This window comes from Nicotiana sylvestris, chromosome 4 (genome assembly GCF_000393655.2).
Source record: "Nicotiana sylvestris chromosome 4, ASM39365v2, whole genome shotgun sequence".
Taxonomy (NCBI): domain Eukaryota; kingdom Viridiplantae; phylum Streptophyta; class Magnoliopsida; order Solanales; family Solanaceae; genus Nicotiana; species Nicotiana sylvestris.
Genome location: NC_091060.1, coordinates 116449637 through 116521725, shown reverse-complemented (window position 1 = coordinate 116521725; position 72089 = coordinate 116449637). Strand labels below are relative to the sequence as shown.

Below are 72089 nucleotides of genomic sequence, written 5' to 3'. Positions count from 1 at the left end.
TGAGATGAAATTTGGGAAGAAAATTGTAAAACCGTTCAAAAATGTAAAATGATGATTTGAAGGATCAAATGGTATCAGAATTGGATAATTTTGGTATGGTTAGACTCGTGAGGGTACGAGGATTCTGAAAATGTAAATTGTACCCGATTTCGAGACGTAAGCCCGGGGCTCGGGTTTTGCTAAATTCGAGATTTTGATATTTTTTCGAATGTTTTCGCTTGGGCTATGTCCCCTTAGCATATTGTGATCTATTCGTTCTGATTTTTGGATAGATTCGATGCGCGTGGAGGCCAATTTGAGAGGCAAGGGCATAGCGAGCTAGAGTTTTGGCCAGTTTGAGGTGAGTAATGATTTTAAATGATGTCCTGAGGGTTTGAAACCCGGATTTGCACAACGTAATGCTATACTAAGTTGAGATACACGCTGTGTGACGAGCGTGAGGTTCAATGCTATGGGGATTGGGACTTGGTCCATCCCGAATGATATTTTACTACATTTTTGATTGAGACATATACTTTATTGTTGTGGATTTGGCTTGTTGCCATGCTTGGGGCCTTGTGCCGACCTGTAGAACTCTTAGGGGATTTTTGACTGGTTTTCCTCACTTATTTTGTTAAAGAATTTATATCCTCAGTCACGTTTCCAATTGTTTAAGAATGATATGAACCAGATTTTTGAAATGTTAATCATAAATAGGAAGAGATATGAGGGCCGAGATCTCGACCGTACATTATGCCCGAGAGGCTGTAATTTTTAAATGACTGAGAGGGTTCGAGGACCCAATAGTGAAGGTATTTTATATGATATAGATCGGGCTACGCGCCGCAGTAGATATATATATTATATACATTATGGATCGGGCTGCACGCCGCAGCAACTACTTATATGGATCGGGCTGCACGCCGCAACAATTATATAGTGCTTGGGCTGAAGGAGCCCCTCCGGAGTCTGCACACCCCCAGTGAGCCCAGTCGACTATTATTATTATATATTGGGTTGTACGCCACATCGATATACGGATCGGACTGCACGCCGCAACGGTATATATATTATTGACTCGGTTATCGTGAGAAGTATATGAATTGAGAACTTAGGATAAGAACGAATAAATGAACTGAAATGCTTGAGGAGCTGATTTATACTGGTTATATTGGTTTTACCTGGTTTAAAGAATTTCACATGATTTCCTCATTCACTACTGCTTAAATGATTTTTACTGTTTTGATATAGAACTGCTTAGTGCCTTTACGCGATTTCATACTGTCAGCCATTATTTATTGTTATTACTCACTGAGTCGGAGTACTCACATTACTCCCTGCACCACGTGTGCAAGTACAAGTATTCTTGAGGCATAGAGCGAGCTTTCCTGCCGTTCTGTTTTCATCGGAGTTATCGAGGTAGTTGCATAGCGTTCGTAGACCCGATTTCTCCTTCTATCTCCACTTATTATTCCGCCTTTTAGACATATTTTAGTATTAGATTGTTGAAACCTTGTATTAGAGGCTCGGACTTGTGATACCGGATCAGTGAGCTGTTTTACAGAGATTTTTCGTGATTATGGTTTCCGCACATTTCATCTGTTAAATTCATACTTCTATTTATATTAAATTGGTATTAAATCCCGAAAATTGGTATTGAATTATAAAGAAAGAGGTTGTGAGATGTTAGTTGGTCGGGCTTGCCTAGCATTGTGTTGGGCGCCATCACGACCGGGGTTGGGGTCGTGACAAGTTGGTATCAGAGCTTAGGTTACTTAGGTCTCATAAGTCATGAGCAGGTTTAGTAGAGTCTCGCGGATCGGTACGGAGACGTCTGTATCTATCCTCGAGAGGCTGCAGAACCTTTAGGAAAACTTCATATCCTTGAAACTCTTGTCGTGCGAACTTGTTGATCCGAGTGCTAAACTTCCATTATTCTATTCTCTCGCAGATGGTGAGGACTCGCGCTACCGGACGAGGCGGACGACCACCAATGCCACCCACTGAGGTCACCAGAAGTCGTGGGCGCGGTCGTGGCCGTGGTAGAGGCAGAGTAGCGAGGGCAGCACCAATTGACCCACTAGCTGCCCCAACTCCAGATCGGGCTCCAGCAGCAGCACCGGTTCAGGAACCAGCAGTGCCCATCGTGATCCCGGGTCTACAGGAGGCCTTGGAACAGATCTTGATAGTTTGCACAGGCCTGGCTCAGGCAGTTTCAGCCACCACAGCAATAGCTACTTCACAGGTCGGGGGAGGCAATCAGACCCCCGCTACTCGCACACCTGAGCAGGTAGTGCAGGGACTACAGACACCGGGGGCACCTCCAGCTCAGCCGGTTGCACCAGCTCAGGAGTTGGTTGTGCCAGTCATGTTGGATGATGAGCAACGTCATCTTGAGAGGTTTAGTAGGCTCCAGCCTCCGTCATTCAGTGGTGGTGATGGAGAGGATGCCCAGGGTTTTCTTGATAAGTGTTAGCGGATGCTCCGTACAGCAGGGATTCTTGAGACTAGTGGTGTGGCATTTACCACCTTTCAGTTTACTAGGGATGCCTTCACTTGGTAGGAGGCGTATGAGAGGCGTAGGCCGGTTGGTGCAACGCCTATGACTTGGCAGGAGTTCTCCACTCTCTTCTTGGAGAAGTATGTACCGCAATCTCGCAGGGAGGAGTTGTGTAGGCAGTTTGAGTGGCTAAAGCAGGGAGATATGACTATGTCACAGTATGAGGCGAGGTATTCTAAGTTGGCTCGTCATGTCGTTTGGATGGTTCCAACCGATCGGGAGAGGATCAGGAGATTTGTGGATGACCTTAACTACCATCTCCGTATCTTGATGACTAGAGAGAGGGTATTGGGTGCTACATTCGATGAGGTGGTTGATATCGCTCGGGAGATTGAGATGGTTCGCCATCAGGATAGAGTGGCGTGGTGTGACTGATTATATCCCTAGTAGAGTGATCTCTTTCTTGAAGGCCCAGCGTATGGTTGGGAAGGGTTGCCTTTCATATCTAGCATTTGTGAGGGATGTTGGAGCTGAGACTCCTAGTATTGATTTTGTCCCAGTTGTGAGGGATTTTCCCGATGTTTTTCCTACAGACCTACCGGGCATGCCACCAGACAGGGATATTGATTTTGGTATTGACCTGGTGCCGGGCACTCAGCCCATTTCTATTCCGCCATATCGTATGGCACCAGCAGAGTTGAAAGAATTGAAAGAACAGCTTCAGGAACTCCTAGATAAGGGGTTCATTCGGCCTAGTGTGTCCCCTTGGGGTGCACCGGTTTTGTTTGTGAAGAAGAAGGATGGAACGATGAGAATGTGCATTGATTATAATTGAACAAAGTAACAATCAAGAACAAGTATCTTTTGCCTCGCATTGATGATTTATTTGATCAGCTTCAGGGAGCGAGGGTGTTCTCCAAGATTGATCTCCGTTCTGGCTATCACCAGTTGAAGATCAGGGATTCATATATTCTTAAGACTGCTTTCAGGACCAGATATGGTCATTATGAGTTTCTTGTTATGTCTTTCGGGCTAACCAATGCCCCAGCAGCATTCATGCATCTGATGAACAGTGTATTTCGGCCTTATCTGGATTCGTTCGTTATTGTATTCATTGATGATATTCTGGTGTACTCGCGTAGTCAGGAGGAGCATGCAGAGCATTTGAGAGTTGTGTTGCAGAGATTGAAGGAGGAGAAGCTTTATGCAAAATTCTCCAAGTGTGAGTTTTTGCTCAATTCAGTGGCTTTCTTGGGGCACGTGGTGTCCAGCGAGGGTATACAGGTTGATCCGAAGAAGATAGAGGCAGTTCAGAGTTGGCCCAGACCGTCCTCAGCCACAGAGATTCGTAGCTTTCTTGGGTTAACAGGCTATTATCGCCGGTTTGTTCAGGGATTTTCATCCATTGCATCGCCCTTGACCAAGTTGACTCAGAAGGGTGCTCAATTCGTATGGTCGGACGAGTGTGAGGAGAGCTTTCAGAAGCTCAAGACAGCCTTAACCATAGCTCCAGTGTTGGTTTTTCCATCAGCTTCAGGTTCATATACTATGTATTGTGATACTTCAAGAGTTGGGATTGGCTGTATGTTGATGCAGGAGGGTAGAGTTATTGCTTATGCTTCTCGGCAGTTGAAGCCCTATGAGAAGAACTACCCTGTTCATGATTTGGAGTTGGCTGCCATAGTTCACGCATCGAAGATTTGGAGGCATTACTTGTATGGCGTATCTTGTGAGGTGTTCACTGATCATCGCAATCTTCAGCATTTGTTCAAGCAAAAGGATCTTAATTTGAGGTAGCGGAGATGGTTGGAGTTGCTTAAGGATTATGATATCACTATATTGTACCATCCAGGAAAGGCCAATGTGGTGGCCGATGCTTTGAGCCGAAAGGCAGTGAGTATGGAGAGTTTGGCATATATTCCAGTTGGGGAGAGACCTCTTGCGATTGATGTTCAGGCCTTGTCCAATCGGTTCGTGAGGTTGGATATTTCGGAGCCCAGTCGGGTGTTGGCTTGTGTGGTTTCTCGATCTTCTTTATATGATCGCATCAGAGAGCGCCAGTATGATGATCCACATTTGCTTGTCCTTAGGGATAGAGTCCAGCATGATGATGCCAGAGATGTGACCGTCGGTGATGATGGTGTGTTGAGGATGCAGGGCTGGATTTGTGTGCCCAATGTGGATGGGCTTAGAGAGCTGATTCTGGAGGAGGCTCATAGTTTGCGGTATTCCATTCATCCGGGTGCCGCGAAGATGTATCAGGATTTGAGGCAGCACTATTGGTGGAGAAGAATGAAGAAAGATATTGTGGGATTTGTAGCTCGATGTCTCAACTGTCAGCAGGTGAAGTATGAGCATCAGAGACCGGGTGGCTTGTTTCAGCAGATGGTTATTCTTGAGGGGAAGTGGGAGAGAATCACTATGGACTTTGTGGTTGGACTTCCTCGGACTTTGAAGAAGTTCGATGCTATTTGGGTGATTGTGGATCAGCTGACCAAGTTTGCGTACTTCATTCATGTGTGTACTACCTATTCTTCAGAGCGATTGGCAGGGATTTATATTCGGGAGATTGTTCGGTTGCATGGTGTTCCTGTTTCCATCATCTCAGATAGAGGTACTCAGTTTACTTTGCAGTTTTGGAGAGCTGTGCAGAGAGAGTTGGGTACTCAGGTAGAGTTGAGCACAACGTGTCATCCTCAGACGGACGGACAGTCCGAGCATACTATTCAAATATTGGAGGACATGTTGCGTGCTTGTGTTATTGACTTTGGAGGTTCATGGGATAAGTTTCTACCACTTGCAGAGTTTGCTTACAACAACAGCTACCAGTCGAGTATTCAGATGGCTCCATATGAGGCTTTGTACGGGAGGCGGTGTAGATCTCCGGTTGGTTGGTTCGAGCCCGGCGAGGCTAGACTATTGGGGACAGATTTGGTTCAGGATGCCTTAGAGAAGGTGAAGGTGATTCAGGAGAGGCTTCGTACAACGTAGTCACGTCAGAAGAGTTATGCGGACCGGAAGGTTCGAGATGTGTCCTACATGGTCGGTGAGAAGGTCTTGCTGAAGGTTTCGCCCATGAAGGGTGTTATGAGATTTGGGAAGAAAGGCAAGTTGAGTCCTCAGTTCATTGGGCCTTTTGAGGTGCTTCGGAAGATTGGGGAGGTGGCTTATGAGCTTGCTTTTCCACCCAGCCTGTCGAGTGTGCATCCGGTATTTCATGTTTCTATGCTCCGGAAGTATAGTGGGAATCCGTCTCATATTTTGGACTACAGCACGGTTCGGTTGGATAATGATTTGACCTTTGATGTGGAGCCAGTAGCTATTTTGGGTCGCCAGGTTCGGAAGTTGAGGTCAAAGGATATAGCTTCAGTGAAGGTGCAGTGGAGAGGTCGGCCCGTGGAGGAGGCTACCTGGGAGACCGAGCGGGAGATACGGAGCAGATATCCTCATCTGTTTGAGGCTTCAGGTATGTTTCTTGACTCATTCGAGGACGAACGTTTGTTTAAGTCGGGAAGGATGTGACGACCCGGCCAGTTGTCTCATGAGTTACCGCTTCATTTCCCCCATTTCAGCTTCTTTATGCTTCGTTGTCCGTGTTTTATGTGATCGAGTTTATTAGTTCGAGTTCGGAGAGGATACGGTAAGAAATGAGACACTTAGTCTCTTTTAAGAAGGCTTAAGTTGGAAAAGTCAACCGGATGTCGACTTATGTGTTACAAGGCTCGGAAGTGAGTTCCGAGGGTTCGGTTAGCTTCGGGAGGTAACTTGTGACTTAGGAGCGCGATCGGAATGGGTTTTGGAGTTGTAGAGAAGATTTAGGCTTGAATTGGCGAAACTGATATTTTGGCAAATTCCGGTTGATAGGCGAGATTTTGATATAGGGGTCAGAATGGAATTCCGAGAGTTGCAGTAGCTTCATTGTGTCATTTGGGACGTGTGTGCAAAATTTCAGGCCATTCGGACGAGATTTGATAGACCTTTTGATCGAAAGCATAAATTAAGAGATCTTGAAGTTCTTAGGCCTGAATCCTATGTTAAATTGGTGATTTGATGTTGTTGTGAGCGTTCCAAAGTTTTGAGCAAGTTTGAACGATGTCATGAGATGTGTTGGTACATTTGGTTTGAAGTTCCAGGATTTCCGGGTAGGTTCCGGGATGTTTTAGTGCAAAAGTCATAGTTGTAGCAGGTCTACAGGGGTTGCAGGCCCCAGAACTCACCCATGCGGTCCGCACAAAAATAGGTGCGCCCGCGTTGAGTGCTGTGTGGACCGCACAAAGTGGTGTGCGGCCGCGATAGGTGTTATGCGGTGGGAATGATCCGCTGGTCCTACTTCGGAAGCTTATATCGTTTAATCTACAAGGAATTTTGAGGTGATTCAAAAACAAAAGTTGTAGCCATTTGTGTCTAGTTTTCACAAAGGTAAAGATATTGCAATTTGGACATCTGTAGCAAATGTTATAGCCAAAATACTAAAGCCTGTCACTGCAGAGGGAGGCCTGTGCGGCTGCACATTGCCTTTGCGCGGACAGCACTGGCTTGCGCGGACCGCGTGAGTTTTGGTGCGGCCCGCGGTAGCTGATACCTGAGGGGTACCTATAAATACGAGGTTTTGGGTTTTATTTAATATTTTGACCTAGAGAGCTCGGATTTTGGCGATTTTTCGAAGGTTTTTCAAGAAATTCATCGGGGTAAGTGATTTTAACTCAGATTTGGCTAGAATACATGAATCTATCACTGAATTCATCATTTAATTCGTGATTTGAGATGGAATTTGGGAAGAAAATTGTGAAAACCATTCAAAAATGTAAAATGATGATTTGAAGGACCAAATGGTATCAGAATTGGATAATTTGGTATGGTTAGACTCGTGAGGGTACGAGGATTCTGAAAATGTAAATTTTACCCGATTTCGAGACGTGGGCCCGAGGCTCGGGTTTTGCTAAATTCGAGATTTTGATATTTTTTCGAATGTTTTCGCTTGGGCTATGTCCCCTTAGCATATTGTGATCTATTCGTTCTGATTTTTGGATAGATTCGATGCGCGTGGAGGCCAATTTGAGAGGCAAGGGCATAGCGAGCTAGAGTTTTGGCCAGTTTGAGGTGAGTAATGATTTTAAATGATGTCCTGAGGGTTTGAAACCCCGGATTTGCACAACGTAATGCTATACTAAGTTGAGATACACGCTGTGTGACGAGCGTGAGGTTCAATGCTATGGGGATTGGGACTTGGTCCATCCCGAATGATATTTTACTACATTTTTGATTGAGACATATACTTTATTGTTGTGGATTTGGCTTGTTGCCATGCTTGGGGCCTTGTGCCGACCTGTAGAACTCTTAGGGGATTTTTGACTGGTTTTCCTCACTTATTTTGTTAAAGAATTTATATCCTCAGTCACGTTTCCAATTGTTTAAGAATGATATGAACCAAATTTTTGAAATGTTAATCATAAATAGGAAGAGATATGAGGGCCGAGATCTCGACCGTACATTATGCCCGAGAGGATGTAATTTTTAAATGACTGAGAGGGTTCGAGGACCCAATAGTGAAGATATTTTATATGATATGGATCGGGCTACGCGCCGCAGTAGATATATATATTATATACATTATGGATCGGGCTTCACGCCGCAGCAACTACTTATATGGATCGGGCTGCACGCCGCAGCAATTATATAGTGCTTGGGCTGAAGGAGCCTCTCCGGAGTCTGCACACCCCCAGTGAGCGCAGTCGACTATTATTATTATGGATCGGGCTGTACGCCACAGCGATATACAGATCGGGTTGCACGCCGCAGCGGTATATATATTATTGACTCGGTTATCGTGAGAAGTATATGAATTGAGAACTGAGGATAAGAACGAATAAATGAATTGAAATGCTTGAGGAGCTGATTTATACTGGTTATATCGGTTTTACCTGGTTTAAAGAATTTCACATGATTTCCTCATTCACTACTGCTTAAATGATTTTTACTGTTTTGATATAGAACTGCTTAGTGCCTTTACGTGATTTCATACTGTCAGCCATTATTTATTGTTATTACTCACTAAGTCGGAGTACTCACATTACTCTCTGCACCACGTGTGCAGGTACATGTATTCCTGAGGCATAGAGCGAGCTTTCCTGCTGTTCTGTTTTCATCGGAGTTATCGAGGTAGTTGCATAGCGTTCGTAGACCCGATTTCTCCTTCTATCTCCACTTATTATTCCGCATTTTAGACATATTTCTTTATTAGATTGTTGAAACCTTGTATTAGAGGCTCTGACTTGTGACACCGGATCAGTGGACTATTTTACAGAGATTTTTCGTGATTATGGTTTCCGCACATTTCATCTGTTAAATTCATACTTCTATTTATATTAAATTGGTATGAAATCCCGAAAATTGGTATTGAATTATAAAGAAAGAGGTTGTGAGATGTTAGTTGGTCGGGCTTGCCTAGCATTGTGTTGGGCGCCATCACGGCCAGGGTTGGGGTCGTGACAAAAATTCTTTTTATTTTCATTAGAAATTTAGGATATTGTACATAAAAAACATACTTTATCTTTTGTTTATCATTAGAATTTTTCCTTTAGGCAATCAAAATTGAAATCCAAAAACATTCTGTTTTGTATTTTTCATTGCTTGCTTCGAAATCTTGCATCAAGATATCAAATGAAGATTCAAAATATTTTCTATGGTTTATTCTTTAGATTTCTTTCATAAAAAAAAAGAGTCAAGAAAAAATATTTTTCTCTTTTAGGGTTTTTCCTTGATAATTTCTCATAGAGTATCTGTTTTAAAAAAAAAGAAAGAAAAAAAAGAAAAGAAAAGGAAAGGAAATGAAAATGTTAGTTTGTTTACTTTATTATAGGCAATGGTATTTTCTCTATTAATTATGATGATAATTTATACGTGAAGGGCTATCTCCAACATGATGTTTATGTCTTACCTAATGTGAATGCTAATTCGATTATGCATGTTTCAAGTCTTAAGAGGAAAAGAGATGATCTTGTAAATCATACATACCTTTGGCATTATAGGCTTGGTCATATTGGAGAGAAAAGAATTAACAAGTTGTACAAGGAAGGGTACCTTGACAAGTATGATTTTGAATCATATCCAACTTGTGAATCTTGTCTCAAAGGAAAAATGACCAAATCTCCATTTACTGGAAGTGGAGAAAGAGCTTCTAAATTATTGGGACTAATTCATATAGATGTTTGTGGGCCCATGAAAATTCAAGCTAGAGGTGGATATTCTTACTTCATCACCTTCACTGATGATATGTCAAGATATGGATTTGTGTATCTTATGAAACACAAGTCTGAATCTTTTGAAATGTTCAAAAGGTTCCGTAGTGAAGTTGAGAAGCAGACTGGTAAAAGTATCAAAGTACTAAGGTTTTATAGAGGTGGAGAATATCTTAGTGAAGATTTTACTAGGTATCTCAAAGAGAATGAGATTCTCTCACAGTGGACACCTCCAGGAACACCACAACACAATGGTGTGTCTGAAAGGAGAAATCGAATCTTATTAGATATGGTGAGAACTATGATGGGGTCCACTGATCTTTGAATAAATTTATGGGATATGCTTTGGAAGCAACAACATACTTACTTAATAAAGTTCTCACTAAGTCAGTCTCTACTACACCACATGAGATATGGAAAGGACGTAAGCCTAACCTTAAACACATTAAAGTTTGGGGTTGTCCACCTTATGGGAACATACTGCAGTCTGATAAACTTGACTCGAGATCTGATAGGTGTAGGTTCATTGGGTATCCCAAGGAAATAATGGGATATTATTTCTATCACCCTTCTGACTATAAAGTGTTTGTGGCTAGAGGAACAACCCTTTTAGAAAGGGAATTTCTTTTAGAAGGAAATTATAGTGAAGAAATAAAACTTGATTAAGTTCAAGAAACTAATGAATCAACACAAAATCAAGATCATAAGACACAAGTTGAAGAACCTTTATTGGATGTTTTGAAGTTGACAAGGAAGTTTCCATCTTCAACGGCTGAAGTTCAAGAACTAAACGTAGTTCAAGAACAGGTTAATGAACCAGTTCCAAACCAAATTGAACAACAACAAAATCCAGCACAAGTGAGCAAGTTGTACAAGAATCTCTTAGAAGGTCTACACGATAACGTCATGTACCAACTAGATCAAATCTAATGGTACAAGATGATGTATCAAATGAGGTTGATCATAATGATGATGACTCCAAGACCTATGAAGAGGCGACACAAGGTTCTGACAATGAAATATGGCAAATGGATATGAAAACAGTTTCCTTAATGGTGATCTAGAAGATGATGTGTACATGACAACCTGAAAGTTTCACATATCCGCATGATCATAATAAGATTTGCAAGCTACAAAGATCCATTTATGGACTAAAGCAAGCTTCTTGAAATTGGAATATTCGCTTTAACAAGACAATTGCAAAGTTCAATTTTGTTATATGTGGCGAAGAACCTTCTGTGTACAAAAAGGTTAGTGGGAGCACAATTATATTCTTATTGTTGTATGTTGATGATATAATGCTCATAGGGAATGACATACAGGCATTGCAAAGTACCAAGATTTGGCTATCTGAATAATTCTCCATGAAAGACTTGGGAGAAGCAGCTTATATATTAGGAATAAAGATCTATAGAGATAGATCTAGGAAGCTACTTGGACTTTCCCAGTATTTGTACATTGATACCATCTTAAAGAGGTATAACATGGATAATTCCAAAAGAGGCTATCTATCGATGGGCACTGGAATTACTCTCAGTAGGGAGGATTGTCCTAAAACACCTGAAGAGAGAGAAAGCATGAGTAGGATCCCATACGCTAGTGTAGTGGGAGCTATCATGTATACCATGACATGTACACGTCCTGATGTGGTTTATGCACTTGGAGTGACTAGCCGATATCATGCAAATCCTGGTGAGGAATATTGGAAGGTGGTGAAGACCATTCTTAAGTACTTAAGAAAGACTAAAGACCAATTCCTCATTTATGGGGATTCTGAGTTGAAACTTGAAGGTTAAACTGATGCAAGTTTCTCTTCAGATAGAGATGATAGAAAATCTATTTCTGGTTATGTATTCTCCTTAAATGGTGGTGCAGTGAGTTGAAAAAGTTCCAAACAAGCTACAGTAGCTGATTCAGTGACTGAAGCAGAATATATAACAGCTAGTGAAGTTGCTAAGGAAACTGTATGGATGGAAAAGTTCTTAACTGAATTTGGTGTGGTTACTTCAATAGAAGGTACCATTCCATTGTTGTGTGACAATGCTGGAGCCATTGCTCCAGCACAGAACCAAGATCACACCAAAAATCCAAACATATTCTGCTAAGGGATCATTTGATAATAGAAATCATTGGACATAGAGACGTCTAGATTCAAAAGGTTGATGGAAAAGGAAAATGCTCCATACACATTCACTAAAGCTCTTGGTGCAAAGGAGTTTGACAAGCACAAGTGAAAATTGGGAATGAAGTACACGAGCGATTGGCTCTAATGCAAGTGGGAGATTGTTAGGGATATAGCAGATATGCCCTTGATCCAATCTCATATTTGATGATTTGAACATATTTTTCTGAACATTATTTGATATAAAAATATATGACATTTGATATTCTTTTATAATAGTTATTATTAATTGTTTGATTAGTTTAATAAGGTCATTGATTAAATTTTGAGACTTGACATTGTGATGAAGATCATGATAATGAGAGTAAAGTTTCTTATATTTTAATCCAAATTTGTTCTTGATTGTAGGATTATTAATTTGGACATTAGTAATCCGGTTAGATCAATATTTATGTGATCGTCTTTATAGGATAAAGATTAGTTGATCTCATTAACTAAATCACATAGATAGATGATACATATAGAGATATGATCATTGAACCGACTCATTGGATAATTCCTAATGGTTAGAATTACCATATAAAGTGTCAATAGGATATTCTCTTGAAGAATGTGATGTAAAAGTTTCCTTTGACCTGAGATCGTCATAGTAATTGACAAGTTATTTATTGTGCTTTGATACCAGACACCTATGGCCCTAGGGCGATAGTTGAAAGGATATTGGGTATGATTAAATACTTGTAGAATTAGTGATTGATCAAGATGGAATCTGTCAACTCTTGGTAATAAGTTTAAGCTCCATGTTGTCATGAATTATAAACGACCAAACTAAGACCTTGGCCAGGGCAATTGAATGAAAGAAGAAATGAGTTTCTTAGGTTATTTAATGGTCGATTATATTTGACATGAACACATAGTTGGTCGCCTGTTAGGATTTGACAGTTGAACCATATCCTAGGGTGATCTAGAGCTATAAGGACAGAAGGAATTACTACATTATTCTTCTACTGGTTCTTGAGAGTAAATTGTATACTTCATGCTATCCGGTCATTAAGGAGTGTTGCTAGACGCCACCCTTGATTAGTATATTGATGTGATCAATTTTCTACCGGCTTAATATTGAACCTATGAGGCCGCACACTAACGAGTGTTCTGATCTTTGCTAAAGGATTAATTACTTTAGTATTTGATAATTAAATTAAAGAATTTAATTAGTCAAATAAATTTAGTTATTAGTCCAAATGAAATATTATTAAATTCTTTGCTAGCACAAAGAATATGATTAATATTGTGAACAAATTAAAGTTTTCTATTTGGAATAGATAATTATATCTCTTGGTTAAAATATATATTATTTTATATTAGATATGTTATATAAAATATTAATTAAGCAACAAGAGGTTGTTGGAAACTTATTAAGTAGAATTCAATTGTGGATTGGATAACTTTACGTGTAAAGTCCTAAAAAGGACGTTCGGCAAAGTCAAACCCATTTGAAATGGGATTAATATTTCCCTTATATATGAAAAATTCACAAATAAGAGAATCCAACTTTGAGTTGGATGATTCACGTGAAAGGCTCGGCAGTCACGTTTCATTGAGACGCGATTTTCTAATTTTCCATAAAAATTCCATGAAGTTTATTTTGGAATAAACGTTTACCCTAAGTAAATCATTACCTCAACCAAATAGGAAAAATGGTTTATATGTGATGCTATATAAAAGGTGATGGAGAAAATTTGCCGTAATTTTTCTAGAGAAGAAAAATACTTTGTGAAAGTGGGAGTGCAATACAAAGCCAAGAGAGGAAATACAATTACAAGAAAAGTGTTTCTTGTTCTTCTAATTTGAGTTGAGATTTTTGAGAAAAATTTCAGCACAAGTTTTTCGTTCAATTTGTTCGCGGGTTTCATTGATCAAAGAGTTGATAGTAAGGATCGGTCTCGGTGTGGATACGCATAGAGTCTTCGCACTATCGAAGAAATTTTGAAATGATACTCTCTTCACCAGGTACATCTCGGATCCGATATTTGACATGTAAATAAAATTTTAAATACAAAAAGATCTGCCTAGAATTGTTATTGTCTTCCGTTGCATGTTACGAACACCTATACGTAATCCTTCAGATATGTATTACCCTAAGAATCTAAAACATGAAAAATAAAATAGATTAGAGGAGCATACATTGAATGGAATTTAAAATAATAAAATTAGCCTTGATAAGGTAAAGATGAAACCACTACATTTGTGGAATACATGGAGCCTTTTGTATAAAATCATTGACTTCCAGCTTCCTTTAAATACTAAGATAATTTGTGGTAGAATCCCACAAGGAATCAAACGTTTGAATAAGAAAGGCTTCAATCCCATTGCGATGGTTACTTGGAAGAGACTTCAGTTGTAAGATCGACGTATGGTGTAATTTAAATCGGAAAAGAATTGTAACGTTAAATGATTTATAATTATATTCTTAAATTATATAAAATTTTAATGTTATAAAAGTCGATCAATGTTTAAGGGATATTTTAGTCGTTCAACATTTACCATAAATTATTCGTGCTTTTATAATAATATTGATTGATAGATAAATAAAGATATAAATAATATATCAATTTTGAAATCGAAGATGAGAGATTGTATTCACATGATCTTGTCCTAATTTTTACCATCCTTGAATCTAATACTTACCATCTTTGTCCTAAATTTATTTATCAATTCTAGATATAAATATATACATGGATAATAAATATTGTCCTATAGTTGCAAAGTGACTTTTTATTAGATCGCCACTTGGCTTAACATTTTTACCATCTTTGTCCTAATAATCACTATCTTTGCTCTTCCTATATTTTCTAGTTATTTCAATATGAAATTTTAATTAATTTTTCACCCCCATGTTTCTAGCTAATATAGAAGAAAATTTGGTAAGTGGATTCATATATAGATATAAATATTGATATAGATTAAAATTGTCTAAAATCTATTTATATTATGTCTTAAAAGTGTCAATTAACATTTTCTCAATATGCCACTTGACTTAATATTATGGTTCGCTATCGTTATTTTAATACAATATAGATATAGATATTTGGCTCAAACAAATTAAAAAGCTACGGAAAGAAATAGGTGCATATGCAGGTAACTTAGAGTCCACTTAAAATTGGATAAAAAGATGAGAAAGGCAGATGAAATGGGAGTGCAAAGATAAAAGAGGGAGCCTGCCATGTGGGACCTACTATTCCACTTGTCTAATAACTAAAGGTGTAGTTGAGTCTCACTTAAAATAAAATTTCTAGATGTGGATAGTGGGGTTAGTGGCGTTCATCAAAACCCGAAAAACCAAATAAAACCGAAAAAAATCAATAAAACTCCTCCGATACTTTATAAGTTTGGTTTGGTTTTAATAAAAAATAACCAAAAAAACCGAACAAAACCGACTATAAATAGCTATTTAATTGTATAATTACACTTATATATATATGTGTGTGTGTGTGTGTGTATTTTTGTATAAAGTTTTTAAAATTTTATGTTACATATTAGTCATTTGTATTTTTATAATCTAGTTCTTTGCTATTATAATAATCTAATTCTTTGCCTTTACATTCTAGTTTGATTGGTAGTTTTCTTTTACTAAGTATAAGAAATTATTTCATGTTAAAAATAATCGATTTTTAATTGAGTACTTAAATTATTCATCATTATTTGATTCAATTATCATCAATATATCTTGATAAATGATAGATTTCTCAAACAACAATTGATTGGATAGTGTTACGTTGAAAATGTAATCGCCAGAATATGCGTTTGATTATGTATGTCTCATATTTAAGAAAAACCCGATAAATAATCGAAAATACCAAAAAACCGATAAAAATTGAATTGATAAAAAACCGACTTAATTGGTTTGGTTTGGTTCCAATATCTGAGAAGGAGTTACTTGGTGTAGTTTCTTTTTAGGAAAAACCAAACATCAAACACCCTTAGTTGGGTGGAGGAAGTGGGGGGAGGGGGTGGGGGGCATGGAGCAACTGTTGGGCCTAGGCCCGTAAGAGTTTCGATCGAATTCTCTCTCTCAAAGGCTAGAGTTGGAATTGTTAAAAGGTGGGGAGCAGATTCGAGATTGTGATTATTGTTATACTTTCCCTCCCCAGCTCGTTGGTCTCAATCAACCTCATTTGAACAATCTCCTCGAGTTCCCACCTCTCCAGCATAATTTTAAGTCTGTAAAGGTACTGTTATTGAAGTGCGTAAACGTGACAGGTGAAGTTCTTCCTACGAAATTGTCCATATCTTGAAGAAATGGTGGTTTATGCAGCGGCAACGTTGGTAAATTTGGATGTTGTTGGTCCTTCCCTCAAGTTGAAACACATGGGGATATGGTCCTGCCCCGATTTAAAATCACTTAAAATCCGTGATACAAACCTTGTAACGCTTGGGACTACATCAGGGAATAGATTATTGCTTTCGAATGTTCCTATGCTGATTGAGGTAGACATTATTAGCTTCTCAAGTACTTTGGATAACGTATTGGTTTGGCTGGGGTTTCCTGTGTTTTCTCTCAGCTAGAGGTCCTCAAAATAACTGCTAATATGGGATTGGTCAGTAATCAAACTTTTGAAATGTACATCTACCTTTCCTTTGCTTGTGCTAATTGGTGTGTTTTTAATATCTCCCAGAAATATATGGGGCATTACAAGTTTCCTGAATGGACCATGCTCAAGAAATTTGTTGTATGTGTTCGTGCATGGGAAGGCATGAGTGTATTAGGTTGGGAACATGTGATAGAGGCTGCTCCATTGTTGGAGGAATTTGAGTTGAAGGTATGTGATAAGTCTAATTTGTTTATTTCGAGTTCTGGTTGGAGAAATTAGTGCTGCTTGTGCTTCATTACTTTAATTCAGTTACATCACAAATCAAGCTTGGTAAGAATAGGTTATGACAAGCCGGACATGAATGTGTGTTGCTTAACAGGCTGTTGTCTAATTTCTAACTATTTTTCTGTGCCATTCTAATAGTCCCCACCTTTATTTAGGTGTCCATTCTTCAATAGGTTGTGGATAGGCGAGCTGACTTAAGCTTCAACCTGCATTTATCACGTGAAACCAAATCTGATCTTTCATTACTCTTCCACTTAAATTCTCTTACTGAATTACTGCCTTAAAGCTCGTTCGGTATGGTGGAGTGACTCCAGAATTGAATTCTGATTCTGGCATTTCGTTGGTATTACTTATTCTGTCCGTGACTTGATAGTTGACCGATTTTTCTGTTATCCCAGATTTTCAATTCTTAATACTTTACTATATTAGGCATTTTGTTGTACAATGACTATTTTGCTCTCAAACTTTTCCTAAAACTGCTTAGACTGTGAACCCATTAGTCCTCATTTCATGAACCAAATTCAAAAGAGAACATGCCAGCAAGAGGGCCGAGAAGTAATTTGCCGTTGGTAGTAGATAGTTAGGCCTGTGAAGGATGAATAGACTAGAACAGAGGCTGTGGAGATGAGGACTTAAACGATGTTGTTGGAAATCAAGAGAAGCATTTGGTAGAGGAGATTTGAGAGTTGGTGTCCCAACCAAATGACTCCCAGGAATAGGGATTTGAATCGATTGTATTTTTGGCAATGGAGCCAGTGATGTAGAGGACAGTTGAGGTAGAGGTCTTATGTTAGGCCACAAGCTCTCTTTGGAGAGGAAAGTTAACTCTTTTTTAAAGATAGGGGAAAGAGTGGAGTAGCAGTTATTCGTTTCCCATGAAACTGATGCCTTCGGGCATCAAATGACATTTGAAAATTTATGAGACAAGCGCATTGGGCATGCACTTCTCAAACAGCACTCGTACAGTTGAATTAATTGTTGGTTTAATGTCTTCCTATATTCTTTTAAGCTTTACCTTATTGAAAAATGTCTTCCATTATTCTCTCAAAGACTTGTTTGACCTAACCCTTTTTCTTAGAATGTTAAGCTGAAATGTGATCATAGGCAGCAAAGTTGATTACTGTTAAGAACAAGAATCCTCCAAATACGCTTCTAAGTGATATCTGATTAAAGTTTACCTGCTTAAATTGTTGAATAAAATCATTTGGGATTGTAGAAGAGTTAGAGTAAAGTTGAATGCTCTGAGAGTCCATTGGTACTGTGAACCTCAAAAGTTTGAAGCGCTCAATCAAATAAGGGCAACCTATGAACAGCTGCAAAAGTTCTCTTATCTAAAAGTCTTTGTAGATTTTGCTGTTTGAACAAACTTGAAATGGAATAATAAATGTTAACAACAGCTTTCTTTGCCCTCCTTGATCAAATTAGCAGAAGATATATGATTAGATGTTTGGACGTTTATATTTTTATGTTATGAATGTCAATCATGAAATGTTTTAGAAAATCACTGGCTGTGAAGGTATACTTACCACCCATGACAACCTTTGGTAGTTATATGTTCCTTGATAAAAAAGAGGGATGTCGGGAGTTAAGGGGAGAGGAAGCCAGATCTTTAGAGCCATTCTGGGATCTGAATATGGTATGCAGATCTTACTAGTTAAGCTGTAACTTGAAAGTTCCATGGATTGCTTTTACCTTAGTGATTCTTCTCATTTCCAATATGACTACTATTTTGTCATTTTTTTAGCTTACTTATAAGTGTGGTGGTTCAATTTTCTTAGTGGCAGTTGAAGTGGGCGAAACCCACGAGGTCAAAAAGAGAGTGTAGGAAGGCTGCAAGATGTCCCCTCCATCACCTCAAAGTGCTCAGGCTGAGTGGATATTATGGGCGTACCAGTGAAGTTGAACTCGTTAGGTATTTCTTGGAAAATGCAATTGCGCTCCAGAAAATCATTGTTGATCCCCGACCTCAACATGTCTATTATGTCTCTTTTTCACTTGACAAAAGTGAGGAGGAGCAAATGGCAAGACAATTTGCTAAGCTCCAGCTTGAAGGTGAAGTGCCTTCGCATATTGAGTTGCTAGTATTGTGATACTAAGTTAATTACAGAAATGTTTATTTAAATTTATTTTGCTGGAGGAGAAATTATTATGATTGTATTTCTAAGAAAGCTCATATGTTTGATCTATTTTATATATTGAAATTTGCTTATTTTACCTAATTTTCTCGACGGGTCCTGTCCTATGCTGTTTCGTTGGTTGTGATTAGGGGTGACAAAATGGTTAAAAGAAAACATTTAACCATCCATATTATCCACTAAAAAATGGGTTGGATAATGAACTTTTTAAAAACGGGTCAAATATGGATAATCATATTTGAAAAGTTCATGGATAATATCCCGTTTAAATCTAATCATATGAGATTTATGCATAACTTTTACATTTAATATGGTTAGATGCAAGAATTCATGGATAATATGGTTACTCCGCTGGTTAACCAGTTTTTTATCCCTTTTAAATATGGATCGGGTCGAATAATTTATCCGTTTTTTCATTACCCGTTTTCGACCCGAATCATATCCGACCCAACCTGCCCGTTTCCCTCTCCTAGTTGTGATAGTTCTTTGTGTTGCTCTTTAGTGTTCTAATCCCCTTCAAGAAAAACATTGCGCTTTATATTCTTAAACATGCTATGAGATTTATGTGGTTATAAAAGTATTTTATTAAGTAGTAGTGGTATAATTGATTAAAAAAAATATTCATCCATAGTATTCACGAAAAAATGAGTTGGCCAATTAACTTTTTAAAATGGGTTAATATGGATAAGATCTAAGTTATCTATATCTATACTATATTAAAAGCACGAAGGCCCTTAGCGAAATGTCGTTCACCTTTTTTTACCCTTAAAAAATAGATTTCACAATGGACAAAATAGTAATTTAAGTTAGTTTCCTATATTTAGAATTTTATCATTAAATTTTGATTATTAAATCTTTGCTTATTCAATTAGGTCCTAATATTTAGGAGTTTGATTCAATTGAGATTTTACCTCAAATAAGGAAAGGATCCCCTTTATTTTAAAATAATACACCTTTGCAATAAAAATAGCTTTCTTTTTCTTTTAGGCATGCAGTAGTATAGCTGTAATTATGATTTATCATTAATGCAATATAACTAAATTATAATCGACACAGTACAAATACCTCTATATAATACAAATAAAACATATAAATATAATAGGGAAACGGTTTCGACTATATACACAAGAACATCATTTTTGTAGCTACCACCTATATATATATCGGGTAATAAAACATAAAAATAGTATAATTTATCATATTACGACACATGTCTTTATATTTAATATTATTATTGAATTATAGTTAATTAATATATATTCTCACTTGGATTAGTAGACTACGAAGCGGCAATTTTGATTTAGAAGATTGACAAATTTGATTTTGTTGCTTGCACGGTGGGAGCATTTTTTTGGTGTAGTTTTCTTTGCCTCTGTTGAGATAGGTCTTTTAATTGTGGTAAGTATGTCTCTCAGCAACACTTATAAATTTTATGAGGGAAAGCGGAAGTTCAATGATCTGATCTCATTGTGTTTATGATTAAATAGGCCTCCAATATCATATATGCTAAGATTCTCCCCCAAATCACAACGCCACAAACAGCTATTCTTGGAAGGATCCCCAGAACAAATGTATATAGGAACATTCATCAACAGAGGTTAGTGATCCTCCAGCTACGGAGTCATCTCTGATTCCTGGCATCATTAATGAACAAAGTCTGCTTTCCTAGTCAAAACTTGTTGGTTTTACTCTTAAATTAGCTTGCCTAAACATCATAGCTCTCTCATGATAGAAAGATCATGAATTGTGGTTATCAGTTGCTTTTGGAAATTGAGAAGAAAATGCAAAATTAATCAATTTCTCTGGCAGGAAAAAAAATGGAAAATCCTATTGACTCAAATATCGCTAGATATCCTAATTAAAATAGAAAAGCCTGAGCCTATCTGAGAACTGCTAATTCCACATTCTACTGATTGTTTTTTCTTCCATACATAAAACTTTCATACTTTCAATATTGAATCTACTGCAGCTGGTGTCTTTTGTGTGCATTTCTTTCTACATAAATTTGGACAAATTCATGTTCCTTCTGAAATTGATTAATTTTGCATTTGTGAATAGTTTTTGAAAGATACAGAATGAATTCTCAACTCTAAGTGCCTGATTTTTATGCTCATTTGCTAATATCAAGTGTCTGTTATTGTTAGTATACTGAGCTGAGGGTCTATCAGAAATAACCTCTCTACCTTCACAAGGTAGGGGTAAAGTCTGCGTACACACTATCCTCCCCAGACCCCACTTGTGGGGTTATACTGGGTTAGTTGTTGTTATGTTAGTATCTAACCAAAGTTAATTATCTATTTCACAGGGTCTTATACCTTCCATTTCATAACTTTCTTACAAGGAATTGGAATTGGTTCGCAAGGCTTTGAATGTAAGTATATTCCCATATAATCAACATAATTGATCTTCTCCTCGGCTTTGATTTCCTTTCTCATCACTTCTTTCTTTGCAAGATGAAACATCTGTTACAAATATTTGGCATGCCATAATCTCCCACTAAATCAGAGTAGCTGAAAAACCTGTCTGATCTACTGATTATTATTACAGCTTGCTTTTGAGGCGCATGATGGTCAAAAGCGTCGTAGTGGAGAGCCCTTTATTATTCACCCAGTTGCAGTTGCACAGATCCTTGGACAGCTTGTAAGTTGTGCGAACTATTGTACTTTCCTGGCTCAGAAGGCATAAACTGAGTTTGACTTTTTCCTTTTTCTTTTTGAGGAATTGGATTGGGAGTCAATTGCTGCTGGGTTATTACATGATACTGTGGAAGATACAAATGTAGTTACTTTTGAAAGAATAGAGAAGGAATTTGGTCCGACAGTTCGGCGTATTGTTGAAGGGGAGACTAAGGTAGTTTCTTCTTCTATCTATCTATCTATCTATCTATCTATCTATCTATCTATCTATCTATCTATCTATCTATCTATATATATATATATATATATATATATATAGTTTAAACAATTAAAAGAAATTTATTCCTTTTTGACGTAAATGGGATTGATGTGTTAGGTATCCAAGCTCGGAAAGATCAAGTGCAAGGATGAAAGCCATGTACAGGATGTCAAAGCTGATGACCTTAGACAGATGTTTCTTTCCATGACGGAGGAGGTAATGCCCCTGTTTACTTGTACGGATTTAGTTACTTTCTTAACAGTCCCTTATTTAAAATGCTTCTGTTTCAGGTCCGTGTTATAATTGTAAAATTGGCTGATAGGTTACATAATATGCGCACTCTTTCACATATGACTCCACACAAGCAGGTATATGTACATCTTAATTTTTTGTATCCGTCTCTGTCTAATCTCTAACAATCTTGTTACTCTCTTTCCTTTCCAGTCTGGCATTGCAACAGAGACGCTGCAGGTTTTTGCTCCTTTGGCAAAACTTCTTGGAATATACCAAATCAAGGTCTCTTTAGCTTCTTTAAAACTCTTAAATGCTTTGACATACCTAAGATATATTGTACCTAATTTAAATTTCCTTTTCTTCCTCCCTTCCATACAGTGGCTGGTTGTCACTTGTCTGGCCTTCAGAACTGTATAGTTAGCTGTTGATGTACATGAATGTCTCTCATTTTCTTAACCCTTTTCCTGGAATTGCTTAATGATAATAGTACTCGTACTCATTATCAGTGATATGTGATCATATTAATATTGTCATCTCGAGTTTGGAATCTCTTCTGCAAAGAGACCTATGATGCAGCTGATTAAGTGATTTTCGTTTTAGTCCTCTCTTGATCTATTTTGTCCTCTAGTAGCCTTCTTTATCCTAGATGGACCTGTCCTTTTCTTTTGTCTAGTGAGAGAATTGGGGCTGAGTGGGGCATTTTCTCTGGAAGCTACGTAAGAGGCTTTGAAGTGTTGTGGTTTACTGCCACTTGTTTCATTATGTACAGTTTCTTTTCTCTAAATTATGGTTTTATATCTGCTTAGTTTAATGAATATTTGACTTATCATCATGCAGTCAGAACTTGAAAACTTAGCATTTATGTATACAAATGCTCAAGACTATGCCAGGGTGCAGCGAAGAATTGCAGAACTTTATAAAGAACATGAAAAAGAACTCAAAGAGGTATCTATTCCTCACCCTTTTAAAACCTAATTACTTATAATGCTCAGAAGACCTCTGTCATCCAACCATCCATGCTGCGACATGCAACTGTTACTTATAAGCAGAGAACATTATCTGTTATCACTGTGGTGTTTATTGAAAGCCGTACATAGTTATCAGTTCACCTTTTTCTAAATGCGTCTTTTCTTCCCTTAGGCAAAAAGAATATTGATGAAGAAAATAGAGGAAGACCAATTCTTAGATCTCGTGACGGTGAAGACTGAAATTCATTCAATATGCAAGGAACCTTACAGGTGCACATATGCCAATTTCCTGGTCCTAAGTTCATATTTATTTTGTTGTTATTGCCTGTCCTGGCATTCATACAGTTTTTTTCCTTTCAAGATTCTCTTTCTTTGATAGTAATTTTTTAGTGGCGGGTTATCACAGCCTCAAAGGAAATACAAATTCTACTTTAGCTTGATGCCTACCTAATTAGTTGCTCTACCATCTGCCTAATCAAAAAAAGTTGCTCTACCATAGCCGATAAATTTCTGATTAATGACTCATAACCATTTTACCAGCACGTTGCTCTTCTGCCCCGAAGTGTGGAACCTCTTCTTATTGTCGTTCCGCCTATTGCTTGTACATTGTTTGGGATCTAGGGAATTTCTTTCCACACCTGGAGGGAAAAAGTATGTTAGTTTTCTGCTCTACTTTCAGGCCGTAGTGATCTTGTCTACTTTGTTGCATTGTTTTCGTGTTTGGAGTTTCTATCATACTCCCAAATGTCCCACATAGTATGAGAAGGTTGAATTGCTAGATCTATTCCTGCTTATTCCAAATAATATAGGCATGGGCTTTGAGTAATAGTGCATATTTTCCAAAAGCAAAGCTACAATGGAAGTTCTCGGTGCTTCTGATCTTTAACTTTTATTTTTTAATTCACACCTGAAATGTGCCCCTTTTGGTAACCTATACATACATATTTTATGGTTGCGATGGTGAATGTTTCCTCAGCCAGCTTTTGTGATTCTTATCTGCAGCATCTACAAAGCAGTGCTGAAATCTAAGAACTCGATAAACGAAGTGAACCAAATCGCGCAGGTCCTCTTTTGTTGTAAGCTTGATTGATTTGATAGAAGATGCTCTGTTTTGTGTAAGGTTGTATATTAACTTTATATTCTTGGATTGCCAGCTTCGAATTATTATAAAACCAAAACCTTGTGTTGGAGTTAGGCCCCTTTGCAGTGTACAGCAGGTAACATGTTATGAAGATGCAGATACCACTTCCTTTTGAAGTTGAATACTTTGTTGGGTTTTACCTCAATTTTAGTTGTTTATAACATATATTGTTCAAGCTCAAGGGGGTTATAATTTGGAAACCTTTGACCAGAACATCAGGAAGTGAACAAGTGGGCACACTACTTGTGTATTCCCAATGTTGTGATAAAAGTGGGTAATGGTGGTGTATTATTTTGTTACTGGAATACTACGCGTTCAGCAGATGTTTTGTGGTCATTAATTTTTGCTTTAAAATAAGACCAGTTAGTAATGTCTTATACATCATATAGATTGGTCATTAATGTCTTATACATCATATACTTTTTGGTCAGGCTCATTCGATGGTGACGTCAATGAGGAATGTTTAACCTACCTTATAAAAAAAAGATTGGTGCCTAAGTTTCTATATTACTTTGGACATTAAGCAGAAAGATTGCTGCACGATGCATCAAATTCATATTTGAATCAATACCTAAACTTGCACCTCTTTCTGTATAATTTATAGAGATGCCTCTAACATATTTTTCCTCTATAGATATGCTACCATGTGCTTGGACTTGTACATGGAATTTGGACACCTATCCCGCGGGCTGTAAGTATTGCATAATATATCTGCATCCCTTATTCTTGTGATATGCTAATGGACTTTGATCGCTCTATTTGTAACATTTTGCAACAGATGAAAGACTACGTCGCCACTCCAAAGCCTAATGGCTATCAAAGTCTTCATACAACAGTGATCCCATTTCTTTATGAGAGCATGTTTTGTTTGGAAGTTCAGGTACATTCATGGCACCTCCCAAAACTTATGAACAACAAAGATATCAGTTACTCCTTCTATACCAATATTTATGACACACTTTCATGTTGGAACATCCAAGAATTTTGACACCATTCTATTTCCACACAAATTTCAAGATTTCAAATACATTAAACTTTCCAAATCTTAAATTTTCTTTGATGTTTCCTGTATCAGAATAACTTTTTAGCCTATTACTTTAATATTTTGTCCAGCTATGAGTGGGATATATATATATATATATATCCTATTAGAAGTGTCTTTTTAAAAAAATAAAAAATAAATATAATCCTATTGAAATGTCTTTGACATTTTACTTTCTGATTTTTGGAATTTGTCTCATGGTCTATTGACAAGTTAGCATTTATTTGGTTCTGCTTATCTTCTAGAAGCTTGATTATACTTGCGTAATGTTTGGCAGATAAGAACTGAAGAGATGGACCTGATAGCTGAGAGAGGCATTGCTGCTCCTTACAGTGGGAAAGGTTTTGTAAATGGTTTAGTTGGGCATGTTATAATCAATGGTAGGAGTTCACGAGGGAAAATAGTCTGCCTTAACAATGCCAATATTGCTCTCAGGGTATAAATCCGTTGCTTTTGCTAAATTGTCTAGTGCCTTATTAGCTGTGTGGTCTTCATCTATAATTATTACTAGTTGGGAATAGGTTTTAGGCTTGGTAGGAAATTTCTATTATTATGTTACTACTACTACTACTATCATTTATATATATATATATCTTCTTTTTACTTGCACTTTTATTTTATTTTGGTAATGATGTTGATATGAGTTGAGCTAAATGAAAGAAATTAGGATTCATATCGCCGACCCCAACTTATTTGGGATTGAGGCGTAGTTCTTGTTGTTGTTGGTAAAGTCCTTTTCTGCTTTAGATTGGCTGGCTGAATGCAATTAGGGAGTGGCAAGAAGAGTTCGTCGGAAACATGAGTTCTAGGGAATTTGTGGACACTATTACCAGAGATCTGTTGGGTAGTCGTGTCTTTGTGTTTACACCCGGAGGAGTGGTAAAATCTGCGAGATATTCTACTCAATTTGTTGCCTTTTTGGGTCTTGTTACATTATCATTGTACCACTTTGCTCTTTGCAGATAAAACATCTCCCAAAGGGGGCTACCGTCATTGATTACGCGTATATGATACACACTGAAATTGGCAATAAAATGGTGGCCGCAAAGGTTTTATTCTTGTTACTATCTGTTTTTAATGCTTAATGAATCTGAATGTGATTGCAGCTTCTTCTGTTTGCAGGTGAATGGTAATCTTGTCTCTCCATTGCATGTACTTGCAAACGCAGAAGTCGTAGAGATTATCACCTACAATGTTAGTTGCTATGAATTCCATAACTTCTTCTGCTTATGTTCTCTTCTCTATATTTCTTCCTCCTCCTTTTGTGGGCAGCTCTATGCTTGCTACATTTTCATTGTTTTTGTCTTGCTGAGACATTTAATCATGTCTTATATGTCTTGTAATTCTGAACATTCTAAATATCAACTAAACCTTAGAGTTTAAGCAATATGGGTGGAAGAAATGCAATTTTTTGTCGATTTGGCTGAAGCTTACAGTCACAAGGTTAAGCAGATAAAGTTCAGCTGTTACTTATCAAAAAAAGAAGATAAAGTTCAATTGTTTCTAATATGTAAAGCATGTATCTTTTTGGTTTTCCATTTCCATTTAATTCTTCAGTTCTTGCACCTCCCTCTTGTGCTATTGACATTTAAACTTGTCATGCTTCAATATGTATTGTTGGCAAGGGAAGATAGTCTACTAGCAAGGCCGCCACCTCCAACCCTAAGGTTGGGAATTTGAGTCACCTATGGAGCAAAGCAGGAACCGGCCACGATGTTTATTGGGGGGTGGGGTGTTTGAGGTGTTCCAGGTGAATTTATCATGTAAAAAAGAAAAGATTTTCTTTATATATTATTGTGCTTCTGTCATTTAATTACGCACGTAACTGTACCAACTAATTTCTAACACAAGGATTAGCTATCTTTTTAGTCTGAAATTGGATTTATTGTAGCTAACTTTAAGTTGTTGGATTTTCGTGCCTTGGAGTACGGAGCAACCTATATGTGTAGTATCATCATTATTTTAATTTTTGTAAGCTTAGTAAATTGTTACTTGATGCAGCCAAGTTATTAGTTCATCATGCTGGTATTTACAAGCATCTTGCTGTTTATCTTTTCAGGGTCTCTCCAGCAAGTCTGCTTTTGAGAGACATAAAGAGTGGCTTCAACATGCAAAAACTCGTAGTGCCCGGCACAGGATTATGAAAGTAGGTGTTTTCTGCATAGCTAAGACGGAAATTTTGTAGGTAGTATAATCACTATTACATATTAACTAATGTGGTACTCATTTTATCCTCAGTTCTTGAGAGAGCAAGCTGCATTATCAGCAACTGAAATAACAGTGGATTCGGTAAAGGAATTTGCGGCTGAGTCTGAAGGTGACAGTGGATTGGAAGAATTAGCAGATTATTCTAAGGAAACCAAACATTCGTGGGAGAAAATCCTCAAGAATGTTATGGAGACATCATCTGCAAGTATGAGTACTGAAGATATTTTCCAACTCCGTAGTACTAGTATTCAGATTCCCAAGGTAAATGGGAAACATAACAAATGCATGCAGCATATGAGTTTGAAGGCCACAGGGGAGACATTGTCACAAGGAAATGGTGTTGGCAAAATGATACTTGCTAACATACCAAGGTACAGGGAAGTTCTGCCAGGATTGGACGGCTGGCTGGCTAGCAAAGTTGCAACTTGGCATAACCTGGAAGGGCACTCTGTCCAGTGGCTTTGTGTTGTCAGCATAGATCGAAAAGGTAATGATTGGGCTAAAGGCTAATTATTTTTATAGGGGCATCAAACTGGATAAGGCATCTCTGCTCATCTATTGTAGATGCATTTTTGAACTTTCCTATGGATTGGTGGTTCTATCTAAGTCATTGGAAAAATCATTACCACTAGCACCGCAAGTATTTTCTTCTTTTTTTCTTCCCCCACTCTTTGCTTCAAGCATCTGGTAGCTTAAACCTACCGGCCCAGCCAATCCAGACTCCCACTGGTATGCCACTAAGGGTAGGGGAGTGAAAAGCGCTCCAAATCAACAGTGTCTCCATTCCCAGGGCTCGAGATCGAATCTGAGACATCTGGTTAAGGATAGAGACCCTAACCATCATACCATACCCATTGCGAGAGATGTGTGAGAATGGTGTGATTAAAAGTTTGACTACCTCGAAGGAGCAAGTATTTTCAAGTTCTAAAGAATGACGTGTTTAAAAGTTTAGATCTAACATTTAGTTGTTAATTACAGCTTAACTACTGAATTTTTTTTGACCTTTTTGATGTAATTTTTATAGTAACAACTACCTGTATTCCAGTTTGTTAACCTCATATATTCATTTTTACATGAATATTGTCTATCACCATAACTGGAATTCCAGTTTTGCTTGATTAATAAGAATTTAATATCTGACCAAAAAGTTTCATGGTTTATAACTTTTAATGGCTGATATCTCAAACCATGATTTTAATTAGGCATGATGGCGAATGTTACTTCAGCATTGGCAGCCGTAGGCATCAGCATATGTTCTTGTTCGGTGAGTTGAATATTTATCACATTATTTTCCATTTACTTTATAAAAGAAATCACATTATCTTTCATCTAGGTTTCAAACTCCTGAGCTATGCATATTGATCATCGGAATTATAATAGGGTTTGGGTGGACAATGAAGCTGTTAGCAGTTGGTGTCTAAACTAAGCTTGCGTCTGCGAAAGTGTTCACCATTTGTTATATGCTTAATAGCTGAACCTGGAACTGCTCCATTGTAGTGGTTCAGTATGAATTAGACATCTTTATTAGCTATCTCAATTAGACAGTTCGTAATGAAGTAGGTGACACTGTTAGCTTAATGATCTTTCCTATGTCAGCAGGAGCTAACAATTGAACTCTGTTAAACGAGGACTTTGCAAGTTTAAGTTAGTTAATTAGATTCAACGCTTACATCTTGGTGCAGTAAGAGAGCATACATAGCTTTTCTCGGTATGCTGATGGCGAAGTAAGAAGACATGAATGTAACACCTGGAGTGATTGAAAACCTTTTGGGAGGGCATTTAGCATTTGAACAAGCTATGGCCTCATAAGTAGGAAACAGGCGGGATAGGATTTAGATTTACAGAGCATGTAAGGACAGTATCTGAACATTCATTGTGAAAGTGGTGGACTAAAGAGAAATTCGTGCTGAACTATTATGAGGGAGAGGACTAAAACAATTCTCAGCTACTTTTATGCTGAGCAACCTATATATTAATTTTCATTCTTTCCATTGCATTGTTCTATTAGGTTTGGGATATCACCTTTTGAATCTGCATTCTGAAAAATGTATGAAGCTCTCAGCAACTAAGTAGTCATATTCTCCTTCCGTTTCGATTATTTTAAACTTTTCAATCATGAGGTGACCGAATAGTTACTCTAAAAACTGCAGGTTGAGACGGATAGAGGGAAGGGAATGGCTGTCGAGCTATTTCATATTGAAGCGAGCCTCGAGAGTTTGGTATGCTTACTGAACATGCGTCGGTATAACAGCTTTCTCTTCATGTGCCATTTTATAAATTCTCAGCTCCTGCAGGTTGATGCATGTGCAAGGATCGATATGATCCTAGGTGTTTTAGGATGGTCCACGGGTTGCAGCTGGTCAGAGAACAAACAGTTTCTAGAATGCTAGTTTAATGGCTTGATGAAGAGTACTTGCCCAGCTGTTGAAAGCGTGAGAAAAAAGTTTTGTCCTCTAAAACCAGAATTCCCTTTTTCTCATTTCTGGGTGTTTTTCTCTTAGTTTTCTTTGAAAAGTATTTCCCTTCCACCCTCTTGACAAGTATAGAAGCAAACAATATTAGGCAATATGGTGTCAGGCGATTGTGTATATAAAGGAATAGTAGTGACGAGTTATACTTGTAAAGGCATTTTGAACTATACGAACTCCAACAAACTGATAGATATTCTATACAAAATGTATTCAGTATTCCCGATCTTATCCTTTTTTTGGGGATCTATTTCTTATATGTGATTATATGGGTTTGACGTTATCCCACTGACATTTTCTGGGCAGAGGCTGATCTAAGATTTACTTAACGGGTTCAGGCTGTTGTCACTAGAGCAACCGCTTCCTTAAAATTATAGGTTTAGAATGTAATATTCATTCTTCTTTTACAACTTGTTTGGATTGTTGTTACGTGTCGTTTCATAATGTATCGTATTGTATTGTATTATATTGTATTGTATTGTTTGATGAACACAACGTTTGGATGGATTGTATCATTTGACGTCGTTTCATGCACCAATAATATGAAGAATAAACTTGCAATATTACAATGAAAAAATCGGATACAGAGTAGAATTATTATATAAAAAAGTAAGATAAAGGATAAAATATGATTATTTAATAATAAGGAAGGGCAAGATGAGAGAAAAAAGCAAGGAAATGACGCTAACACGCTGAATTTGTTGTTCCATAAAGTACTTTTCGTCGTTATGTAACGATGAATTTAACGATACGATATAATAAAATTTAAATAACAATAAAAAATTATTGTATTTAGAGTAACAATACAATAAGTAAACGATGTTTTCCCATATAAGACTATGGGCCGAGGCCTAAAGAGTGGATAAAGTAGAACCAGGATCAACTATCACAAAACAGCAGTGCGATATAAATTCTGAATCTGGTTTTGCCAACAAATAAAAACTGAAGTAGATACTTAAAAGTAGCCTTCTCCAGCAAGGCTTTAAAGCTTATATTCCTTTGATGGGTATGTTAAGCATGAGGTTAAAACAAAGAACAAGTTCAAGGAACAAACGAGTCTCCCTAACGTGGACTTCCTAGGGTTCGGTATCGAAAAAATAAGTGCAGCGAAGTCTTGAGGCTTAAATTATTACCTGAAGCAACAAATGTGCTCTTCTTTGTAGCTCATGGTTGAAGATAGCAATAAACTATTTATACAACTATCAATAATAAGTTCTTTCTAGTGATTACAAAATCCATATATCATGATCCAGTCCGGATAGGCATACCAATGGGCAACTCTGATTTCTGTGCGAACCATAACTTGGAGAAATCTTGTACTTCACAGAGCCATACTTCATAACGTGCATCAGATAGGCGGACATGCACCATTCCTTTGGAGATCCAACTATATATATATATATATATATATATATATATATATATATATATATATATATTTATTTATTTATTTATTTATTTATTTATTTATTCAATTTTGGTCTGTCAGTAGTATATCGTGTTCCCTGATTTAAAATCTTGAATCAGCTAATGCTTTTAAGCACAAGTAAACAGATTAGCTCCTCCCAAAAGCACTCTCCTTCCCCTGGTGATTGCAGCTACATCATCCAGGTTCATGAGCTTCGTTCGGTACCTCTCAGTAACATTCACTGCAGAATCATCTTTGCCATCATTAGTCTGTTGGCAACTTTGTTAGACTCAAAAGATTTTAAACTCTTTTTAAGCAAATCAATCAAAGAAGATGAATAATATGAATTAGAAAACATAGCCGAATATAAATGTTGACGGCAATTACGGTCAGATTTAACAACATAAAGAAAGATGCATTAAGTAACAAAAATGTGAATAAAGGAAAAGATTAACCCGATCTTCAGTGAGACGAATTTTCTTTCATTTAAGAAAGATGAATGTTTGGGTAAGTGGGGCTTCCTTGTCGTGGGAAGGCATTGCTCTTGTTGCTGTGTCGAATGCCTTAAAAGAGGGATGAGGTTAACTCTATTGACCTCTTCTATCCGGTGGCAAGAATGAGGTCGTGGCCACCCTGGTCGAAGTGGTCAGATTTTGACCAATACAGTTAGTACCTCTGTTCGTCGGGGTCGTGCCTCGTCGGGCCCGACGGATAGAACACGCATACGACGTAGTCGAGAGGAATCTGACCCCTCATTCTGTTCCTTAGTCGCGCTCTGTATATTTTTGGTGGCGCGGGAAGCAGGCACCATGACTGAGGCAGTTTATGAGGAAGCGCGAACGAAAGCTCGTGAGGCTCGTACAAATTGTGGATACGACGCGGCGACATCCAAAGCTAATGAGGGTGCGGATGGTGATGATGACGAGCCTTATGGAGATGGTGATGACGACGGCGGCGATGACGACGCCGAGTGAAAAGATAGCTGTCTCTTTTGACTATTGATCCAAGCCGTATGTAATCCACAACTATTTGGACAGTGACTTTGTATAAAGAAGAATTTTTTGTTGTTATTCGCCTTGTACTTTTGTGTTTTTGCTTTTCGCGACTTTGGTGCAAGGTAGATTCCCACGTGGCGGGTCCCGGTCTTTCTTTCCCTTTATATTTTCTGACGGTACCTGGTCTTAGGAAAATTTCGAACTCTCTTTGGCGATGGCTCATAGCCCTGAGGGTGCGTTTTCGAACTTTTATTGAAATATCATCCCGTCGCTGTCCGATCGAGGTAGGACTCTTCTTTTTGGCGAAGGCCCATGGCCTTGGAGGGTATTATTTCGATCTTGTCGAAATATTGACCCGTCATCGTTCGATCGAGATCTTACCCTTCTTTTCAGCGAAGGCCTTTGGCCTTAAAGGGTGTTGTTTCGATCTTGTCGAAATGTTAACCCGTCGTGATTCGAACGAGATCGAAGATTGATTCGGACGAGGCCGAATGTTGGTTCGGACGAGGCCGAAAGTGGATTCGGACGAGAAACTCGGACGAGGCCAAATGTTATTTCGAACAAGGACGAATGTTGGTTCGGTCGAGGCCGAAAATTGATTCAGACGAGGCCGAATGTTATTTCAGACGAGCCCGAATGTTGTTTCGGACGAAGCCGAATGTTGTTTCGGATGAGGCTGAATGTTGATTCTGACGAGGCCGAATGTTGATTCGGACGAGGCCGAATGTTGGCTCAGACGAGGCCGAAAGTTGATTCTGACGAGGCCGAATGTTGATTCGGACGAGGCCGAATGTTGGTTCGGACGAGGCCGAAAATGGATTCGGACGAGGCCGAATGTCGTTTCGAATGAGGCCGAATGTAATTTCGGACGAGGCCGAAAATTGGTTTAGATGAGGCCGAAAGTTGATTAGGACGAGGCCGAAAGTTGATTCGGACGAGGCCGAATGTTGTTTCGGTCAAGGCCGAATTCTTTTTCTTTGGCGAAGACCCTTGGCCTTAAGGGCATTATTTCGAACGTATCGAAATGTTAACCCGTCGTCGTTCGATCGATGTCGAACTATTCTTTTTTGGCGAAGGCCCTTGACCTTAAGGGTGTTATTTCGAATGTATCGAAATGTTAACCCGTCGTCGTTCGATCGAGGTCGAACTCTTCTTCTTCGGCGAAGACCCTTGGCTTTAAGGGTGTTATTTTGAACATATCAAAATGTTAACCCGTCATCGTTCGATCGATGTCGAACTCTTCTTTGGCGACGACCCTTGGCCTTAAAGGGTGTTATTTCGAACGTATCAAAATGTTAACCCATTGTCGTTCGATCGAGGTCGGTCTCTTCTTCTTTGGCGAAGGCCCTTGGCCTTAAAGGGTGTTATTTCGAACATATCAAAATGTTAACCCGCCGTTGTTCGATCGAGGTCGATCTCTTCTTATTTGGCGAAGGCCCTTGGCTTTAAAGGGTGTTATTTCGAACGTATCGAAATGTTAACCCGTCGTTGTTCGATCGATGTCGATCTCTTCTTTTTTGGCGAAGGCCCTTGGCCTTAAAGGGTGTTATTTCGAACTTATCAAAATGTTAACCCGTCGTTGTTCGATCGAGGTCGAATTCTTCTTCTTTGGCGAAGGCCCTTGGACTTAAAGGGTGTTATTTCGAACGTATCGAAATGTTAACCCGTCGTTCGATCGATCGAGGATGAACTCTTCTTCTTTGGCGAAGGCCCTTGGCTTTAAAGGGCATTATTTCAAACGTATCGAAATGTTAACCCATCGCCATTCGATCGAGGCCGAACTCTTTTTCTTTGGCGAAGGCCCTTGTCCTTAAAAAGTGTTATTTCGAACGTATTGAAATATTAACCCGTCGTTGTTCGATCGATGTCGAACTCTTCTTTTTTGGCGAAGGCCCTTGGCCTTAAGGGTGTTATTTCGAACGTATCGAAATGTTAACCCGTCGTCGTTCGATCGATGTCGAACTATTCTTCTTTGGAGAAGGCTCTTGGCCTTAAAGGGTGTTATTACGAACGTATCGAAATGGTAACCCGTCATTGTTCGATTGATGTCGAACCCTTGTTCTTTGGCGAAGGCCCTTGGCCTTAAGGGTGTTATTTCAAACTTATCGAAATGTTAACCCATCGTTGTTCGATCGAGGCCGAACTCTTCTTCTTTGGTGAAGGCCCTTTGCCTTAAAGGGTGTTATTTCGAACGTATCGAAATGTTAACCCGTCGTCTTTCGATCGAGGTCAAACTCTTCTTCTTTGGCGAAGGCCCTTGGCCTTAAAGGGTGTTATTTCGAACGTATTGAAATGTTAACCCGTCATTGTTCGATCGAGGACGAACTCTTCTTCTTTGGCGAAGGCCTTTGGCCTTAAAAGGTGTTATTTCAAACGTATCGAAATGTTAACCTGTCGTCGTTCGATAAATGCCGAACTCTTTTTCTTTGGCGAAGGTTCTTGGCCTGAAAAGGTGTTATTTCGAACGTATCAAAATGTTAACCCGTTGTTGTTCGATCGATGTCGAACTCTTTTTCTTTGGCGAAGGCCTTGTCCTTAAGGGTGTTATTTCGAACGTATCGAAATGTTAACCCGTCATTGTTCGATCGATGTCGAACTCTTCTTCATTGGCGAAGGCTCTAGGCCTTAAAGGGTGTTATTTCGAACTTATCGAAATGTTAACCCATCGTTGTTCGATCGAGGTTGAACTCTTCTTCTTTGGCGAAGGCCCTTGGCCTTAAAGGGTGTTATTTCGAACGTATCGAAATGTTAACTCGTCGTTGTTCGATCGATGTCAAACTCTTCATTTTTGGCGAAAGCCCTTGGCCTTAAGTGCGTAATTTCGAATGTATCGAAATGTTAACCCATCGTTGTTCGATCGATATCGAACTCTTCTTTTTTGGCGAAGGCCCTTGCCCTTAAGGGTGTTATTTCGAACGTAACAAAATGTTAACATCTCGTCGTTCGATCGATGTCTAACTCTTCTTTGGCGACGACCCTTGGCCTTAAAGGGCGTTATTTCGAACGTATCGAAATGTTAACCCGATGTTGTTCGATCGAGGTCGAACTCTTCTTCTTTGGCGAAGGCCCTTAGCCTTAAGGGTGTTATTTCGAACGTATCGAAATGTTAACCTGTCATTGTTCGATCGAGGTCAAACTCTTCTTCTTTGGCGAAGGCCCTTGGCCTTAAAGGGTGTTATATCGAACGTATCGAAATGTTAACCCGTCGTCATTCGATCGAGGACGAACTCTTCCTCTTTGGCGAAGGCCCTTGGCCTTAAAGGGTGTTATTTCGAATGTATCAAAATGTTAACCCGTCGTCATTCGATCGAGGTCGAACTCTTCTTCTTTGGCGAAGGCCCTTGGCCTTAAAGGGTGTTATTTCGAACGTATCGAAATGTTAACCCGTCATCATTCGATCGATGTCGAACTCTTCTTTGGCGACGACCCTTGGCCTTAAAGGGTATTATTTCGAACGTATCGAAATGTTAACCCGTCGTCATTCGATCGAGTTTGAAATCTTCTTCCTTGGCAAAGGCCCTAGGCCTTAAAGGGTGTTATTTCGAACGTATCGAAATGGTAACCCATCCTTGATCAATCGAGGACGAACTCTTCTTCTTTGGCGAAGGCCTTTGGCCTTAAAAGGTGTTATTTCGAACGTATCGAAATGTTAACCCATCATTTTTCGATCGATGTCGAACTCTTCTTTTTTGGCGAAGGCCTTTGGCCTTAATGGTGTTATTTCGAATGTATCGAAATGTTAACCCGTCGTTGTTCGATTGATGTCAAACTCTTCTTTTTTGGCGAAGGCCCTTGGCCTTAAGGGTGTTTTTTCAAACGTATCGAAATGTTAACCCGTCGTCGTTCGATCGATGTCGAGCTCTTCTTTGGCGACGGCCCTTGGCCTTAAAAGGGTGTTATTTCGAACGTATCAAAATGTTAACCCGTTGTTGTTCGATCGAGTTCGAACTCTTCTTCTTTGGCAAAGGCCCTTGGCCTTAATGGTGTTATTTCGAACGTATCCAAATGTTAACCTGTCGTTGTTCGATCGAGGTCAAAATCTTCTTCTTTGGCGAAGGCCCTTGGCCTTAAAGGGTGTTATTTCGAACGTATCGAAATGTTAACCCGTCGTCATTCGATCGAGGACAAACTCTTCTTCTTTGGCGAAGGCCCTTGGCCTTAAAGGGTGTTATTTCGAATGTATCGAAATGTTAACCCGTCGTCATTCGATCGAGGTCGAACTCTTCTTCTTTGGCGAAGGCCCTTGGCCTTAAAGGGTGTTATTTCGAACGTATCGAAATGTTAACCCGTCGTCATTCGATCGAGGTCGAACTCTTCTTCTTTGGCGAAGGCCCTTGGCTTTAAAGGGTGTTATTTCGAACGTATCGAAATGTTATCCCGTCATTGTTAGATCGAGGACGAACTCTTCTTCTTTGGCGAAGGCCCTTGGCCTTAAAAGGTATTATTTCGAACGTATCGAAATGTTAACCCGTCATTTTTCTATTGATGTCGAACTCTTCTTTTTTGGCGAAGGCCCTTTGCCTTAAGGGTATTATTTCGAATGTATCGAAATGTTAACCCGTCGTTGTTCGATTGATGTCAAACTCTTCTTTTTTGGCGAAGGCCCTTGGCCTTAAGGGTGTTATTTCGAACGTATCGAAATGTTAACCCGTCGTCGTTCGATCGATGTCAAACTCTTCTTTGGTGACGGCCCCTGGCCTTAAAGGGTGTTATTTCGAACGTATCAAAATGTTAACCCGTTGTTGTTCGATCGAGTTCGAACTCTTCTTCTTTGGCGAAGGCCCTTGGCCTTAAGGGCGTTATTTCGAACGTATCGAAATGTTAACCCGTCGTTGTTCGATCGATATCGAACTCTTATTTTTTGGCGAAGGCCCTTGCCCTTAAGGGTGTTATTTCGAACGTAACAAAATGTTAACATCTCGTCGTTCGATCGATGTCTAACTCTTCTTTGGCGACGACCCTTGGCCTTAAAGGGCGTTATTTCGAACGTATCGAAATGTTAACCCGATGTTGTTCGATCGAGGTCGAACTCTTCTTCTTTGGCGAAGGCCCTTAGCCTTAAGGGTGTTATTTCGAACGTATCGAAATGTTAACCCATCGTTGTTCGATCGAGGCCGAACTCTTCTTCTTTGGTGAAGGCCCTTTGCCTTAAAGGGTGTTATTTCGAACGTATCGAAATGTTAACCCGTCATTGTTCGATCGAGGTCAAAATCTTCTTCTTTGGCGAAGGCCCTTGGCCTTAAAGGGTGTTATATCGAACGTATCGAAATGTTAACCCGTCGTCATTCGATCGAGGACGAACTCTTCCTCTTTGGCGAAGGCCCTTGGCCTTAAAGGGTGTTATTTCGAATGTATCGAAATGTTAACCCGTCGTCATTCGATCGAGGTCGAACTCTTCTTCTTTGGCGAAGGCCCTTGGCCTTAAAGGGTGTTATTTCGAACGTATCGAAATGTTAACCCGTCATCATTCGATCGATGTCGAACTCTTCTTTGGCGACGACCCTTGGCCTTAAAGGGTATTATTTCGAACGTATCAAAATGTTAACCCGTCGTCATTCGATCGAGTTTGAAATCTTCTTCCTTGGCAAAGGCCCTAGGCCTTAAAGGGTGTTATTTCGAACGTATCGAAATGGTAACCCATCATTGATCAATCTAGGACGAACTCTTCTTCTTTGGCGAAGGCCTTTGGCCTTAAAAGGTGTTATTTCGAACGTATCGAAATGTTAACCCATCATTTTTCGATCGATGTCGAACTCTTCTTTTTTGGCGAAGGCCTTTGGCCTTAATGGTGTTATTTCGAATGTATCGAAATGTTAACCCGTCGTTGTTCGATTGATGTCAAACTCTTCTTTTTTGGCGAAGGCCCTTGGCCTTAAGGGTGTTTTTTTGAACGTATCGAAATGTTAACCCGTCGTCGTTCGATCGATGTCGAGCTCTTCTTTGGCGACGGCCCTTGGCCTTAAAAGGGTGTTATTTCGAACGTATCAAAATGTTAACCCGTTGTTGTTCGATCGAGTTCGAACTCTTCTTCTTTGGCAAAGGCCCTTGGCCTTAATGGTGTTATTTCAAACGTATCGAAATGTTAACCTGTCGTTGTTCGATCGAGGTCAAAATCTTCTTCTTTGGCGAAGGCCCTTCACCTTAAAGGGTGTATTCGAACGTATCGAAATGTTAACCCGTCGTCATTCGATCGAGGACAAACTCTTCTTCTTTGGCGAAGGCCCTTGGCCTTAAAGGGTGTTATTTCGAATGTATCGAAATGTTAACCCGTCGTCATTCGATCGAGGTCGAACTCTTCTTCTTTGGCGAAGGCCCTTGGCCTTAAAGGGTGTTATTTCGAACGTATCGAAATGTTAACCCGTCGTCATTCGATCGAGGTCGAACTCTTCTTCTTTGGCGAAGGCCCTTGTCTTTAAAGGGTGTTATTTCGAACGTATCGAAATGTTATCCCGTCATTGTTAGATCGAGGACGAACTCTTCTTCTTTGGCGAAGGCACTTGGCCTTAAAAGGTGTTATTTCGAACGTATCGAAATGTTAACCCGTCATTTTTCTATCGATGTCGAACTCTTCTTTTTTGGCGAAGGCCCTTTGCCTTAAGGGTGTTATTTCAAATGTATCGAAATGTTAACCCGTCGTTGTTCGATTGATGTCAAACTCTTCTTTTTTGGCGAAGGCCCTTGGCCTTAAGGGTGTTATTTCGAACGTATCGAAATGTTAACCCGTCGTCGTTCGATCGATGTCAAACTCTTCTTTGGTGACGGCCCCTGACCTTAAAGGGTGTTATTTCGAACGTATCAAAATGTTAACCCGTTGTTGTTCGATCGAGTTCGAACTCTTCTTCTTTGGCGAAGGCCCTTGGCCTTAAGGGTGTTATTTCGAACGTATCGAAATGTTAACCCGTCGTTGTTCGATCGAGGTCGAACGCTTCTTCTTTGGCAAAGGCCCTTTGCCTTAAGGGTGTTATTTCAAACATATCAAAATGTTAACCCGTCGTTGTTCGATCGAGGTCGAACTCTTCTTCTTTGGCAAAGGCCCTTGGCCTTAAAGGGTGTTATTTCGAACATATCGAAATGTTAACCCGTCGTTGTTCGATCGAGGTCGAACACTTCTTCTTTGGCGAAGCCCCTTGGCCTTAAAGGGTATTATTTCGAACGTATCGAAGTGTTAACCCGTCGTCGTTCGATCGATTTCGAACTCTTCTTTTTTGGCGAAGGCCTTTAGCCTTAAGGGGTGTTCCTTGGGGGAGCCCCAATTTGCTTAATTTTGCTGGCATGGGAGAATATGACGTATTTCCTGGGGGTGTCCTAGTTTACTTAATTTATCTGGCACTGGAGAATATGACGTATTTCTAGGAAGAGTCCCAATTTGCTTAATTTTGCTTGCATTGGAGAATATGACGTATTTCCTGGGGGAGTCCCAGTTTATATGGTCTCTCGGCGTCTTCGGATTTCTTTTATGATGGCGATCATTCCTTCTTCGTGTCTCTGGGAGAATGCTCCTACTTCTATTCTATTTAAAAAAAGTCAGTTAAACCAAATGAAATCGCTCGTTACCTCGATTTGATCAGTCGGCGAGTGAAGAGGAGTGGCGGCGAGTGGAGAGGAGTGACCATATTTGCCTTCTCCAGTTATGCTTTCACTGTCCGCTACCAATTTTGGCGTGGCTGTCCGCTTTAGTAAAGTTTTTTTTTGTTGTACAGATAGCATATTATGATATTTCAGTTATAAAGTTAAGATTGCTCCGTCTGCCCTCTTTTTCCACTCCGACGTTCTATGGGCTGTCATTTTCTTGAGTTTGTTTTTTGCAATTGCAGCCCTTCCATCTTTGTAACTTGGACGTTTTTAACTTCTATGTCCAAGCTCTTTTCATTTAAGACAATTGAACTCATAAGTCCTTGAAGTCACTTATCTATTTTCTACAGTTGAAATATATAATCAAATTTATCCAGTGATAAGAAATGCCTTTGATTTGGCATTTAAAGAACGCAGAAGTTGTACGAATATTCTCTTATACGGATAGTATATTAAAAATTTGAAGCTGCAGAAGCAAAAGAGAGTTTAAGAAAGCTATTTCGTCTTTCCATGTTATGGTAGACAACCGTACTAGGAAATATCTACCATGAACAGAACGTGGAACTGGAATTGAATTCCAGATCTAGAGGAAACTAAAATTTTAACTAGAAAATCCCCACAGACGGCTGTCTCTTCATCTTCAGTTTTCATTCCTTCTTCCTCTTCTTTCACCTTCTTCTCTTTAAGTTTCAATAAAAGTTCCTGGTTTGAGTCAGCTGGCCAAATATTTTTACTGTTGGATTGCTCGGAGGAGTTTTCTGCTCCTTCCGAGATGTCATCTTCAACTTCCTCTGCAACATCATCTTTGTCAACATCTTCTTCTTCTTCATGAACAAAAACACTCTCTTCTAATTCATCCTTCACTTCTCTGCTTCGCGCTTCCAGACCCTTCTCCACTACCACAGCGTCCATAGCTAGCGTCTCTGAGGCCTCACTGTCGTCCTCTGACCCATTTCCTTGACAATCGTGTTCAAAACTTTGCTTCTCAACCAACTGAATGTGTGAATGCACTGCTTCTAGGCTATGTTCTCCGCTAGCTGCAGTATCCATTGCATTTGTTTCTTTTATCACTTGAATTACTTCAGCAGAATGCTGGTCATCTACTGAGGCATTTCTGACTTCAGAGGCTCCTAAATATAAGGGGCTGCTTTCTAATATAGGAATTCACTTGATCAATCTCCTGGGAACACTCTTCTTCATCACTAAATTGCAATTGTAGATTGCGCTTCTTGTCAAATTGATCAATCTGAATTTCTGCATCAGTACATTGTTCTTCAAAATACAAACTCTCCCCATGGTCTTTATCCTCATCTTCATTAGCTGTCTTTACAAATTCAGTAGCTTCAACGGCTTGATCTTCTTGGTCAGATTTTCGTGCTCGAGAAGGGGCACATTGTATAACTGTAGTGGTAAGACTTGTATAACTGCTCTCTGGTAAAGAACCATCAGGGTTGAAATTTCTTGTTTCTCTTGTTCTTGAATTAGATCCCTTTTATGTTTATCTTTGTCAATTTTGACAGTATGTTGCAGCTCACTTACTTCTCCTTTATCATTATGTTTCTCGTCAATCAAGAATTCAATTTTATTATCCACTTAAGAAGGGTTGTAGACTATTGTGGCTAGAGCTTGAGCTACCTCAGTTTTCTCCTCAATTCCTGCTTTGGAAACCTCATTCGGTTCTTGATCAGGATCAGGGAGCAATGATATGTTGGTGTCCAATGACTCCAATTCTTCCTTGTCAATGGGCAATCTTTCAAAAGATGGAGGCTTTTTTCTTCTTCTTCGGATGATCAGAGGCTATAGCATTTTGGGAGTCCCTTTTTTCATCACCTCTCTCCTCATCCTGGACCAAATTGCTAGTCTTATTAGATTTCACTACCTATTATATCAACTTGTCATTCTATACTGAAGAATGACATGGCCAATAAGCTGCGTGAATCTGGGATTAGGGTTACCAAAAAGTAAAAGCAGTTTATAGTAGAGAATGTAAAGAATAAGAGCTATGATTGTTAATACACGTTGTTACTATTTTAGTATGCAAGGGAGTCTAGAAATTGTAAATCTGTTTTGTCTGGAAAGCTATACATACATATATGTCCGTGTTTTCTGTAAGGATCGTAAAGTGAGGAATGACATGGCCGATGAGCTGCGTGAAGCTGGGATTAAGGTTATCAAAAAGTAAGAGCAGTTTATAGTAGAGGGTGTAAATAATAAGAGCTAAAATTGTTATGTTTGCAGCTTAAGGAGTCAATGGTGACTCATATGTTTCATCATTTCTTATGGCTTGTTATTAATTGAAAGAAATACTACAAGGATTTTCATTCGTTTCTAGAATTGGGTTGACTTTTCATGTTAGTGGAGAAGGATTAATGACGTTTATTTCATGTTTTTCCACTTACTCTTTGCGGTTGTGTTCGTCCTATAAAATATTCGCATGCAACCAAATTAAAGGGAAATCTTAACTAATGCAACATTAGTATTTAATAAATGTTGTAATGAAAAAATGGAATGTTTTTCCGATTTACTTCAACTTTTGTAAGTCAATTTTTTAAGTGTATTAAAATAATAGGTTTAGCAGGACATAATAGAAGAAGTAACTAAAGAGAGAAAGGTGGTTTCAGTATTAAAATTGGACAATAGTGAATAGAAGATAGAGAGAAGGCAAATGGAGAGATCGTCCAATTCTTTTCTATTAGAATTTGCGTAGAACTCGTATTTCCATGAAGACTAATGCAAGCAGGGTGTGTGAAGATGAACATCTTTTTGGCAAACCATGCTGCATTGCTGCTGCTTATAGCATACACCTATTCAAATCAAAATTTCTATAGTTAGTTATTTAGTGGCTATTCATTATTTCTGTTCACCTTTTTTTTATTATCGTGATCATTCTTAATGTAACTGCTACTTTTCCGGTGATCTCTGAGAATTCTGACTCAATTAGCCCCTCAGCTTGGACTGTAGAAGAAGTATTCCTTTTTTTGAATCTTTTCTAATTTTACATTTTTTTCTTTCTTCCTGCCTCCCAACATAATTGTTTTTTCTGTTCAAATATATTTTAGATGCAAGAATTGTGTTATTGGAAATTACAATATCGAAGATCAATTTGTGTTTGGCATTGTTGCATGATGGCTGGCACCATATATGGTGATTTGAGTTCCTATATGTGGAAGAGTTTAAATTCTGTGCAAATATTTTTTACACAATTCGTGCTAGTTATAATTGGCTAATTTCATTAATCAGCTTTATTATCTACTCAAATTGTCCCATACCAGATTACCTCCAAGATGGAGATTCTAATATGTATTCTGAAGGGGTTCCAATTTCTTCTTAATACCTATGCAGTTATAAAGAGTATCTTAATTGATAAAGAGGCATTTGAGAAGTTAATCAAATGTAGCTAACTAGGACTTAGGAGTCTTGGAAGTAATGAGATTTATTTTGTTCTCTTGAGATTATCCTTAACATTCAGTTAAGGGGTAATAAATTAAGTTACAGAAGTTGGCCTTTAATATAACACTATGTGTAGACACAGTGGATTCTCTCTCTCTCAATATATTATTATTATTATTATTATTATTATTTATTTATTTATTTTTTATATTATAGAAAAGCCTTGATGGTCGACCAAAGACAAATTTTATTGTCCGCTCTACAATGGAGGCTGAATTCATAGCCTTAGATAAAACCGGTGAAGAAGATGAATGACTCCAAAATTTCTTGGAAGACATTCTATTTTGGCCCAAATCGTTGGCACCAATATGCATACATTGTGATAGTCAAGCAGCAATTGGAAGGGCTGAGAGCGTTATGTATAATGGTAAATCTCGTCATATACGATGAAGACATAAAACCATTAGGCAATTACTCTCTAGAGGAATTATCACGATTGACTATGTAAAGTCAAGTGATAATGTGTCGGATCCACTTGCAAAAGGCCTAACTAGAGAGGTAGTTAAGAAATCATCAAGGGGAATGGGACTATGGCCGAGAACAAGTCATTATGGCGGTAACTCTACCTAGAAGACTAGGGGTCCCAAGATCTAGGTTCAAGGAGATCAAACAAAATTATTAATGACGGTTCAACATTGTCAACTAAAATTTTGGTCAATTCTCGTGATGAGACAATGTTCAGTATCAAGGATAAAACATTAAGGCTTTTTAATGATTTCTAAATTTGATATGAGGTATATCAAATAGTGTATCTACGGGATGACACGTTTAGAAATCACCTATGTAAGTATAAAGTGTTAGCCGCTTCAAGGAGAATTTTGTAAGGCCAGTTCTCTATGCACTTATGAAACCAGGCGGTGTTCATGGCTGAAACGAACACAATAATGAGAATGGAAGACGGTTAAGGGTTAGTTGTGTGACTTATGGTTGTCTAGGATACACCAAAGTTTGACGATTCAAAGATATCAAATCTACCGATTGACCGAGTATATCCGACATAAGTTCACTGAAAATTTCAAATGGAAACATACTTATCCAGATGCAATTAATCATTGATTGCAAATCACACAATTTTTCATGCATATTTCCGTGATATAGCCACTCCCATTCATGTGGGGGGATTGTTGGGGTTTTAAGGATTAATATGGCTTAAAAGAAGGTGAGTGAGAAATGGAGGGAAATGAAAATTTTAAGTTTTCCTCCCTTGACAAAGGGACATTGTCCCATATTGGAAGAGGAAGAGGTTTTTGATGGGTATATAAGCACTTGCTCTTCTTCTAGATCTTAAAGAGTTGAGAAGAAGGCAAGTCTCGCGCCGTCGTCGCTCGCTCGGCTTCAGATTTGGAGATTTGGATTTGGTCAATTGATTGATTAATTTTTTGGACCAAATTTATTTGTTAACAGTAAATTTTAACAAAAATGTTATTAAATATTCGTTTTAATAACAGAATATTAATATTAAAATCCAATGGAACTGTTTTCAGTTGTATAACTGAAAATTAAACTTCCCTATTCAATTTCCGGTTTATTATAGCATAAATTAGCCATTTATGTGATGACATTTATGCTATGGCCATTTTGCATAAACAACCATTATGAAGAGTTGCACCTCTTCAGTTTTCAGCCCAACATTAGCTATAAATACAAGTCCATTCTCTCAGAATTTTCATACGATTTTCTGAGTTTCTCCTCCTTCTTCTGCATTGTTTTAACTTCAAAGAAAGCAACAGTAAGTGTGATTTACTACCGAACTTTGTGTTCGCTGAAACACTGGGGGTTTGAAGTACCACTATACCAGTGTGTAACTCGTTCTATTCTGGGAGGAAATAATCCATAACCTTGGGTACTAAGATGAGATTAAATTCCTTAAGGTAACACTGTGAATTCAGTGGGCTCAGATTAACTTCTGTTTCGTTTATATTTCTGTTTATGTTATTTTATTTTCTCCAGAATTATTTTACAAATAAAGTTTACTAACATTTTATGACTATTTTTTTTTTGGAATACCGACAAATCTCCGAGGGCCAATGACGTCTGATTCGAAACTTGGTGGATGTGTCGGCCCTTTTATCCGTCACCACTTAAATACCAGGCTTTAATCAGCTCTAATATTCGAATCCATGACATGCACCTAACTATATATTTGCTGCTGTCACGACAAGGTTATACAGGCAAAACATTTATTTTTATCAAAAGGTTATAAAGTGCACACATTTGCTCGTCTTGTAGCAAACCATTTCCTATTAATATTTTGGAAGACAAAAACTGGTGTGGTTTCACATGACAATATTTTCAGTTTCAACCTTTTTTTCTGAATGAAATTTATTCTTCCAATCTTGAATGGAGCAACTATATTAGAATGTATGTAAAAAGTGTTTAATTAGTATCATAAATGTTAACTAGAAATTATAGGATAATTATTTTGAAATATATCACATATTACTTGTGTAGTTTAGATTGGTATTTTGGAAAACGAATTAGAAAAGTTGGTCAATCAATATCAAGTATTGCTTTTGTTTCTTTGGACAGCTTAGCAAATCCTTTTGTCTGAATTTTCTATTCTAGCTTATGATTTAATGCCTTAAAATAACAAAATGACTCTGTAGTCACAAATTACGATATTGGTTTAATCTTAAACTTAAACTCACAATATTGGTGTGACGGCGCTACTTTTTTAATCTGTCTTTTTTATAAGATTTTAATTTACTGTTAGCAAGGTGTCAATCTAAGGCTTTTTATATTTTTGGGTTAAAATGGTGGCAATATGTTCATCCAATATTCAATCTGGTAGCAGTTAAACAGAAAACAAGAATGAAAAACACTAGATTTGTCATGTTTCTGTTATGTACAACAAATTTAAAAAATATAAAAAAAAGGATTTGAATCCGCTTCTAGTCCGTAAAGGTAAAAAGATTAAACAGATAGCGCTAAATCTCTTAATGTTTTAGCTTGAAACTCTATTTAATACTAATAGGGAGAACATTGGATAGGTTAGCACCAATTTGTCAGCAAGAGATTTACACAAGATTTTGAAAACAGGAGAAAATACTGCTAAAAATAATGACCAAAAAAAGAAGAGTAGTTTTTAGTAGAGATTTGTATCATTCTTTTGGAATGGAGGGAATAATCAATTAGAAAATTTGACATCGGGTGACAATATCCCATAGCAATTGATATATATTTTCTTCTATCACAAATTAAGGTTGGCAACTCAGGTCTAAAAAAATTGACATTGTATAGCTAAATCCCGAAATAAAATCGTCGATACAGAAGATTCTATTCCTAAATGAAATCTTAAATTATATATCCCTCAAAATAGACCCACTGTTATAAAAAATAAAAGAAGAAGTAGAGTATTGCAGAGAAAAGTAGGAAGAGAGAATTGTTATTGATTTTTGGATGAATTACAATAGAATAAGACCCCTCCATTTATAGGGAAAGAGTGACTTAGCTACCAAGTAAAATCTCTAAAATCTCTCTAAAATATAAACATTCACCTTAAATAGAATTCTATTTATAACACTCTCCTTTGAATGTCTATTCAACAAATATTGTGCATCGTTAAAACCTTAACTAAAATAAAACCCAGTGGAAAAAAATTCTAGTGAAGGAAAAAAAGTACATATATCTAACAATAAGCCTTCTGGTTGCCTCATTAAAAAACTTTGCAAGAAAAACCCATTGGGACACAATCTTGTAAGGAAAAAATAGTACAACGCGTATTAACTCCCCTGATGAGAGCATCAATTCATATCCTTGAGCCTTCGCATCCCAATCTTGTGCACTATCTTCAAGAGATTATTAGTAGAGATTTGATAAACAAATCAGCCATATTAACTTGAATAAATATGTTGCACCTTGAAATCATCATTCTTGATAGATATGTAATATCTTCATAAAATGCCGTGGAATGGCCTTTTCAATATCTCCATAGAGATTCTCGCTATCATATTATCATGCTTATAGTTATAGCAAAATACATATGTGCACAAATTGCACTTAGGATGTAATACCTCATGACCATGAATTCTATATGCTTTAAGCAATTTAAATTCTTCAGGGATTGTTAAGTCATATAAGCCAAATAAATAGACGTTAGATGCATATCAAGTTTTCATGTCATGCTAGATATATAAAATAGATAAAGGGTAGCACACATCATTGACTTTATACTTTCAAGTATTTGAACGGTAGGTCCAAAACTACATGTCTTTCATATGGAATCAATTCTACTTGAATATTTTCTGCATACTTAAGATATATATATATATATATATATATATATATATATATATCGTAGATGTAGTCGAGAAACATTTATATCGGTTCAAACCTTATTTTATTTTTTCCATAAAGATATAACATAAGGATCTCTTCATTCATATTTTCAGGTACCTGAACCTCTCCTGAGATTTTATGAAGTGTTATGTCATATGATCTTCTAGATCACTTGCCTCCTTATTATGACCATTTTGATCATTTGTCTTTTTTATCAAGAATTTTATTTAAAATCGATTTGTCTATACGCTTTAAACGTACCATAGACTTTGTCCTTCTAGGACTTATTTTAATAGGAACATTTGCAGTGAGAATATAGTTACTTTCTTTGGGTCAGCAAATCCGTCTGGCATGCTTTGCAATATATTACAGATGAATTATTTTTTATGAACTTCAAGTTCATATTGTCTTATTCGAGGATCTAGATGTATAAATAATAATTCATTCCATGTAACTTTTTCTCAATTGTTGTATCATGTCTCCCCCTAATATTAGAAAAACTAACTTACTTCCTCAACTTTGAAAATCCATCTTTGTGCGTTATGGTGTTAATCAAAATATACACTGCATATTAATAATAATACGATGGAATTATTTGGTTCCTGACCCTGAAGCACTTGTGAGGGGAGAATGTGTGATGACCCAAAATGTCATCTCTTGTTTTAACAGTCAAATCTGTGTTTCGAGGCTTTAAAAATTTTCTTTTATCTCACCTCTATTTGCGTGCGCAGTCCGGGCGTATATCCGGAAAACCTTTATGTGAAAACTTAAGAAAAATGCTAATTTTGCCTTTAAAATTGAATTTAAGTTGACTTCGGTCAACATTTTGGGTAAACGGACTCGGACCCATGATTTAACATTCCCAGAGGATCCGTAGAAAAATATGGGACTTGGGCGTATGCCCGGAACTGAATTCCGAGGTCCCTAGCCCGAGAAATATTTTTTTAAAGAAAATTATTTGCTGGAAAATATAAAGACTTTTGGAAATAAAATGGTGTGTGTTCTTGATGGTATCGAGCCCATATTTTTATTTCGGAGCCCGATACAGGTTTAAAATAATGTTTAAGTCGAATTTGTAAAATTTGATAAGAATCAGAGTTGATTTGATATAAATCGGACCCTCGGTTGTGAAAATAGTAACTTTAGGTGTTCTTGAGAATTTCACTGACTTTTATACTAAATTCATAGTTGTTGATGTTATTTTGATGAATTGATCGCACTAGCAAGTCCGTATTATGTTTTTGAACTTGCGTGCATATTTGGTTTGGAGCCCCGAGGGCTTGGGTGAATTTTGAATAGGCCACGGGAGTGTTTTGAGACTTAAAGGAAATAGCTGTTGTGTTGCAGATCTGCAGACTTTGCATTTGCGAAGTCTGGCTCGCAAATGCGAGCATCCATATGGTGAATAATTTTGTACCACCACATATTCATCAACATCCATATGGTGAATATCTCTTTTAAAGAGAAAGTTATACTATTATGGTTATAGTCAAAATTATATGCAAGATCTCTTTCTTGTATTACCGTTGTCTTTTAATAACCACATTGCCAAAATATTTTGACGTACAATAAGTACGTGAACCAATGACCATTTATACCATAATAATGACATTATTTTCTTATTTCCTCTCAAACCTCCTTCTAGAGGTGAGTGTGGTATATACTGTGAGCACGTGATTTTTGCCTTAACGAAAACTACTCCAAAAATAAATCAAAAATAAAATAAATTTCTTTTACTGTGTAATTTTTGAATTTGCGTGGTGTTAAATATTTGTGTTATGTCCGTAAAAGTTTATTTTGTCATAATAAAATGAAAAAATAAAATAAAATACATATTGCATGCATATAGGATTTAATTATGCGTTTAAGAGATAATTTAAATAAAATCACAAAAAATATGCATTCGTTCTATTTTTTTACTGTGTAATTAATGTTTTGACTATGTGTTAAATAGTTGTTATGAAGTAATTAATATCTTGTGTAAGGTTAAAAATTGTTTTGTAATTTTATTAGGATTTTTTTTATTAATAATAAAATTAGAAAATAAAATAAAATAGAATGGGAAAATCGGACCTGGATTTAAAATCCAGGCCCAAATCAAATTACACTTCCTCAGCCCAATCCAAACAGCCTGTCCGGTCCAGTCCCAAGCTAAGACCAAACGACGTCGTTTGGTCACCTCTCATCAAGGGCCGTTGGATTAAGTCCATCCAACGGCCAAGATTTCATCACCCTAACCCAAGACCCTTACCCGATCCAATACCCGGTTCAACCCGTCCCCCTAACTTAAACCAAACGACACCGTTTGGTTAAGTGAATAGATCTCAGCCATCCATCCAGCCTAATCCAACGGTCAATATCCACCCACCATTCCCCTATATAAACCCATAATCCTTTACCCGGCCCCCTAACTAAACACCCCCCTCTCCGCTCCTGTTCATCATCGTTCCAAACAGACCCCTAACCCTAGCCGCCCCTATTCCCCTTCGCCTGAAACCCGGCGGCATCAACGCCGCCGGTCACCACCTTGACACCCCAGAACCCTCTGAACGTCCTCTACACAAATATGACCTTAGATTCCTTCGAATCAGGCCCCAACCCTTCGAATCTTAAATCGAAGTTTGGCTTGAAAACCTGATCTCAACCAATCAGCCCCAAATTAACACCACGGCTTCCCCTAATAACCCTTGTTATGGATCTGAAGTTAGTTTGGCTCGAATCACTTCATAGCTTCTCGAATCTTCTTTTGAAGATTCGAGCCAAACAAAAATTACCCAGATCTGTTCCAAAGTGACACCAAATAACCCCTAGGCTTCCCTCACCCTTGTGTCGTACTTGGTTTCCCTCGAATCTAACCAGAAATGATTAAGCCCCAAATCGAACCTTCAGGAAACCTAGAAATACCAAACTTCTGGATTTTTGTCCAAATTGATTAAAGGATTGAGGAAAATACTTCGACTAAGGTCTGTTTGATTTCAAACAAAAAATCCGAAAGCCGAGTTGAGTTCGAGTCTAATTGAAGATTCAGAGGTATTTTCTATTTCTTTGTGTATTCTACGTGTATTGTTGTCTGTCTTAATAACTTGTTAATTTTTCATGATTTTATTTGATTAATTCTGTCATCTTTGTCTCATGCCCGTATATATGGTCAAATATGAAATTAATTCTGTTGGTTGTGAATATTTATAATGTAAGCAATCGACTCGATTAAGTTCGTCGATTAGTTATATTATGAATTCTCATTCATAATAATACTAATTGAAACAATCTGTTTTCTGTTATTATGTACTGTTTGTTGACAGATATTGTAGATAATCATTTTTAACTAATACTCGTCAGTTAAATCATCCTGGTTTATATGAATCTGTCATAATGAGTGTTGTATATATGATATTGTTTGAACATTAAAGTTTCAGGGCATTGTCAGGATTGACAATGATCCTGTGTGTGTTGAATTTTGGTTCAATGTTAAATCCAGTCTGAATTGTTATGATAATTTCAGTAATATGTTGTTATGATGTTAGTTCTGAATTCAGTGTAATATTGCTGTAATGTCCAATTTGAATTCAAGTTTACAAAAGTTGGTCAAATACAATTATGTTAGGAGGTTAATAGGATTGGTTATAGCTGTAAATCAGAAAGGTAGTTAAGTTTATACAGATTTTAGAATCTGTTTTGCAGTAGGTTCTGATTTTTCAGTAATTACAGTAGGTCAGGGGCATTTCTGGGAATGAAACAGTAAAGAACGGGGTGTTAGTGCTAGTGTATTATAATGTAATGTTAATGGCTATATTTAAGTAATAAAGGGGGAACAAGGGATAATGGGGCTGCTGAAAATCATGTTAGGATCACATAAAGTATTAAAAAGTAGTTTTTAATGGAAACTTTTTAATTTTTAAAGGGAAAAAGGGTCCAGCCACCATGAAAAAGGTGCAACCAGCCCTGTATAAATACAGGGGCTGGACAGACCTTAAGGGGGTCTAAAAGAGACCTTAGAGAAAAAAAAGAGAGTTCTAAGAGGGAAAAGAGAGAGTTTTTTTTCCAGAGAATAGGGGCAGTTTTCAGAAGAAGAGAGTTTGAGAGATTTTAGGAGAGGAAAAAGAAACAGAAAGGGAACAAAAGGGCAGTCACACACACACACAGATATACAACAATAGAAACAGAAGAAAAAAAAATCAGAAAAATGGGAATTTGAAACTGAAAAGAAATTGAAATTTGAAATATTGTTCTTTTGTTGAATCTGTTCAACCTTACTTGGTTTCACTGATTCAGTTAACATCTGAAGTGTCCAGTTAAAAAATAACTGTACTGTGTATCTGTTTTCTTTGGATCTTATTATTGCTCAAATATGTGGGAATACTGGTATTTCGCTGTTTTTGTTACTGCTGCAACTGCTGAAACTTACTTCTTCTACCTCCATTTCCAGGTACATATCTTTTTAAATTCTATATTGGAAAAAGATTCAACATGACTCATCAATGAAGCTAGAATTGAAATGCTATTTTCCAATTGTCCAAGTTCATTAGTTTTAATTTCATTTTTTATGTTAGTTAACTAGTAGTGAATTCAATTTGATAGCTATGAGTTAAATTGTCTTATTTTGAAATTCATATAAAGTTTTTGTAATAATGTTAGCCATTCCGAAATCTCATTGGTATAGATATATGTGAATTGTCAAAACAGGGAGTAAGACATAAAAATGGGCCATTGATTACATCCCATAATACCATTAGCTAAATGTAAAGATTAAGAAGTTACATTAGTAGAATATCTTGTAACAAATATGATTTTGTTTAAGATTGGTATAAGTTATTATATGGTATGATGACAGGTATAATCATATGAGTAAAGTAAGTTGGTATAGCTCATCATGATGTTAAAACGTTATGAATGTTTACGCCAAACAGTTAGGTTGCATGTAAGGTAACTTTGTTGAATTAACTTGTATAATAATTCCCTTTCTATAAATTCGATGCTTATCTATCTTCATAAAACAAAGTGACCAAATAATTAGGCCTATTATATTAAAAGCGAATATATGAGAATGAAAAGAGATGTACAAACATAAATTGCCACACTTTACATCAATGATAATTAAAAATAGAATTTGCATTAAGTAAATAATGAAAATTCTCGGAAAATATTTCCTTCCTTTATGAATCATTTATTTTCAGTTTCATATGCAATTTATTCTTTGGCATATATATATATATGTCATATTTGTTTAAAAATAGTATTAATCATATTTTTATTCTATTCTTTGAATTTGAATAGTTGGAATGAATATAACTTATATTCGGAAATCATAATCGACGAACAATCTTTAATAGATTGCGAATTCTTTTCAACGAATTTATAGGCCTCTAAATAGGAGTTTCTCATGATTTTCACATAAAAGAAATACATAATTATAATAAACAATTTGTGGAAAATCCCTAAACCATTACAAATATTTTGCGCAATTAGGGATACGTTCGCGTACCCTGATTATATTTTTAAAAGTAAAAATTCGGATTATGCGTACGCGCAATTTCGAACGAATATTTAATAAAAGGATTTTTCCAAAGGCGTCAAATCAATTTCATAAAAACCCGAGATGTACGGTTCACTATTCAAGAAAAACAAATATTCTTGATTCGACACAATTTTGAAAAATGATTGCTTAATAAATATATTATAAAAAGTTATTGTGTACACGTACGCGTGACACAAGTCCGCAATTTTTTTTAAAACATGAATATACGTACGCGTAATTCGATTCAAAGAAGGGTCCTCAAACACAGTAAGTATAAGCGGTAGCAAAAATCATGCAACATCAATATATTTAATAAAAATCAAGATAATTAAGCCAATAATAAAAATAGTTAAGCGACCGTGCTAGAACCACGGAATTCGGAAATGCCTAACACCTTCTTCCGGATTAACAGAATTCCTTACTCAGGATTTCTGGTTCGCAGAATAATAAACAGAGTCATATTCTCCTCGATTCAGGGATTGAAATTGGTGACTTGGGACGCCTTAAAATTCCCAGGTGGCGACTCTGAAATAACTAAATAAATCCCGTTTCGACTGTCCTTTAATTGGAGAAAACTCCCCACGCGCCCCGCGGGCGCGGCAAAAAGGAGGTGCGACAGCTCTGGCGACTCTGCTGGGGACTGAAGTCAAACTGTAACCCATAACCAGTGGTTCAGGGTTTAAAGAATTCGAGCTTAAAATATCTGTGTTAATTGGTTTTATTTACTATGAGATTTTCAACTGTTTATATGCTAATATGCTAAATGTTGCTGTTTACCGCTTTAATATTATTTGAATTGTGAATATATACAACTGCTACGAAACCCCCTTCTTTCTGAGTCTTCTGAATTTATGGTGTACACGTGCGCGTGACCCACCTTTCTGTTAGAGTCGTACCAAATAAGACGGAGTTGGGACAAGTAACTAGGCCGGGCAGACTTTCGTGCTCCCGGTACGTTGCCCCCGCTTCGGCTCAAACTGTCCGTTTGGGTAAGCCAGGTTTAGAACAATCAACCTAAGGTTTTACACTTAGAATAACTCAGCCATGTACCGGATCCCTAGTAGGAACGAATATTTGCATCATATGCATTTGGCCTTGGAGACTCAACACAGGGGTTGGGTCTGTCTAGGACAGGTGAACCCAAAATAAAAAGACCATCATGATGCATCCTACTTGTTACTTGTGCATTCATTTGCCTCGAAACATGCTTGTTGACCAGCTTAAATAAAATCATGGTAAGAAGAAAGGAATAAAATGGGTTGTTTTAAATTTCGAAAAAAAAAAGAGAAAAGGTTTTAAATCTTGAAATAAAGGTATTTAATAAATAATAATAAAAAAAAAAATTTCGAAAATTACTTTTTTTAGTATAAATTTTCAAAAAAATGAATTTTGACTTTATCAAAATTAAATTTCAGATACAAAATGAGCATCACACAAAGCCCCTCATCCACAAGTACGGAAGAATTTCTATGTCAGCTTCAAATGTGGTGGTATGATTTAGGCGAAGACGGTCAAAAATGGGTCGTCAAGTATTTGGGAAATCTCACGGACATTATGAAAGTTAAACCCCGTGATGATCTGATTGCAGCGTTAGTAACTTTCTGGGATCCTGTTCACAATGTTTTTCGTTTCTCTGACTTCGAGCTTACTCCTACATTAGAGGAGATAGCTGGATATACTGGTTTTGACGGAAGTTTAAGAAATCAAAGCTTGATATTCACAAAGGCTCCTTCAGTACATCGATTCTTCGGTCTTTTGAACATCAGCAGTCAAATCAGGAAAAGCAATGTCATCAATGGATGTTGTTCCTTCAACTTTTTGTATTCAAGGTTCGGAAAGTCAGATGGGTTTGAAATTCATGAAAAAGGCCTTACTAATAAGCAAAACAAAGACACTTGGCAGATTCACCGTCGATTTGCTTTCATGGTGGCTTTTCTAGGAGTCATGGTCTTCCCAAATAAAGAGCGAACAATTGATATTCGCACCGCAAAAGTTGTGCAAATCCTTACCACCAAAGAAAATCACACCCTTGTCCCCATCATTCTATCAGATATTTATCGGGCTCTGACTTTATGTAAATCAGGAGCAACGGTCTTCGAAGGATGCAAAATTTTGTTGCAAATGTGGGTGATGGAGCATCTCCAACAACAGCCCAAGATCATACAATATGGGTCAAAAAATGATAATTGCATCGAGAGCTATGAGGAAAGAACAAAAAATTATCAAGCTCCAGAAGGGATAGAAGCATGGGTATCTCATCTAAAGGCTTTAACGGCAAATCAAATTGAATGGACTCTGGGATGGCTCCCGATGAGGGAAGTAATACATATGTCAACCTCAAATAGTTATCTACTACTATTGGGATTAAGAAGCATTCAGCCGTATGCACCACTAAGAGTCTTAAGGCAACTAGGGAGATATCAAATAGTTCCTGATGATGAAGATTTGAGTATGCAAGTAATCGAATTACACCCAGAAGCCACTATTCCCGAAGCTCTACTTCAGCAGATGTGGAATGGATGTCGATACTTGAAAAGTGATACTCAAGTCCCAGACACTACAAAGGGTGAGATGAATCCTGGATATGCAAGGTGGTTCGAAAAACGGTCTCGCGTGGATGATGTACCAGAACCTGAGCTGAAAAGGCCAACAAAAAGACCCCATGTTCAAAACTTCAATGATAAAATCCAAGAGCGGTTGATCTGGGGAGAAAAAGAAAAAGGGTACAAAGCAACTATCCATGCCCTAAAAGAAAATCTAAGAAGCCTCAGTTTGGAGAAAGATTTGCAAGAACAAGAAGCCGAAGGCGAGAAAAAGAGTCTAGCTTGTGAGAATGAAAATCTTCATGCTCGATTCCAAAAAATGAAAAGAGTTTCTGAAACGCCAAAGAGGAGCTGGAAGGATCAAAAAACCATCGCCAATCTCTTTGAAAGAATGCAAGATTATGATTTCATTCTTGCGGAAAATGAAAGGGCATTGAGCAAAGCAAAAGAAAAGATCCAACAATTAAACGAAGAAGCCAGATCTAACAAGGAACGCCAAGATAGGCAATCCGAAAAAGACAAGGCACAATTCAAGAAGGAAAAAGACTATTGGATGCGATCAGAAGACCAGCTTCGTGCACAACTAGAAGAGGCAAGAAGATGCAACAGAGAACACCAACAAGCAGACCTCGACAGGGAAAGAGCGCAAGCAAGATTAGAGCAGGCCAGACTCCGAGCTTTGTTAGAATCAGCTCTAGATCGTGAGAACCGTGTCAGAGATATAGCCACCACTCGTCAGCAGCAATTGCAAGACCAAGACCAACGTCTCCAAGGTTTCAGGGCACAAATCCACGACCTGGCAGTCTTCACATCTCAAAGTTATGTAAACTGCCAAGGAATGGATTATGAAAGATTTACTGAGCATGCGCCCACTTTTGCTCGTCATCTAGCAATGGAGTTAGAAAGTATGTATCGTACGCTGGGAGGCCATCCGGGTCAAGCACCACATTGAGCAGATAATCCAATATTTGACAACAAAAACGGTAAGTGGGGCATGTTGTGAGATGTTATGAATTTTATTTTGATTTAAGTGTGTGTGTTTTCAAGCCATTTTCTTAAAGTTTTCAAATGTAATTCCATCTTTGTGTAATGAATAAAAATGATTGCCTTTGGTCCGAACTACGCAAGGTCTGATTCATGTAAGAACATGATACGTAGGCAATCTCTCAGATTCGACCACCACGATAAAAGATATATATATATAATAATGAATAACAATAAAAATTTCAAGAAGACTGGGACGACACAAGCAGCCGAGCAAATGCATAATAGAAAGGGATTATTTGTCTAGGAGCATTGCATCTCAACGTGTTATTATATATGTGTTAAAATCTCAAAACTAACAAGTTTGTTCATTTCCAGAATTCAAGCAGTTAGTTTCTCTAAAGAGTATACTGGCATATTATCACTATCACACAAGATCAAAAGGACCAATACCCGAAAGTATGTCTATCCCAGATGTTGACACAGGTATGGAAATAGAAGAAATGGATGTTGGGAAAATGAAAGAAGAGATGTTTAAGCTCAAGCAGCAAATGGCTGAGATGTACCAAGCTTGGTCTACAAGGACAGTTACCCCCATCTTACCCAAATAACCCTGCTCCATCAAAGACCCAAACTCAGGATAATATCACCACTGAATTATCCCCAAGTTTTCCCATTTATCAGCACTACCGAGGCACTACCTCTCAGACACCACAGTCTCCACCTCCAAAGCCAGTTCCGTACCTTCCTCCACCTATGACTCCTGTTTTCGTAGCACCTCCCCCTGCTACATTTCACAAATCTCCTAGTGAGCCTACATTCCAGGCCCAGGACAACCAATATTACCCTCTGGAGCCCACCCTCAAAGCCTCCGAAATTCATTCAACCACTCCTCATTTTGATCTCCCAACCGAAATTGACAAGCCAGCCAAAAATGCTGAGCAAGAAGAGATGTTCCGGAAGGTCAAGAGTCTAGAACAATCGTTCAGAGACATGCGAGGATTAGGTGGGCAAGTCAGTGTAGCCTACAAAGATTTATGCTTATTCCCCAATGTACAATTGCCAGTTGGCTTCAAGATGCCCAAATTTGACCTATACAGCGGGCACGGCGACCCAGTAGCCCACTTAAGGGGTTTCTGTAGCAAGATGCGAGGAGCTGGGGGAAAGGATGAATTATTAATGGCATACTTCAGTCAAAGTCTAAGCGGATCAGCTTTGGAGTGGTATACACGCCAGGACCATGGAAGATGGTACACCTGGGATGACCTGGCACAGGCATTCGCATACCATTTCCAATACAATCTGGAAATCATCCCAGATCGGTTATCTTTGACCAAATTTGAGAAGAAACACAATGAGAGTTTCAGAGAGTATGGTTTTCGGTGGAGAGAACAGGCAGCAAGAGTAGATCCTCCTATGAAGGAGAGCGAAATGGTAGACTACTTCCTCCAAGCCTTGGAACCAACTTACTATGCCCACTTGGTTTCAGCGGTTGGGAAATCATTCAACGAAGTAGTGAAGATGGGAGGTATGGTGGAAGAAGGCCTCAAGACAAATAAAATCATGAGCTATTCAGCAATTAAGGCAACTACTCAAGCTATTCAAGGCGGGGTAGGAGGAATCGGAAGAAAGAAGAGGGAGGAAGCAGCCGTAGTTGATTCAGGAATTTGGCCGGGACCCAGAGGTTCACCGCTTTACTATAATCAACAACGACCTCGCCCATCAGCTTACCACCATGATTCATCCCAAAACTACTATCACCCTTCAGAGCCTCATTTTTCCGTTAACCATGCTCAAGCATACAATCAGCCGCCTGTTCACACCAATTGGCGTGCTCTTGTCACATCAAATACTTACCCACGAGCATATCCCGGACCAAGTTTCAGGCCTAGGCCAGCATTCAGGGGAGAAAGGGAACATAAAAAGAAAACTTACACTCCATTGGGAGAGTCTTACACTAGTCTGTTCCACAGGCTGAGACAGTTAGACATGCTGAGACCAATACAATCCAAATTACCCAATCCTCCACCAAAGAATCTGGATTACACCATTAGCTGTGAATATTGCTCCGGTGCACCAGGCCATGATACGGAGAAATGTTGGCATTTGAAAAATGCAATACAAGAGCTGATTGATACTAATAAAATCGAGGTTCAAACCCCCGAAGCTCCAAATATCAATAGAAATCCAATGCCAGCCCATCAAGAGGCTAATATGATAGAAATCATACAAGCTGATGGGAAGACAAAGAAGCCGTCACAAACTGTCATGATGATCAAGTCTCATGAAACCAAGCCAGATAAGCAGTTAATGGAGGAGAAGCCGGTGTCTAAGCAGAACAAAAATGGTGATGAACCGTCTATGATAGTCGATGAGGGATCATCGAGCAAAGTTGCCGCAAAACAAGAAAGGCCGAAAGTGATAGTACCAGGGGTTGCTAACAAACCCATTATATTTGTGGAAGGAGCACGTACAGATCAGGTTATTATTGCACCTGTAATCCAGCTGCCGATCATCAACAACAAAGCCATCCCATGGAACTACGAACGAGTGACTGTAATGTACAAAGGCAAAGAAATCAAGGAAGAAGTGTGTGAGGTGCAAGGCTTGACTCGTTCGGGAAGATGTTTTACTCCCGAAGAGCTGAGAAAAACTAAAAACAATCCAATGCCAACAAAGAGAGCTGTGACGGAAGAAGAGGCGGAGGAGTTTTTAAGAAAAATGAAACTCCATGATTATTCTGTTGTGGATCAATTAAAGAAGACCCCCGCTCAAATTTCATTGTTGTCATTACTGATCCATTCAGAGGAACACCGTCTGGCGTTGATGAAAATCCTGAATGAAGCTCATGTTCCTGAAAAGATCTCTGTAAATCATTTGGGCAAAATAGCCAACAGAATCTTTGAGACAAACAGAATTACATTTGCTGATGATGAATTACCTGTGGAAGGTACCGAGCACAACAGAGCTCTTTACCTCACCGTGAAATGTGAAAACTCCGTAGTAACCCGGGTATTGGTTGACAATGGGTCCAGTGCAAACATATGCCCTCTCTCCACTTTAAACAAATTAAAAATTAAAGAGGAGAGGATCCAGAAGAATAGTATCTGCGTACGAGGATTTGACGGTGGAAGCAGAGATTCATTTGGCGACATAGTGTTGGAACTAACTATAGGGCCAGTTGAATTCACAATGGAATTCCAAGTGTTGGACATATCTGTTTCTTACAACTTGTTATTGGGTCGACCATGGATCCATGCTGCTAAAGCAGTCCCGTCAACACTACATCAGGCTGTCAAGTTTGAATGGGATCATCAAGAAGTAGTCGTGTATGGAGAAGAAAGTTTAAATGATCACAGCAGTACCATTGTACCGGTCGAGGGAACAGAAAATGACCAGGGACCATGGGTATACCAAGTGACAAACACAGTGTCGATAGAGAAAATTCCAGAAGGGAAATACCTTCCGAATCCAAGGATATCCTCTGCATCAGTCATGATAGCTTATGAAATGTTAAAGAATGGCTTTATACCCGGCAAAGGTCTGGGCTTATCTCTGCAAGGAATTGTACAACCAGTATCTCTCCCCGAGAACTGGGGAACATTCGGTTTAGGGTTCATACCCACCGCCAACGACGTAATAAGGGCCAGGAAGTTGAAACACCAAGCATGGGTTCTTCCAAAACCAGTACCACATCTGTCAAAGTCTTTTGTCAAGACCGGCGCTAAAAATCGCCCGATAACAACAATTCCTAAATCCCGGGTCAATCCTGAGAAGGAATTAATTGAAAGGTTCGAGAAATTGTTTAGTGATGTGAATATGTTGGAAAGCGGAGAAGGGTGTAGCAACGCAGAAGTTCAATTCGTTGGGCCAGAAACAAAGCTCAATAATTGGAAAGCCACTCCTCTCCCAATTCGAAAGGAGTCTTGGTAGTTTATTTTGATTTTCTTTCAGTTTGTTTGGGTTATTTCAAGGTTGTAATCCCAAAGTTTATTTTACAGTCGGTTTGAAGTGTGCAAAACCTTGTTATCTTTCATCATCCAATAAAAAGCAGTTTCCTTTTTATTATCATTCCTAATAGCTTTCTTTTCTTTTTTCTTCTTTCTTGTACAGTTCCTTTTACGCTGGCTCTAGTGATATGGCATGCATGAGGAATCCTCAGCCCAGTCTTAAAAATCAATCTGGTTCCGAAATATTAATTCAAGAAATATATTGTGATTATGAATCAGAATATGATGAAGATGAGGTTTTTGAAGAGATTAGTAAAGAGTTAATTCACTTTGAGGAAAAAATCAAACCTAACTTGAGTGATACCGAGGACGTCAATATAGGGGACACGAGTAATGTCCGGGAAACTAAAATAAGTGTCCATCTCGAACCAAAGATCCGAGAAGAGTTAATTAAAGCACTCATAGAATTCAAAGATGTTTTTGCATGGTCGTATGACGACATGCCGGGCTTGAGCACTGATTTAGTGGTCCACAAATTGCCCACCGATCCAACGGTGCCTCCTGTCAAGCAGAGGCTGAGAAAATTCAAGCCTGATATGAGTATGAGAATTAAGGAAGAAATCACCAAACAATTGGAAGCAAAGGTCATTCGAGTCACTCGATATCCTGTTTGGTTGGCTAATGTCGTTCCTGTGCCAAAGAAAGACGGCAAAATTAGAGTATGCGTCGACTATCGCAATCTCAACAAAGCAAGTCCAAAGGATAATTTCCCATTACCCAATATCCATATTTTGATCGACAATTGCGCCAAGCATGATATAGGGTCTTTCGTGGATTGTTATGCCGGGTATCATCAAATTCTAATGGATGAAGAAGATGCAGAAAAGACGGCATTCATCACACCATGGGGAACTTATTGCTATCGGGTAATGCCATTCGGTTTAAAGAACGCCGGGGCAACCTATATGAGAGCAATGACCACAGTGTTTCATGATATGATACACAAGGAAATTGAGGTGTACGTGGATGATGTGATCATAAAATCAAAGCATCAGGCCGACCACGTTGGGGATTTGAGGAAGTTTTTCTTGAGACTTCGCAGATACAACCTCAAGCTTAACCCTGCCAAATGCGCATTTGGAGTTCCATCCGGAAAGTTGCTGGGATTCATAGTCAGTCGACGAGGCATCGAGCTAGATCCGTCAAAGATTAAAGCCATCCAAGAACTGCCACCTCCAAAAAACAAAACTGAAGTAATGAGTTTGTTGGGGAGGTTAAATTATATCAGCAGGTTTATTGCTCAGCTCACAACAACCTGTGAGCCAATTTTCAAATTGTTAAAAAAGGATGCTGCAGTCAAATGGACCGATGAGTGTCAAGAAGCGTTCGATGAAATAAAAAGGTACTTGTCAAACCCACCCGTGTTGGTCCCGCCAGAGCCAGGAAGACCTTTGATTCTTTACTTAACGGTTTTGGAAAATTCATTTGGTTGTGTATTGGGGCAACATGACCTCACTGGCAGAAAAGAACAAGCCATCTACTACCTTAGCAAGAAGTTCACAGCTTATGAGGTTAAGTATACTCATCTGGAAAAGACATGTTGCGCCCTAACATGGGTAGCTCAAAAATTAAAACACTATTTGTCATCCTACACTACTTACCTCATTTCTAGGTTGGATCCATTGAAATACATTTTTCAAAAGCCTATGCCAACAGGGAAGACTTGCAAAGTGGCAGATATTGCTCACAGAATTCGACATCATCTATGTGACTCGAACTGCAATGAAGGCTCAAGCACTGGCCGATCATTTAGCCGAAAACCCGGTCGATGAGGAATATGAGCCGTTGAAGACTTATTTTCCTGATGAAGAAACAATGCATATCGACGAGGTGGAGCAAATTGAAAAGTATGGCTGGAAACTTTTCTTTGATGGAGCCGCTAACATGAAAGGAGTTGGGATAGGAGCTGTAATCATTTCTGAAACAGGGCATCACTATCCTGTTACGGCTCAATTACGATTTTATTGCACCAATAATATGGCTGAATATGAAGCTTGCATTTTGGGGTTAAGGCTAGCTGCAGACATGGGTATCCGAGAAATCTTAGTCATGGGAGATTCGGATCTTTTGGTACATCAAATTCAAGGAGAATGGGAGACCCGAGATTTAAAGCTCATCCCATACCGGCAATGTCTACATGATCTTTGTCAGCGGTTTCAATCAGTGGAATTCCAACATATTCCAAGAATCCATAATGAGGTTGCCGATACATTAGCTACCCTAGCATCAATGTTGCACCATCCGGACAAAGCTTATGTAGATCCAATACATATTCAAGTCCACGATCAGCACGCTTATTGCAATATGGTTGAAGAAGAATTTGATGGTGAACCATGGTTCCACGACATTAAGGAGTATATCAGAATGGGAATATATCCCGCACAAGCCACAGGAGATCAAAAGAGGACCATTAGGCGATTAGCAAATGGATTCTTCTTGAGCGGAGGAGTTTTGTATAAAAGAACACCAGATCTTGGATTATTAAGATGCATAGATGCCAGACAAGCTACAACTGTCATGTCTGAAGTACATTCAGGAGTTTGCGGACCCCACATGAGTGGATATGTGTTGGCAAAGAAAATCCTCCGAGCTGGTTACTATTGGCTTACCATGGAGCGAGATTGTATCAGTTTTGTGCGCAAGTGTCATCAATGCCAAATACACGGAGATTTGATTCATTCTCCACCATCCGAGTTGCACACAATGTCGGCACCATGGCCCTTCGTTGCCTGGGGCATGGATGTGATTGGACCAATTGAGCCGGCAGCATCCAATGGGCACAGGTTCATTCTGGTAGCTATTGATTATTTTACCAAATGGGTTGAGGCCAAGACATTCAAATCAGTGACCAAGAAAGCTGTGGTCGATTTTGTCCACTCAAATATCATATGTCGATTCGGAATCCCGAAGGTGATCATCACGGATAACGGTGCTAATCTTAACAGCAACCTTAATGAAGGAAGTATGTCAACAGTTTAAGATTACACATCGTAACTCTACCCCATATCGGCCCAAGGCGAATGGAGCAGTAGAAGCAGCCAACAAAAACATAAAGAAGATACTTCGGAAAATGGTAGAAGGTTCAAAACAATGGCATGAAAAATTACCATTTGCATTATTGGGATACCGCACTACTGTTCGCACTTCAGTAGGAGCCACTCCTTATTTGTTGGTATATGGCACCGAAGCAGTAATTCCTGCAGAAATTGAGATTCCTTCCCTTCGGATCATCGCCGAAGCAAAGATTGATGATGATGAATGGGTCAAAACCCGTCTAGAACAGTTAAACTTGATTGATGAAAAACGATTGACCGCAGTATGCCATGGTCAATTATATCAAAGAAGAATAGAAAGAGCATACAACAAAAAGGTACGTCCCCGGAAATTTGAAGTAGGTCAGCATGTGCTGAAACGTATTCTTCCGCATCAGGTCGAGGCAAAGGGCAAATTTGCCCCGAATTGGCAAGGACCATTCATTGTGACCAGAGTATTATCGAATGGTGCACTATGCTTAACAGACATTGAAGGCAAATGCATAGATATGGCGATCAATTCTGACGCGGTAAAGAGATATTATGCATAACTTTTTGAGTGTTTGTATTTAGCATTATTTCGAAGATTGGAATGACAAAGGCAATTTATTCTGCTATCCAAACACTATACCATTTGCTTCCCCTTTGAGCCATACTTGTTTCTTTCCTACCCTCTCTTGGAATCAATGAAAATCAAGTAATCTAAAAAAAAAATCATTATTATTGGGTGAACTACGTTTGACCTGATTCCTCAAAGAAGGATACGTAGGCGCTTCACGGCTCGGTCATAGGGTGCACTATATACATAAAATGTGCACAAAAAGAAATATCAAGCGGCCCCAATCAAGGAACTGGGGCAAGAATTGTATTGGGAATAAGAAAAGATTCCAAGAGTTGTAATTTTAAACACATACCAAAATTGTTTAAGCTTTTCCATTTCTAACCCCATACCAGAAAGACCTTTCGACCAATCTTAGAAAAATGCTAAGTCAAGCAAATGAAGATGGTTCATAACATTCTGGAAAAGAAAGTAAAAACGAGAGAGTCTTATAGGTGAAAACCCAAACGGGCACCATAAGGCGATGGAAGTTGAGAGAAAAGTAAAAATGAGAGAGTCTTATTGGTGAAAACCTTTGTAGGCACCATAAGGCGAAAAGGAAGTGAGAAATGAACAAATGAGGAAGGTTTATCGGTGAAAACTCTTTGAGACGTTACAAGCCCAACAGGCCTGTGAAATGAAAAATGAAGTTGGATTATGAAAATTTTGGGGAAAACGAAAATAAGACAATTGAGAGGAGATTGTTAAAAGACTGGGTTGATTAATCCGAAATGCATACCCTGATCATTGGTGCCAGTAACTCCAATCAGATAAGTTTTCATTCTTGCTCCAACAGTCATTCAAAATTGGATTTTTCCTTTTATTCTATAATTGTCGAAATCAACGTGTTTCGTCACTAATAATCTTACTTTTCTAAAAGCTTTGAAATAAGTTTTATTCCAAACAAATAAGAAGGAATGTCAAGGTATACTACCAAGATTCAAGGTTACATGATGCAAAATACGGCCACAAAAAGTGGAAGATAAAGGATATGGGTGTAAGAAAGGTGAAATCAAAAGTGGATCAGCAAAGTCAGAAGGGACATATGATTACAGTTAAAAGGGTTCGAAGGAAAACATACAGAGGGGAATCCTATAGTCAAGGATCAATGACAAAGACAAAACAGTCTTTTCAACCATTCTAAGGCAATAAAGAGAAACGAAGAGAAACATCACCATCGGCAAGAATACCCCAGTCAACCACCCTGCTTTAAACTAACGAAGTTTTCTTTAATTTAAAACAGGGGCAAATACAATATTTGTGTCAGGAAATACCTGGTAAAGAAATTAAAGAAGTCAGGCGTCCACCTGGAGAATGAGGATGAGAAAAAGAAGAAGTCAGGCGTCCACCTGAAGAATGAGGATGAAAATTAAAGAAGTCAGGCGTCCACCTGGAGAATGAGGACAAAGAGAAGAAGAAGTCAGGCGTCCACCTGGAGAATGAGGACAAAGAAAAGAAGAAGTCAGGCGTCCACCTGGAGAATGAGGATGAAGAATTAAAGAAGTCAGGCGTCCACCTGGAGAATGAGGATAAGAATTTAAGAAGAAGTCAGGCGTCCACCTGGAGAATGAGGATAGAAAAATTAAAAAGAAGTCAGGCGTCCACCTGGAGAATGAGGATAAAGAAATTAAAGAAGTCAGGCGTCCACCTGGAGAATGAGGATGAAGAATTAAAGAAGTCAGGCGTCCACCTGGAGAATGAGGATGAAGAATTAAAGAAGTCAGGCGTCCACCTGGAGAATGAGGATGAAGAATTGAAGAAGTCAGGCGTCCACCTGGAGAATGAGGACAAAGAGAAGAAGAAGTCAGGCGTCCACCTGGAGAATGAGGGCAAAGAAAAGAAGAAGTCAGGCGTCCACCTGGAGAATGAGGATGAAGAATTAAAGAAGTCAGGCGTCCACCTGGAGAATGAGGATGAAGAATTAAAGAAGTCAGGCGTCCACCTGGAGAATGAGGATGAGAAAAGAAGAAGTCAGGCGTCCACCTGGAGAATGAGGATGAAGAATTGAAGAAGTCAGGCATCCACCTGGAAAATGAGGATAAGAATTTAAGAAGAAGTCAGGCGTCCACCTGGAGAATGAGGATAGAAAAATTAAAAAGAAGTCAGGCGTCCACCTGGAGAATGAGGATAAAGAAATTAAAAAAGTCAGGCGTCCACCTGGAGAATGAGGATGAAGAATTGAAGAAGTCAGGCGTCCACCTGGAGAATGAGGACAAAGAAAAGAAGAAGTCAGGCGTCCACCTGGAGAATGAGGATGAAGAATTAAAAAGAAGTCAGGCGTCCACCTGGAGAATGAGGATGAAGAATTAAAGAAGTCAGGCGTCCACCTGGAGAATGAGGATAAAGAAATTGAAGAAATCAGGCGTCCACCTGGAGAATGAGGATGAAGAATTGAAGAAGTCAGGCGTCCACCTGGAGAATGAGGATGAAGAAAGAAAAGAAACAGTCAAGGCACCCACCTGAAGAACGAGGGAATTGAAATGTTGAAATCAAAAGCCCGCTCACATGAAAAAGGAGCACACTTAGAATCAATAAAGCAGAGGAGTCCAACAGAATCCCCAGCAAGAAACAACAAGAGTTCCAAAGGGAATACAGAATAAGCCAAATGCCCAAGATTCACCAAGATATCAAGACAACAAGAAACGCAAGGGCATGATCTAGATAAGATTTTTAATTCCTGTACCATAATCTAGTTTAATTTTTGTATTACCTTGGAAGTAAGGTGTAATAAGGAGGTCAGCAAGCAGTAAAAAACGGCACGAAGCAGCAGTAACATCACAGTCCCACGGTAGTCCCAGCTACCCAAAAATTCTCGAACTACACTGACCTGATTCCTTTATAGCCAAGGATATGTAGGAAACCTTTGAAGCAGAGGTTCGGTCAAATCTTTCAAAAATGCTTCCCACGGAGTATTCGAACGGGCAAAAATCGCTCGTATCCGCTCACTTTATCTTTGCACGAAAACTCTTCGAATTTCCGCACAAAGAGGGGCAGCTGTGAGCACGTGATTTTTGCCTTAACGAAAACTACTCCAAAAATAAATCAAAAATAAAATAAATTTCTTTTACTGTGTAATTTTTGAATTTGCGTGGTGTTAAATATTTGTGTTATGTCCGTAAAAGTTTATTTTGTCATAATAAAATGAAAAAATAAAATAAAATACATATTGCATGCATATAGGATTTAATTATGCGTTTAAGAGATAATTTAAATAAAATCACAAAAAATATGCATTCGTTCTATTTTTTTACTGTGTAATTAATGTTTTGACTATGTGTTAAATAGTTGTTATGAAGTAATTAATATCTTGTGTAAGGTTAAAAATTATTTTGTAATTTTATTAGGATTTTTTTATTAATAATAAAATTAGAAAATAAAATAAAATAGAATGGGAAAATCGGACCTGGATTTAAAATCCAGGCCCAAATCAAATTACACTTCCTCAGCCCAATCCAAACAGCCTGTCCGGTCCAGTCCCAAGCTAAGACCAAACGACGTCGTTTGGTCACCTCTCATCAAGGGCCGTTGGATTAAGTCCATCCAACGGCCAAGATTTCATCACCCTAACCCAAGACCCTTACCCGATCCAATACCCGGTTCAACCCGTCTCCCTAACTTAAACCAAACGACACCGTTTGGTTAAGTGAATAGATCTCAGCCATCCATCCAGCCTAATCCAACGGTCAATATCCACCCACCATTCCCCTATATAAACCCATAATCCTTTACCCGGCCCCTAACTAAACACCCCCCCTCTCCGCTCCTGTTCATCATCGTTCCAAACAGACCCCTAACCCTAGCCGCCCCTATTCCCCTTCGCCTGAAACCCGGCGGCATCAACGCCGCCGGTCACCACATTGACACCCCAGAACCCTCTGAACGTCCTCTACACAAATATGACCTTAGATTCCTTCGAATCAGGCCCCAACCCTTCGAATCTTAAATCGAAGGTTGGCCTGAAAACCTGATCTCAACCAATCAGCCCCAAATTAACACCACGGCTTCCCCTAACAACCCTTGTTATGGATCTGAAGTTAGTTTGGCTCGAATCACTTCAGAGCTTCTCGAATCTTCTTTTGAAGATTCGAGCCAAACAAAAATTACCCAGATCTGTTCCAAAGTGACACCAAATAACCCCTAGGCTTCCCTCACCCTTGTGTCGTACTTGGTTTCCCTCGAATCTAACCAGAAATGATTAAGCCCCAAATCGAACCTTCAGGAAACCTAGAAAATACCAAACTTCTGGATTTTTTTCCAAATTGATTAAAGGATTGAGGAAAATACTTCGACTAAGGTCTGTTTGATTTCAAACAAAAAATCCGAAAGCCGAGTTGAGTTCGAGTCTAATTGAAGATTCAGAGGTATTTTCTATTTCTTTGTGTATTCTACGTGTATTGTTGTCTGTCTTAATAACTTGTTAATTTTTCATGATTTTATTTGATTAATTCTGTCATCTTTGTCTCATGCCCGTATATATGGTCAAATATGAAATTAATTCTGTTGGTTGTGAATATTTATAATGTAAGCAATCGACTCGATTAAGTTCGTCGATTAGTTATATTATGAATTCTCATTCATAATAATACTAATTGAAACAATCTGTTTTCTGTTATTATGTACTGTTTGTTGACAGATATTGTAGATAATCATTTTTAACTAATACTCGTCAGTTAAATCATCCTGGTTTATATGAATCTGTCATAATGAGTGTTGTATATATGATATTGTTTGAACATTAAAGTTTCAGGGCATTGTCAGGATTGACAATGATCCTGTGTGTGTTGAATTTTGGTTCAATGTTAAATCCAGTCTGAATTGTTATGATAATTTCAGTAATATGTTGTTATGATGTTAGTTCTGAATTCAGTGTAATATTGCTGTAATGTCCAATTTGAATTCAAGTTTACAAAAGTTGGTCAAATACAATTGTGTTAGGAGGTTAATAGGATTGGTTATAGCTGTAAATCAGAAAGGTAGTTAAGTTTATACAGATTTTAGAATCTGTTTTGCAGTAGGTTCTGATTTTTCAGTAATTACAGTAGGTCAGGGGCATTTCTGGGAATGAAACATGTAAAAACAGGGTGTTAGTGCTAGTGTATTATAATGTAATGTTAATGGCTATATTTAAGTAATAAAGGGGGAACAAGGGATAATGGGGCTGCTGAAAATCATGTTAGGATCACATAAAGTATTAAAAAGTAGTTTTTAATGGAAACTTTTTAATTTTTAAAGGGAAAAAGGGTCCAGCCACCATGAAAAAGGTGCAACCAGCCCTGTATAAATACAGGGGCTGGACAGACCTTAAGGGGGTCTAAAAGAGACCTTAGAGAAAAAAAAGAGAGTTCTAAGAGGGAAAAGAGAGAGTTTTTTTTCAGAGAATAGGGGCAGTTTTCAGAAGAAGAGAGTTTGGGAGATTTTAGGAGAGGAAAAAGAAACAGAAAGGGAACAAAAGGGCAGTCACACACACACACAGATATACAGCAATAGAAACAGAAAAAAAAAATCAGAAAAATGGGAATTTGAAACTGAAAAGAAATTGAAATTTGAAATATTGTTCTTTTGTTGAATCTGTTCAACCTTACTTGGTTTCACTGATTCAGTTAACATCTGAAGTGTCCAGTTAAAAAATAACTGTACTGTGTATCTGTTTTCTTTGGATCTTATTATTGCTCAAATCTGTGGGAATACTGGTATTTCGCTATTTTTGTTACTGCTGCAACTGCTGAAACTTACTTCTTCTACCTCCATTTCCAGGTACATATCTTTTTAAATTCTATATTGGAAAGAGATTCAACATGACTCATCAATGAAGCTAGAATTGAAATGCTATTTTCCAATTGTCCAAGTTCATTGGTTTTAATTTCATTTTTTATGTTAGTTAACTAGTAGTGAATTCAATTTGATAGCTATGAGTTAAATTGTCTTATTTTGAAATTCATATAAAGTTTTTGTAATAATGTTAGCCATTCCGAAATCTCATTGGTATAGATATATGTGAATTGTCAAAACAGGGAATAAGGCATAAAAATGGGCCATTGATTACATCCCATAATACCATTAGCTAAATGTAAAGATTAAGAAGTTACATTAGTAGAATATCTTGTAACAAATATGATTTTGTTTAAGATTGGTATAAGTTATTATATGGTATGATGACAGGTATAATCATATGAGTAAAGTAAGTTGGTATAGCTCATCATGATGTTAAAACGTTATGAATGTTTACGCCAAACAGTTAGGTTGCATGTAAGGTAACTTTGTTGAATTAACTTGTATAATAATTCCCTTTCTATAAATTCGATGCTTATCTATCTTCATAAAACAAAGTGACCAAATAATTAGGCCTATTAGATTAAAAGCGAGTATATGAGAATGAAAAGAGATGTACAAACATAAATTGCCACACTTTACATCAATGATAATTAAAAATAGAATTTGCATTAAGTAAATAATGAAAATTCTCGGAAAATATTTCCTTCCTTTATGAATCATTTATTTTCAGTTTCATATGCAATTTATTCTTTGGCATATATATATATATGTCATATTTGTTTAAAAATAGTATTAATCATATTTTTATTCTGTTCTTTGAATTTGAATAGTTGGAATGAATATAACTTATATTCGGAAATCATAATCGACGAACAACCTTTAATAGATTGCGAATTCTTTTCAAAGAATTTATAGGCCTCTAAATAGGAGTTTCTCATGATTTTCACATAAAAGAAATACATAAATATAATAAACAATTTGTGGAAAATCCCTAAACCATTACAAATATTTTGCGCAATTAGGGATACGTTCGCGTACCCTGATTATATTTTTAAAAGTAAAAATTCGGATTATGCGTACGCGCAATTTCGAACGAATATTTAATAAAAGGATTTATCCAAAGGCGTCAAATCAATTTCATAAAAACCCGAGATGTACGGTTCACTATTCAAGAAAAACAAATATTCTTGATTCGACACAATTTTGAAAAATGATTGCTTAATAAATATATTATCAAAAGTTATTGTGTACACGTACGCGTGACACAAGTCCGCAATTTTTTTTAAAACACGAATATACGTACGCGTAATTCGATTCAAAGAAGGGTCCTCAAACACAGTAAGTATAAGCGGTAGCAAAAATCATGCAACATCAATATATTTAATAAAAATCAAGATAATTAAGCCAATAATAAAAACAGTTAAGCGACCGTGCTAGAACCACGGAATTCGGAAATGCCTAACACCTTCTTCCGGATTAACAGAATTCCTTACTCAGGATTTCTGGTTCGCAGAATAATAAACAGAGTCATATTCTCCTCGATTCAGGGATTGAAATTGGTGACTTGGGACGCCTTAAAATTCCCAGGTGGCGACTCTGAAATAACTAAATAAATCCCGTTTCGACTGTCCTTTAATTGGAGAAAACTCCCCACGCGCCCCGCGGGCGCGGCAAAAAGGAGGTGCGACATATACCACTAGCACGCTCATATTCTTCTAAGAATGAATATATATTCATAAACCACGTGTGGTCACATTCACATCATGAATGGACAATAATCATCTATATGTGTTTTACAAAATCTCATGCCAAATCGATGAGAAATATTATTTTCACAAAGTGAAGGATTATTTTGAGAATCCTTATTATTTTTCATTACCACAATGATGACGATTATAATTTCGTCTATTGCCACGTCTACATCCATTGATACATTCATAGCAATAATTTTATCTTCTTTCAGACGTATCACATACTGCTATCACATTTTCTTAAGGGAATGAGAATGAAGCAAATTTAATGGGACGGGTTTCCACTTCATGTGCTCACAATCATACATGAATTTGATCATGGCAAGATATAGAAATTTTACCACTTTGAGTGATTATAATTTCTTGCAAACTCT

The 72089-nt window shown here is 38.1% G+C and overlaps 1 protein-coding gene across 5 annotated transcripts; it reads left to right on the top strand.

Annotated features, from left to right (window-relative positions):
- The first annotated feature begins 15871 nt into the window (after positions 1 to 15871).
- On the top strand, positions 15872 to 30064 carry LOC104248545 (putative GTP diphosphokinase RSH1, chloroplastic). Of its 5 annotated transcripts, none has more exons than XM_070172189.1 (26): positions 15872 to 16437; positions 16516 to 16659; positions 18495 to 18768; positions 20339 to 20448; positions 20996 to 21043; positions 21157 to 21222; positions 21399 to 21491; positions 21570 to 21701; positions 21864 to 21962; positions 22037 to 22114; positions 22191 to 22262; positions 22818 to 22925; positions 23121 to 23218; positions 23951 to 24011; positions 24103 to 24165; positions 24724 to 24780; positions 24868 to 24969; positions 25409 to 25567; positions 25879 to 26010; positions 26094 to 26180; positions 26254 to 26325; positions 27191 to 27277; positions 27370 to 27826; positions 28542 to 28603; positions 29490 to 29558; positions 29634 to 30064. In XM_070172189.1, exons 9-26 carry the CDS (start codon positions 21939 to 21941, stop codon positions 29727 to 29729), a joined length of 1884 nt encoding a protein of 627 aa, XP_070028290.1. In that variant the 5' UTR covers positions 15872 to 16437; positions 16516 to 16659; positions 18495 to 18768; positions 20339 to 20448; positions 20996 to 21043; positions 21157 to 21222; positions 21399 to 21491; positions 21570 to 21701; positions 21864 to 21938; the 3' UTR covers positions 29730 to 30064. The 5 variants fall into 5 exon arrangements, with proteins under 5 accessions (XP_070028290.1, XP_070028289.1, XP_070028291.1 ...); XM_070172188.1 differs by lacking the exon at positions 20996 to 21043 and adding an exon at positions 20130 to 20249; XM_070172190.1 differs by lacking the exon at positions 20996 to 21043 and having other exon boundaries at positions 18501 to 18768.
- Positions 30065 to 72089: the final 42025 nt, after the last annotated feature.

Coding starts and splice junctions, on each gene's coding strand:
- LOC104248545 (XM_070172190.1), top strand. CDS start 21,939: ATGTTTCTTTCCATGACGGAGGAG. Junction 22,926..23,120: donor ATGAAAAAGAACTCAAAGAG/GTATCTATTCCT, acceptor TTCTTCCCTTAG/GCAAAAAGAATATTGATGAA. Junction 26,326..27,190: donor TAGAGATTATCACCTACAAT/GTTAGTTGCTAT, acceptor TTATCTTTTCAG/GGTCTCTCCAGCAAGTCTGC.